General features: G+C 45.6%; 1 protein-coding gene across 1 annotated transcript; it reads right to left on the bottom strand.

The window, feature by feature from the left end:
- Positions 1-41,849: 41,849 nt before the first annotated feature.
- PWP1 (PWP1 homolog, endonuclein) lies at positions 41,850-67,482 on the bottom strand. The gene is made up of 15 exons (XM_073649936.1): positions 67,313-67,482; positions 67,163-67,221; positions 66,519-66,694; positions 65,517-65,602; positions 62,499-62,595; positions 62,179-62,289; positions 56,191-56,321; positions 54,900-54,973; positions 52,449-52,545; positions 51,285-51,346; positions 48,744-48,855; positions 46,598-46,688; positions 44,903-45,024; positions 43,493-43,598; positions 41,850-42,406 (listed from the first exon to the last, which is right to left on the bottom strand). The coding sequence occupies exons 1-15, from the start codon at positions 67,376-67,378 to the stop codon at positions 42,294-42,296; spliced, it is 1,503 nt and encodes a 500-aa protein (XP_073506037.1). The 5' UTR covers positions 67,379-67,482; the 3' UTR covers positions 41,850-42,293.
- Positions 67,483-72,089: the final 4,607 nt, after the last annotated feature.

Genomic DNA, 72,089 nt, shown 5'->3' with positions numbered 1-72,089 from the left:
ACTATACTGCCAAATTTTTGACAGCTGCTTGCACTTGAAATGTGGCCTTTTAGGCTCGTGGAGGCGGAAGCTTTTCACAACCTCATGCCGGCGGCGGCTGGGTGTCCATACTCGGTCTCCAGCCGCCACTATTTCTCCCGGTATCGTCTCCGCCTTCCACAAGCACAGGTCCCACTACATTACCCATGCCCTCCCCAGTGCACTTACTGGGAAGGACCGCCTAACCACAAACACGTGGACAGGTGAATGTGGCCAGGGACGGTACGGAGTCAGTCCACAGCTTTTTTTGCTGAGAGTTGTATTTAGCTCGGTGAAAGGACTGGCATAGAGGAAAACCGTATCTACCCTAGGTGTCATTTCTTCCAGGAAGTCCTCTAATGCAGCTTGTTGTAGAAGCAGTAGCAGCCCGTCCAACATCAACTAGCACTTGTTGGTGGTGCTTTGACACACAAACATCTTTTTCAATCTGAAACAGCTTCTCAGTGGAAGTTGTATTTCACCACAGCCATATTCTTTAGCTCGGTGAAAGTACTGGCATAGAGGGAAACCGTATCTACCCCGGCTGTCATTTCTCCGTCACCAGGTTCCGCCCATTGTCACACACGACCATGCCTGGCTGTATGTTCAGCTGTGAGAGCCACAGATCAGGCTGCTGTGTTACAGCTTTCAACAACTCTGCAGCACTGGGTGGTTTGTCAATTAAGCATTAAGCATGTTATCTTCAGCACAGCCTGTTGCCGCTTGACCAAGGCAGTGCTGCAGTGCTGTCAGCTTGTGACTGATGTGGTCATTTCGGAGATGGAGGAGGAGGTGCAGGAGCTGAACAATGTGATTACATTGAGGTTAAATTGGTGACGCTGTTTTTCATACTAAAGAAAGATCCTATTGTTTTGCTTTTTTTACGTTATTTTTTAAGACAAATGCATTCACCGGGAAATGTCATTTTACAACCTTATCTGGCAATGTGGTGTGTGACACATCATCAGACACATCCTGTTTTATTTATGATGGAGGGACTCTGAAAGTCATAAAGCCTATTTTTATAGAGCCATCAGACGGCCCTTACTATTCTTAAAAGGCCAGCAGTCGGCCCTTTCTATTGTTAGAGAGCCATCAGCCAGCTATGCTTTTTTGCTCCCATTATTAACAAGTGGGTCTCCTATACTGTTATTGCGTATCCAGTGACTGCAAGGGCTGACAAAAATTTGGACACAACCCAATACCCCTTTGAAGAGACATAGAGGAGGGTCTCAGTAAAAAAAATGTTCCCATTATAAAGGAGCGGGTCTCCTAAAGTGGTAATGCAAGGGCTGCCAAAATTTGGGAAAAACCCCACTAAGAATTTAAAGACACATAGGGCAGGGCCACAGTAACAAGGTACGACAAATTCCCAATAGAAAGGAGAGAGTCTGCTATACAGTTATAGGGTATGCAGAGAGTCCAATGGCTGACCAATTTTAGGGAAACCCCCATTAAGAATTTAAAGACACAAAGAGCAGGTCCACAGTAACGACAAATTCCCATTAGAAAGGAGAAAGTCTGCTATACAGTTATAGGGTATGCAGTGAGTCCAACGGCTGACCAATTTTAGGAAAAACCCCATTAAGAATTTAAAGACACAAAGAGCAGGGCCACAGTAATGGCAAATTCCCATTAGAAAGGAGAGAGTCTGCTATACAGTTATAGGGAATGCAGTGAGTCCAACAACTGACCAAGTTTAGGAAAAACCCCACAAAGAATTTAAAAGACACACAGAGCAGGTCCACAGTAACAATTATGACATGTTCCCATTAGAAAGGAGAGGGTTTGTTTTTTTCTTCTTGTGTTTTGCGGTCACGTGACCATCTCCTTTATATTCCAGCTCCGCCCTTTTGGCTGTGCTGGACTTCAGTGTTGTTTGACTGTTTCTCTAGCCAGGTGCTTCTGTTCCTATCTCTGTCAATTCGCTTGGTCCTTTGGGGACCTCTAGTACCTTTTTTTCAGTTTGTCTTTTTGTGTTCTTCAACAATTTCTCTGTTTAGGAGGTGTCCCATTTTTGTTCCAGTCCTTAGTTCTTTTAGGGACCCCCTCCCCTTATGCTACAGGTCTTCGTTCAGACTAGCCGAGGACTAAGGCGGGTCTGCTCGCTAGGAACAGGCAGGAACATAGTAGGGATTCAGCTTAGTCTTACTGTAGGCACAGCTTTCCCCTTCTTTCCTTAGTACATGTTGCAGATCATAACAGTAAGTCCAGCCCAAAAAACTAAAAGGAAAGAAATTCGGGGATCAGTATGGTTTCCACCCAGGATTTGGCTCAACGCTTGCAGGGATTGTCTCTGGAGGTGGCCGAGCTCCAGCAGCACGTGAGTAGCTGTTCTGGAGCGCATTTTGTGGAACCCAAGGTAGGACTGCCTGATGTTTTGTATGGTAAGCAGCAAGATTTTTTTTCCTTTAAAAATGCTTGTTTGCTATATTTTCGTTTGAGACCAAGGTCCTCTGGGAATCAATCACAGCACATTGGTTTTATTATGTGACTTTTGCACAATGAACAACAGGGGTGGGCCTTTTCTCTCCAACCTAATGATTCATGCTTGAGGTCGGTAGAAGAATTTTTTTCTGCTATAGGGCTATTATATGACGATCCTGATCGAATCTCATCTGCTGAGGCAGAACTCAGGCGTTTGAATCAGGGGTCAGGTGATGTTGAAAATTATTGCACACACTTTAGAAGATGGGCTTCAGAAGTCAAATGGAATAATCCTGCTCTGAAATGTTTATTTCTTGCAGGTCTGAGAGAAAGGGTTAAGGATTTGCTAATTGCATTCCCTGCACCTGAGACTCTGCAGGATGCCATGCAATTAGCTGTTCGTGTGGATAGGAGGCTGAGATCTAGGCAGAATGAGGTAAAGACTCCAGTAATGCCAGGTCTTAGTCCCCAGAAAATCTGCTCAGATGGCGGAGAACCGATGGAGGTTGGGGCGAAGTCATTCCCCTCTCAGGAAAGAGACCAGAGGTTCGCCGAGGGATTGTGTCTTTATTGTGGTAAAGCTGACCATTTGATTAAGTATTGTGAGCTTCGTTTAAGTAAAGGAATAAAAAAAAAAGGTCAGTTACGCCCGTATAGCTTGTTTACGCTCTGCAGGAGTATTTCTTTCTGGGAGTACTACTTTACAGGAAGATTTGATTGAATTTCAGGTATTTGTGGATTGTGGTTCAACACTTAATGTGATTGATAAAGGGTTTTTGGAAAAACTTAAATTGAAATCCAAACCTTTGTCATCACCTATTTCTGTTATTGCTATTGATAACACTCCCTTGAAATGTATTACTCACAAGGTTGCAGCATTTCCCCTCACTATCAATGGAGTTCACCAAGAAATTTTGGACTTGGTTGTATTAGATAATTTACCCTCTCCGGTCATTCTAGGTTTGCCTTGGTTAAAACTGCACAATCCTTTACTGGACTGGTCTACTAACGTGATTAAGTCTTGGAGTCCGAAGTGCTATGATAAATGTTGTAATGGTCGCATTACGGCTGTGGAAAAAGGGGAATTACCAGTACCTATTCAAGGTTTTTGGAGGGTTTTTTCCGAGGAGGAGTCGCAAGTTTTATCTCCTCATAGGGATTATGATTGCGCCATTGAGCTTGTTCCAGGAGCTACTCTTCCCAAGAGTCGCTTGTTTAATCTGACTATCCCTGAAAGAAAGGCCTTGGAGGAGTACATACAGACTAGCCTGGCTGCTGGTCACATTAGACCTTCTAAGTCGCCTGTGGCAGTTGGATTTTTCTTGTTAAAAAAAAAGGACGGTGGTTTACGTCATTGTCTGGATTTTCGTGAAATTAATAAGATTACCGTACGCAATTCCTACCCATTGCCGTTAATTCCTGACTTGTTTAACCAGTTAGTGGGGGCCAAGTGGTTCTCTAAGATTGATCTCCGGGGTGCATACAATTTGTTACGAGTGAAGGAGGGTGATGAATGGAAAACTGCTTTTAACACTCCGGTAGGTCATTTCGAGAATCTGGTGATGCCTTTTGGTCTTACCAATGCACCTGCATTTTTTCAGAACCTTATTAATGACATCCTGAGACCTTTGATTGGTAAGAATGTGGTTGTGTATTTGGATGACATTTTGATTTATTCACCAGATCTAGAGTCCCATTGGCAGAGTGTACGTGAAGATTAGCAGTTATTGAGTGATAATTCACTCTTTGCTAAGCTGGAGAAATGTGAGTTCGCTGTGCAGAAAATTAGTTTTTTGGGCTACATTGTCTCCAGCGAGGGCTTTGAGATGGACCCTGTGAAGGTTCAGGCTGTGCAGGAATGGCCTAGGCCTATTGGTTTGAAATCTATACAGAGGTTTTTGGGTTTTGCCAATTATTACAGAAAATTCATTAAGAATTTTTCTGTAATTGTTAAACCTCTAACCGATCTCACCAGGAAAGGTGCGAATACGGTCCAGTGGACTACTGAAGCCATTGAAGCATTTGAGTATCTCAAAGAGAGGTTCAGTTCTGCCCCTATCCTTATACAGCCTGATGAGACCAAGCCGTTTTTGGTCGAGGTCGATGCTTCGTCGGTGGGGGTCGGAGCAGTTTTGTCTTAGGAGAACAGGGGTTGAGTACATCCTTGTGCTTTCTTTTCAAAAAATTTTTCGGAAACCGAACTGAATTATGATATTGGAAATCGGGAGTTGCTGGCTATTAAACTCGCATTTGAACATTGGCGTCATTTTTTGGAAGGCACTAGATATCCTATTCAGTTTTTCACAGATCATAAGAATTTGATCTATCTGGATGCTGTCAAGCGCTTGAATGCCTGTCAAGCTAGGTGGGCACTTTTTTATCTCGGTTTCATTTTTCTGTTACCTATATCCCTGGTACTAAGAATGTTAAAGCTGATGCTTTATCTCGTAGATTCTCTCCTACGGTCGGTGCCGAGGAGGAGGAGAGCATTTTACAGAAAGGAGTTGTGGTGGCGGCATTGGACTCCGTTTTGGAGAATGGGATTCTGAAAGCTCAAGATGATGCTCCATCTAACACTCCCCATGGGAGGTTGTTCGTGCCTAGAACCTTTAGGAGAGATTTGTTTTGGAGTGTCATGAGTCTCGGTTGGCAGGTCATCCAGGAATTTCGGAGACTAAGAGACTTATCAGTCGCAGATTTTGGTGGCCTGGATGGTAGAAAGAAGTCATCAAGTGGGTGCGTCAATGTACTGTGTGTGCTAGGTAAAAGGCTTCACATACTCCTGCTGCGGGGTTGCTTTGCCCTCTGGAGGTTCCCAGTGCGCCTTGGACGCATCTCACAATGGATTTTATTACTGATTTTCCTGTGTCCGAGGGTTTTACTGTCATCTGGGTGGTTGTGGACCGTTTTAGTAAGATGTGTCATTTGGTTCCATTCATTAAGTTGCCCTGCGCCAAGGTACTTGCTAAGGCTTTTGTTAAGGAGATTGTCAAACTTCATGGCGTTCCCACGGATATTGTTTCTCATAGAGGACCTCAGTTTGTGGCTCGCTTTTGGCGTGCTTTTTGTGACAGGTTGGGAGTCCATTTGTCATTTTCGTCTGGTTGTCATCCTGAGTCTAATGGACAGACTGAAAGAAAGAACCAGGATGTAGAACAGTTTTTGCATTGTTTTGTGGTGGACAATCAAGAGATGTGGTCTGAGTTTCTGCCTCTCGCAGAATTTGCTCTTAACAATCATACATCCTCCTCTGCTGGGTGTTTTCCTTTTTTTTGTTGTACTGGGAGACATCCATCTTTTGGTTCATTCTCCAAATTGGGGTCGGCGGTGCAGGAGGAGGAGAATTTTTCCTGTGATTTGGAGAGAGTTTGGACTAATGTATGTTGCAACCTTCAAGAGGCTAACAAGAAGTCCAAGAAGTATTTTGACAGGAAACGTGAGGAGGTTTTGTTTACTGTGGGTGACATGGTTTGGTTGTCCTCAAAGAATCTGCGGTTGAGGATTCCCTCTAAAAAATGGGTCCTAAGTTTGTGGGTCCATTTAAAGTGCTTCAGGTTGTTAACCCGTCTGCTGTTAGGTTGGATGTCCCTACTTCCTGGAAGATTAATCCTGTGTTTCATGTTTCCTTGTTGAAAAAGGCTGATGTATCTGATAGGGATTCCACTGTCACAGTTCCTCCTGTGGTGGAAGACGGCAAATATGAAATTTCTCGTATCTTGAATTCTAGATGGCATAGAGGGAGATTACAGTATCTTGTCTCCTGGAAGGGTTTCGGTCCCGAAGATAACTCCTGGGTAAGGACGGATGATGTCTCTGCTCCTAGGCTTGTTAGAGCTTTCCACAAGAGGTTTCCGGATAGGCCTGGGCCTGGAGGATCTGGAGAATCCTCATAAAAGAGAGGGTACTGTTTGTACCCTCCTGTTTTTTTCTTCTTGTGTTTTGTGGTCACGTGACCATCTCCTTTATATTCCAGCTCCGCCCTTTTGGCTGTGCTGGATTTCAGTATTGTTTGACTGTTTCTCTAGCCAGGTGCTTCTGTGCCTATCTCTGTCAGTTCGCTTGGTCCTTCTGGGACCTCTAGTACCTTTTTGTCAGTTTGTCCTTTTGTGTTCTGCAACAACTTCTCTGTTTAGGAGGGGTCCCATTTTTGTTCCAGTCCTTAGTTCTTTTAGGGACCCCTCCTCTTATGCTATAGGTCTTCGTTCAGACTAGCAGAGGACTAAGGCGGGTCTGTTCGCTAGGAACAGGCAGCCCGCTACATCGTAGGGATTCAGCTTAGTCTTACTGTAGGGACAGCTTTCCCCTTCTTTCCTTAGTACATGTTGCAGATCATAACAGTCTGCTATACAGTTATAGGGTATGCAGTGAGTCCCATGGCTGACCAATTTTAGGAAAAATCTGACTAAGAATTTAAAGACACATAGAGCAGGGCCACAGTAACAAGGTACGACATGTTCCCATTAGAAAGGAGAGGGTCTGCTATACAGTTATAGGGTATGCAGTGAGTCCAACGGCTGACCAATTTTAGGAAAAACCTCACTTAGAATTTAAAGACAAATAGAGCAGGGCCACAGTAATGACAAATTCCATTTAGAAAGGAGAGAGTCTGCTATACAGTTATAGGGTATGCAGTGAGTCCAACGGCTGACCAATTTTAGGAAAAACCCCACTAAGAATTTAAAGACACACAGAGCAGGGCCACAGTAACAAGTGTGGCGCCGTGCTGCGCATTGGTGCCACAGATCCTAGAGGGGTGCATGGATGAATTCCTCCACAAGAGGCCCTCACAGCATACACACACCTCCACCTTCCACCTCAGACCACCAGAGGGAGCCCGGATAGGGATATTAAAAGGGAAGGTGGAGCTAGGCAGTCAGTCTAGAGAACAGTTTCCTCAGGGGACAGAGGTAGTTCCAGTCCCTCTAGAGAGAGTTCAGACTCATAAAGCTCAGACTAGTGAACCTAAGGCGTGCCGACGCCATAAGAGCAGTGAAGAGTAGCGAGGCCTACTGCCAGTGTGAAGCCTAGTGAGGGCCCCGAGCGGCCGAAGGCAAGTGGAGTAAGCGAGCTACATAGGGGGCAGAGGAGCTTAGCCAGCTCACCCCAAGACCATATACCGGACACCGGGTCCGTGTCTGCAAGGATCTCTAGGATCAGCAGAAACAACCGGAACCCCTGACGAACTACATGTCCCAGGAACACCAGAAGCTGACCATTATCCCAGTGTCAGGAATCACAGAGGCAAGAAACAGGAGGCCCCACACCCGCTCACTGGGGAGAGTCCCGATATGCACCCTTCACCCTACAGTGCCCTGGATTGTGCCTGAAACACCACCAGTAAAGGTACTGAAGTGAACTGTTGTGAGTGTGCCTATTCTTCCTCTGACCCAGATGGGTCCCCTCTGTCCTGCATCCCTTCTCCTACGCTGCTCTGAGGCCCCGCTCCACCTGTGGGGAGCCGCACCAACTAAGCTGCCTGACCACCGGCCTCAGAAGACTGTAGCAGCGCTGGTGATCCTCACCAGACACCACGGGAGGCATCACGAACATTCCCCTTTCCCATACACCTTTCCCCCATTATTTCTTGCTTTTAAGAGTGACCCCAGGGTACGGCCCAGGGAGCCGGCCACCGCGACATCCCCCCAAAACTAACAGCAGGGCCCGGGCGCCGAGTCATCCCCATCCCCTGGGTGCGTCATCTCTTCCTGGCTTCACGAACAGGATTCCGTGCCCGCTGCAACGATGGAGTGTTGTGCCCGTTGCCACCGGGTAGTGTGCGCCTTTATTCTGAACTGTGTATTTAACTGTGGCGAAGATTGCTGCCATTGTTGTGCCGCCGAGCGGGAAGAAGGGCGTAACCGCGGGAAACTGAGAGGCGAACCTGCTAAAGCGCGCGAAGCCCCGGACACGCCCCATGCCTCGACGTCAAACCAGGAAGCGCCAGGTCCTGGAAGGAGCCCCGGTGAGCGCTCTGACGTAGGACGCGAGCGACGCAAGGTCCTGAAGAAGACCGTCACCTGCGGAGCTGCGGCCTACCGGAAGAAAAGAAAAGAAGGTAGGCCACGGTTCGCTAGAGGGGCGCCAGATTGTCCGAAGAACAGCACAACGCCGGAGTACCGGTTAACCGCCCTGATAATCAACCCGCGCTCGGCGCCGAGCAGGCCGAAGCAGCCGCTCCACCAGCAGGGCTTGTAACCCCTCTCATACCCATGGCCCTACCGTACATCCCTGGAGCGATGTGGCTTCCCCAGTACAGCGGCAAACCAGATACCCTGCCTGGATTTAAATGGAAAATATGCGGTATACTGGACATGTACTCTATGACAGGCAAGCAAAGAGCCGCTGTTGTATTGGGACAATTGACTGGTGCTGTTGAGCGAGAAGTAGAGACCTGGTCGGCCGCAGACCAGGAGTCAGTGTCCGCAATCTTTAAAAAGTTACAGACTGTCTTTGAGAATCGTACTGAGACAGACCTCCTGATGAGGTTCTACAACTGCTCTCAGCAACCGGAGGACAGTGTTCAGGACTATGCCGGCATTTACAAGGGGCCCTGCGAGCTCTGAAACAGGTTAGTCCAAACAGCATCGATAATGAAAATAAAATGCTGAAGGAACAGTTTATCCGGAGACTGAGGTCCCAAGAGGACAGCAGGACTGTGCGTTGGTGGTCCCTGGATCATCCAGATGCCACCTTTGACACCCTTAAGGACATGGCTATAAAAGGACTGCAGCCCCTGGAAACAACTGCTATCCAATGTTACCAGGGTGGGGCCACCCCAGTGCCTGCAGCATCCACCTTTTCCCCGGTGGCTGCTCAAGCCAAGGTGCAAGCAACGTCCCCTAGTGAGCTGGACAGCTTGCACTCTGAAGTGCGTCAGTTGAGCAAAACCCTGACCACTGTACTGAGTGCCCTGTAGCTGCGGACGGAGCCCGAGGAGGAAGGAAGGATCCTGCTAGCCGACAGCCCTGAGGATGTCCCCTGGATGAGAAGGAGGAGGAGGACAACGCCACCCCCTGGGAGGACCAGCGACCAACGCCGCTCGCCGAGGGACCCTGTCTGCCACCGCTGCCACAAGACAGGTCACGCCGTCCAGAGCTGTCCTTTAAACGAGAAAACCCTGGGGCCGAGGGCCGACACCCAGGAGTAGACCCCCCAGGCCCATCAAACTGGTACTGCAGGTTCGTGGGAGGAAGACCTTTCCTGTCCATTGTACTGGACGGCATCACGACACCTGCCCTGCTGGACACAGGATCTCAGGTAACCATCATGCCTGATGTCCTCTACAAAAGGTTCTGGTCCATAGACAAACTTCACCCGCCAGATCCCAATCTTTCCGTGTATGCCTCAAACGGCCTCCCCCTTCACCTAGTTGGGGTTAAGTATGTGGCAGTAAAGGTGGGAAGAGTGGAACTGAAGGACCAGGGACTAATAGTAGTAGAGACTAATCCTGATGATACAGACTTGTATATGGTACTTGGCACTAACATTGTTAGTAACTGTTTGGGAGAAGTGTTGTTCTTGCTCCAACAGATGGCTGACACTGCCAGGCCAGGGCAGAGAAGGGCGCTGCAGAAAGAGATCCGAGCCCTTATGTACCAGCAACAGGTAAAGCTAACAGGCGGTGAAATTGGTAATGTATGGGTGACAGACCCGGTACCCATTGTGATCCCCCTGATGAGTGAAATGCTGATTTGGTGTAGAGCAGCAATAGGTCTCAAAGGATGGAGCTACCAGGCGGTAGTAGAGCCCCTTAGCTCGGAACATAGGCCTACACTCTTGACTGTCAGAGGGGTAGTGGATGTACGCAATGGGAGGGAGCCCGTACGCCTCCTAAACTATGGGGAGGACGAAGTTAGATTACCACGCTACGCCACTGTTGCCAAACTGTACACAGTAAATAACAACTCCATACACACGGCGGAGTCCTTAACCTCACCAGACGAAGTAGAGGATAATGACCCGGCAACCCAGGTGGAGGATTGGTGTCAACAGCTCCATGTTGGGACAGACACCACTCCTGCCCATCAGAAGCAGGGTGTACACCGGGTGGTTCAGGAATACGCGCAGGTATTCAGTAAGCACCAACTTGACTTTGGGAGGATTAAGGGGGTTCAACACCATATCCCCACAGGTGACCATCCACCCATCAAAGAACGTTACAGGCCTATACCACCAGCACACTACCAGAAGGCGAAGGAGATGTTGCACGACATGAAGAAGGCAGGGGTAGTAAGGGATAGTTGTAGTCCCTGGGCAACTCCCCTAGTTCTAGTCAGGAAAAAGGACGGAAGCATGAGAATGTGTGTAGATTACAGACAAGTAAATCGCATTACACATAAAGATGCATACCCTTTACCATGTATAGAGGAATCCCTGGCTGCCTTGAAGTCTGCAAATTACTTCTCCACCCTTGACCTCACTAGTGGGTACTGGCAAGTAGCTGTTGCTGAGAAGGATCGGGAGAAGACGGACTTCACGACCCCGATGGGACTCTGCGAGTTCAATAGTATGCCGTTTGGACTCTGCAACGCCCCCGGAATGTTCCAAAGATTGATGGAGTGCTGCCTGGGACACCGCAACTTCGAGACTGTACTACTATACCTGGACGACGTGATAGTGTACTCCAAAACGTATGAGGACCGCTTGGACACCTGGCGGAGGTATTTGAGTCGCTGTCCCGGTATGGGATGAAGCTGAAGCCCTCAAAGTGCCACCTGCTCAAGCGAAAAGTACAGTACCTGGGGCACATCGTTAGTCCAGAGGGAGTAGCACCAGACCCGGAGAAGGTCACTGCCATCCAGAAATGGCCGGAGCCAAAGAGCCTCAAGGAGGTACGTCAGTTCCTGGGACTAGTCGGGTATTACCGGAGGTTTGTGAAGGACTATACTAAGAAAGTGGCGCCTCTGCAAGACCTCCTGGTAGGACAGTCCGCCAGAGGCAGAAATCCCCCGTTCCAGTGGGGTAAGGAGCAAGCTGAATCCTTTAAGGTGATGAAGGAGATCCTGACCGGCGAAGAGATCCTAGCCTACCCTGACTACAGCCAGCCATTCCTGCTGTACACTGATGCCAGCAACTAAGGATTAGGAGCTGTGCTGAGTCAGAAGCAGAATGGCCGAGAAAAGGTGATCGCCTATGCAAGCAGGAAGCTCCGCCCGACCGAGAGGAACCCAGAGAACTATAGCAGCTTCAAGTTGGAGTTCCTGGCCCTGGTCTGGGCCATCACCGAGCAGTTCAAGCACTACCTAGCCTCCAGTAAATTCACTGCCTTCACTGATAACAACCCCTTGACTCATCTAGAAACAGCCAAGTTAGGAGCCATGGAGCAACGATGGATGGCTCAGCTGTCAAACTATCAATTCACTATTAAGTACCGGGCTGGCCGCAAGAACGCCAATGCCGATGCCCTGTCCAGGATGCCTCACCAGTCGGACACTGAAGAGGAAGTGGATGACTTGGAGGAGATTGAACTACCTGGTCCACGAGCAACGAGCCTCCAGGAGGCATCGCGGTAAGACTTTAAACCCCCTGCCTCACCAAACCTGAAGGAGACCCAGGACAGCGACCCGGTTGTCAGCCGTATCAAAGAACTGATAACCCAGGAAGGTTCCTCCCTGGATAATGAAGCGTCTCTCCAAGCCAACCAGCTGTGGAATGAAAAGAGCCGGCTGTTCATCTATAGAGAGAAGCTGTGCCGGAGGTACGTCAACCCAAAAACCCATGAGATGGTATGGCAGATAGTGGTGCCCAAGACAGACATCCAGATGGTGTTGGAAGCCTACCACGATCAGGCGGGGCACTTTGGCTGGAAGAAGCTAGAAATCCTGCTGAAGTGTCGGTTTTATTGGGTAGGAATGCGCAGCTCCATTGAGAGGTGGTGCCAGAATTGTGGACCCTGTAGCCTCAGAAGAAAAGACTACAGCAGTCAGAAGGCACCCCTGCAACTCATCAAGACAACTCGACTTTTGGAGATCGTGCCCCTGGATCATGTCAAGCTGTCACCCAGCAGGTCAGGATATTCCTATGCCTTGACCATGGTGGATCACTACTCCCGGTTCCTGGTGGTCGCCCCCGTCAAGGATCTGACGGCAGAAACTGCGGCAAAGACGTTTCAGGCATACTTCTGCAGGCCCCATGGATACCCAGAGCATGTGCTGACTGATCAAGGCCCTGCCTTTGAAGCCGAATTGTTCAAGGAGTTCTGCCATCTGTACGGGTGTAAAAAGATCCGGACTACACCATACCACCCCCAAACCAACGGTCTCTGTAAAAAGATGAATAACATCGTCATGGACCTGCTGAAGACCTTACCACTAGAGGAGAGAAATCAGTGGCCAGACCTACTACCTGACCTGGTAGATCTGTACAACCACATACCTGTGAGTTCCACCAATTGTACTCCAGCATATCTCATGCGAGCCAGACCCGGGCAGTTGCCCATGGACCTGGAGCTTGGTGTAGTAGAACCAGAAGCAGATATGTCCACTGAGGACTGGGACACGACCAGACAGGAGCAGTACAGAAGAGTACAGCCTGTGTCGAAGACAGTCTCGCTCGGGTGAGGGACAAGCAGGGAGCCCACTACAATAAAAGTGCGCCCGCAGAACCCTTCACACCAGGAGAAGTGGTGTTAAAGAGGAAAAGGAGAAACCACAAACTTGATGACCAGTGGAAGAGAGAACCCTACACTGTGTTAAATTCAAGATTCGATAATAGGAAGACCTGCTTAATAAATAAAGACGGAGGAATAACGACTGCAACGGTATCTAGAGACCATCTGAAATTGTGTCCAAACCTGCTAAAGCCCCAAGAAGAAGTGCCTCTCACTGTACCGGAGGAACCTAAAGAAGCAGTACTCCATACTGACTTAGGAGATTTCCCGGCAGATTGGCCTCAACTAGGAGGAGCAGTAATAATACCTGTGATCCACTTCTTTCAACAGCCAGAAGACCCTCCACAGCAAGTAGATCCTGTAAGTGCTTCAGTAGAGCCTGCTCAAGAAGAATCCCCGGAAGAAGGATCCCCGGTTGGAGCAGAGCAAGAATGCCCAGCCAATGGTATACTTGCCAGTCCCGTAGAGAGGTTAAGGCAACCCTGCAGTCCCTTAGAACTGACAGAATGGGAGGTAGTGCAAATACTAGTGCCTCACGTATCCCGGTACCACGTAGGTCGACACGTAGCACACAAGGTCAGACCCCTGTCAGATACAGAGTATAGAGAAGGAAACTCTGACAGTGCAGATAGTTGCCCCTGGGGTGTTATATTGTGTATTTTCATGTATATGTATTTATTAGCTTGTGTTTTACTTTATAATGGACAATCTAAGTGAAATGGACACTTTTCTTGTTTGCCTCTAACTACCCATTAGGGTACATACAGAACTTTGTGGCTGAGGACTGTGTGCAGCCCAAACACTGCTTCTTGTAAATAATTGCACTCCCTAGAGTGCCCCTTTAGGTGACCTCAGAAGAAAAACCTGTCTGGTGTGGCACTAACGGAGGTCCAACTCAGGATCGCCATGCCCTGCAGCCACCCCAGGGCCTACGTGGAGGGTTTGCTTTGGACAGGTCCCTCAAGCTACCAAGTACTCTACCCTGTGAAATGGACATCCTGTCGGGGAACTTCACCGCAAGAGACTTGAATTCTGGGGTTGCTTATCGAATTGTACACATCTATTTATTATTTATAATGTTTTATATATAATGTTTATTAAAGTGCCTCCCATAAAGGGAAGAGTTAATATTGTTATAAAAATTACTTCAGTCCAGGAGTACTGAGCTTTGCTAGGGGGGAATGTGGCGCCCCTGCTGCGCATTGGTGCCACAGATCCTAGAGGGGTGCATGGACGGATTCCTCCACAAGAGGCCCTCACAGCATACACACACCTCCACCTTCCACATCAGACCACGAGAGGGAGCCCGGATAGGGATATCAAAAGGGAAGGTGGAGCTAGGCAGTCAGTCTAGAGAACAGTTTCCTCAGGGGACAGAGGTAGTTCCAGTCCCTCTAGAGAGAGTTCAGACTCATAAAGCTCAGACTAGTAAACCTAAGGCATGCCGACGCCATAAGAGCGGTGAAGAGTAGCGAGGCCTACTGCCAGTGTGAAGCCTAGTGAGGGCCCTGAGCGGCCGAAGGCAAGTGGAGTAAGCGAGCTACATAGGGGGCAGAGGAGCTTAGCCAGCTCACCCCAAGACCATATACTGGACACCGGGTCCGTGTCTGCAAGGATCTCTAGGACCAGCAGAAACAACCGGAACCCCTGGCGAACTACATGTCCCAGGAACACCAGAAGCTGACCGTTATCCCAGGGTCAGGAATCACAGAGGCCCAAGAGACCAGGGAGTGTGATCTCCATCAGAAGGCCCTACCACCAGGTCAGCCGGTGCAAGACAGAGACCAAGTTAGGCCTAGCTCCAGGCAGGTCATAAACTTATCAGGAAAAGGCAAGAAACAGGAGGCCCCACACCCGCTCACTTGGGAGAGTCCCGATATGCACCCTTCACCCTACAGTGCCCTGGATCGTGCCTAAAACACGACCAGTAAAGGTACTGAAGTGAACTGTTGTGAGTGTGCCTATTCTTCCTCTGACCCGGCTGGGTCCCCTCTGTCCTGCATCCCTTCTCCTACACTGCTCTGAGGCCCCGCTCCACCTGTGGGGAGCCGCACCAACTAAGCTGCCTGACCACCGGCCTCAGAAGACTGTAGCAGCGCTGGTGATCCTCACTAGACACCACGGGTGGCGTCACGAACATTCTCCTTTCCCATACACTTTTCCCCCATTATTTCTTGCTTTTAAGAGTGACCCCAGGGTACAGCCCCGGGAGCCGGCCACCGCGACTTCCCCCCAAAACTAACAGCAGGGCCCGGGCGCTGAGTCATCCCCATCCCCTGGGCGTCACAAGTACGACATGTTCCCATTAGAAAGGAGAGAGTCTGCTATACAGTTATAGGGTATGCAGTGAGTCCAACGGCTGACCAATTTTAGGAAAAACCCCACTAAGAATTTAAAGACACATAGAGCAGGGCTACAGTAACGACAAATTCCCATTAGAAAGGAGAGAGCCTCCCATAGTGTTGGCCTATGCAGTGAATGCAAGGGCTGCCAAAAATTTGGAGGCACTTCAATGCCCCTTGGAAGAAACGTGGAGGAGGGCCTCATAAAAAATGTTCCCATTAGAAAGGAGCGGGCCTCCTATACTTGTAATGCCCATGCACTATGTGTATGGGCTGACAAACATTTACCCCTGGGGGGTATACATGAACATACGGTATAAAAAAAATTTTTACGGGCATCATAAGCACACTTTAAAAAAATTATGTGGGTGTTGCATCAAGGACCACGGTCACCCTGGTGATATGGTGGTGGAGGATGAGGAGAAGGAGGAGGACAAGAGCAAATAGCCAAAATCAGGAAGCATATACCCATGTGTGGGTGTGAAAAGGTGCATGGGAATACACCTCCCAAGAAAAGACACTGGATTTGAGTTTATGTTACGCTGCTATCATTCGGTGGTGTTGAGAAGTCTGGCCCAATCCAGCTAAAAACCCGTTCTGATAAAACGCTGGCGGCAAGGCAGGCCAGGAGCTCCAAGGTATAGAGAGCCAGTTCATTCCATGTATCCAGCTTGAATACCCAATAATTATAAGGCACAGAGGAATCACGGAGGACGTTGGTACGGTCGGCAAGGTACTCCCTCAGCATCTTCCAAAACTTTGCGCTCCTTGTGAGAGTACCCCGCGCCTCAGGGCCTGTGCGATGGGAGGGTCTGAGAAAATTCTCCCAGAACTTTGACAGTGTTCCCATGCCTCTGCTGGATTGAAGTTATGTCTCTCTTGCCTGTACTCCTTGGTTGTCCAACGAAGTGTGCCCTCTGCTGCCAGCGTTTTCAGATGGGAATTTTTTTAATAGTTCCCCAACAAGGGCCTTCTGGTACAGCCCCATTTTTGTAGACCTGTCCGCCTCAGGAATAAGAGATATAAAGTTCTCCTTGTAGCGTGGGTCTAGAAGTGTCACCAACCAGTAATGACTGTCACCCAAAATTTTGAGAACACGAGTGTCATGGGAAAGGCAGCGTAACATAAACTCAGCCATGCGTGCCAGACTACTAACAGGCAAGACTTCCGTGTCCTCACCAAGAGGATGACTGACCATGCTCTCCTCCTCCTCTCTGTCCTCTGGCCATCCACGCTGAACAGACGGTATGACAGCTGTGCAGATAGTACTGTCTATAGTGCATGAAACTAGCTCCTGTTCTTCCTCCTCCTCCTCTTCCTCATTGTCACCCAATCCACGTTGGGATGAGATGAGGCTTGGCTGTGTGTAATCACCCTGTATGGTTCCTTGCTCCATCTCATCGTGCTCCGCCTGCAATGCATCCTCTTTGATTGTGTGCAGAGAGCGTTCCAGAAGACAGAGAAGCGGGATGGTGATGCTAATTATGGCGTCATTGCCGCTCACCATCTTGGTGGAGTCCTTAAAGTTTTGGAGGATGGTACATATGTCTGACATCCATGTCCACTCCTGAGGTCTTATGTGTGGAGTCTGAACTGCATACCGACGGCCTTGTTGATGCTGGTACTCAACAACTGCCCTCTTCTGCTCACAAATCCTTCCCAACATCTGCAGTATAGAGTTCCAACGCGTGGGGACATCACACACCAGTCTGTGAGCCGGAAGCTGTAGCTGACTTTCTAAAATGGGCACACAGGCGGCGTACTTTAACAAGCAGATAAGGCAGCTCCGGGTAGGATTTGAGAAACCGCTGAACCACGAAGTTAAGCACATGGGCCAGGCATGGTACGTATGTGAGTTCGCCTTACCTCAGAGCCGCCACAGGTTCCGGCCATTGTCACACATGACCATGCCTGGCTGTTGGTTCAGCGGTGTGAGCCACAGATCTGCCTGCTCTTTCAGTGCTGTCCACAACTCTTCAGCATTGTGCTGTTTGCCACCTAAGCATATTAGCTTCAGCACAGCCTGTTGCCGCTTGGCCGAGGCAGTGCTGCAGTGCTTCCAGCTTGTGACTAATGTGGTCATTTCGGAGATGGAGGCTGAAGAGGAGGAGGTGGCTGAGGAGGATGTGGTGCAGGAGCTGTAGACCGTGGGGGCAACCCTGATTGACCTAGGGCCCGCAATCCTTGGCGTCGGGAGGACGTGTTCCGTCCCAAGGTCCGACTGGTTCCCGGCTTCCACTATGTTAACCCAGTGTGCCGTCAGCGAGATGTACCGTCCATGCGCACAAGCACTTGTCCACGTGTCCGTGGTTAGGTGGACTGTCCCGGTAACTGCGTTGTTGAGGGCACGGCTAATGTTTTGGGACACGTGCTTGTGTAATGCGGGGACGGCACACCGGGAGAAATAGTAGCGGCTGGGGACCGAGTACCGAGGGACGGCCGCCGCCATCAGGTTGCGGGATGCTTCCGTCTCCACGAGCCTAAAAGGCAACATTTCGAGCACAAGCAGTCGTGAAATGTGAGAATTTAGTAGTGTGGCCTGTGGGGCGTTGGCTGCATATTTGCGCTTGCGTTCCAAGGACTGGGGTATGGACAACTGAATGCTGCGCTGGTACAAGGACATGGACGTGCTTCCTGATGCTGCTACTTGAGAGTGCGCAACGACAGGTGCAGGGCAGGAAGCATCTTCGCATGCACCATGGACAGGGGATTGGATTGCATGCACAACAGCGGAAGAAGCAATGGTGCCACCTGCAGACACTGTTCCTGGACCCTGGGGTTCGGCCCACAAAGTCGGGTGCTTTGCTGCCATGTGCCTGATCATGCTGGTGGTGGTCAGGCTAGTCGTTTTACCACCCCTGCTGATGCTGGCCTGGCAGGTGGTGCAAATGGCCTTTTTGGGGTTATCGGCAGAGTCTTTAAAAAACAACCAGACTCGGGAAGACCTAACAGTTGTACTGGCAACTTCCTTCATGTTGGTGTTACGGGGAACGGTTGCCTGCCTTCTGTCTGCGGCCACCACACTGCTTCTTCCTGCCTGTTGGGGTGCTCTGCCTCCCCCCTCTGTGTGCTGCTGTCCTTGCTCTGCATGTCCTCCTGCCAGGTTGTGTCAGTTACTATATCATCCACCACCTCGTCTTCCACTTCCTCACCCTGGTCCTCCTCCTGACTTTTTGGCAATTGTGTCTCATCATCATCCGCCTCTTGTGACACTTTCACACCGTCGCCTTCGTGTGACCGTGGCTGCACAAATATTTGGGCATCGCTATACGCAATCTCCTCTTGCCCCTCTTCAAGTGGACCGGGCGAGAGTCCTGAATCTATAAATGGAAAAGTGAACAGCTCTTCAGAGTGTCCAAGTGTGGTATCAGTTGTCTCTGGGCACTCGGCATGGTGGGAGGAAGGAGGATCAGGATGAGGAATATGCGATCCAGACTCACAGCTACTGAGACTTGACCGTGTGGAAGACATGGTGGTGGTGGTGGCTAAGTGACTGGAAGCATTATCCGCTATCCAACCAACAACCTTTTGATACTGCTCTGGGTTCAATAGTGGTGTGCTGCGGTCCCCTAGGAATTGGGACAGGAAGGTCCGGCGAGAAGATGTGGGTGTTTGTTGTGGCACAATTTCGGCTTGCCCACGGCCTTGTCCTCGGCCTCTGCATGCACCATCACCATCACGTCCAGTTCCCCGTCCCTTGTCACGGGGCTTGCCCATTTTAAATGGAGGACAGTATCTTCCACGTTCACTACAAATGACTGAGTTTGGAGCGAACTTATATGTGATCCGTGTGACGTAGAAAACAGAGTTTTAAATACCTGGCCTGTAGGTAAGTAGTTTGAACAGCAAACTGCTGTGAATTGCTTCACTGACACACTGAAGGAAATTTTGAATGGAGGCCAGAAATGGCAGTATTTTCTGACAACGTATATGTGATCCGTGTGACGGAGAAAACAGAGTTTTAAATAGCTGGATTTTTAGCGCCGTAATATGGAAAGGACCTGGCTGTATTCTGCAGTGCCAACAAGCAAATGGCACAGAAAAACTGCGTTCTCTGGATTGCTTTTTATGCAAATAATGAGGATTAAGATCCAAAAAAAAGTATTCCTGGCCCCTGAGACCTGGAACTATTTCCAGAAATATCTAACAGCAGCAGAAGGCAGAATTGGAATGGAGCCTCTTGTGCTATGTGCACTGCAGTCTGCTATATACCCTGCCTGCCTACCTATATACACTGCCTGCCTGATATCTCTGCAGATGGATTAGTCCTCAGAAGGACTGTTTGTTAAGATGGATATGTGTAATGTACGGTTTTTCTCCCTACACTACCTAATACACAAGCAAATCTCTCCCTGACACAGCAGCAGCATCTCTCCCTACACTGTCTTATCCGGAGTGACTGTGACGAGCATGGCGGCGCCAGGTCTGATATAGTCATGTGCCACTACCAAACACATCTTACAGCTTCCCAACACATTTTCCGATATTAAAACATCCTTCAACAAGAGATCTTTAATTGACCTTTTTGCAGGAGGAACTAATTCCACAATCCTTAAAGGGGTTGTGTCAGGAACAAAAGTTTATTTTAATCAACAGATCTTGGAATAAAAATAAACTCTCCAATTGGATGTGGTTAAAAAAAATGTTCCTGTCCCGAGACAATGTTATAAATGTGCCCCTGTGTAATGGCTGTGCCTGACCGTGCAGGAACATGGTCTGATCATACCACATCTCCTGGGCTGGGGAGGAAGCAAAAGAGTATACAGACATTAAAGCACGGGATTACAGCTGATTCTTTCTTTGAGGTAAAATATTGTTTAAAAATAGGCAGTGAAATGTTTTACTGACAAAAAGAATCAGCTGTGATCCCATACTGTCCTGTCTGTATACTCTTTTGCTTCCTCCCCTGCCCAGGAGATGTGGTATGATCAGACCATGTTCCTGCACGGTCAGACACAGCCATTACACAGTACACAGCAGGGGCACATTTATAATATTATTTCAGCACAGGAACATTTTATTGAAACACATCCAATTGTGGAGTTTACTTTTATTCCAAGATCTGTTGATTAAAACGTACTTTTGTTCGTGGCACAACCCCTTTAAGGCTCCAAAGAATGCTAATGAGAAAGCAGCTCTAAATAGCACCACCTATTCTGAGCTCCTACACACTATCCTTAATATCTTCATCAATTTATTTGTGTAATTGAAATGATACTGGACAGCGCTTGTCGAAACATTTTGACACCTAACTGCCTCAGAACTTCTAAGTAATCAGTCATCACCGATAACAAAGATGACGATTCCCAATCCTTCAATACGATATCTTTCACACCTAGAAGCCAATCACTCCATGCTTTCGTGTGGCCTCGCAATGTTTCAGCTGAAACTAAATTCCATATCAAATCAACAAGTTCCTTTCTACCATGGTCCATAAAAAACTGGGACATCGCTGCCCCACAGGCTCTGTGGATGGATGAAGCTCCCTGAAGGCTTGAATCTGAATGGGATAGAGCATCAGCTATGACGTTTTGACACCCTGGAATATATTTAGTCTTGAACCAAATGTTATACTGAAGGCATCTCAACACCAAGTGCATCAACCAGAGGGGACACTGATGTCTGTGAGTTAACCACAACAACTGAGCTATTTTCTGTCCAAAAACAACTTCTCTCGTTGCACATCTTCTCACCCCACAATTCTATTGCTACAACCATCGGAAAGAATTCAAGAAGGGTCATGTTCCTCACAAGACCTATATTGGCCCAATGAGAAGACCAGCGCTCACTGTTCCAATAATTTCCAAATATTGCAGTAAAATCGAAAGCCCCCCGCCTCATCTGTAAACAGAGTAAGATCGCCACTTGCTATGTCCTGATCCTGGAACATTGTACTCCCATTGAATGACTTGAAATTCTTTCCACACCAACAAATAATCCACAGAGATCATTGTGGTTTGTCCTGAGGAAAAAGCATGTGTGCTTCGAAACGCATCGACAAATAAAAACAGCATTCAAACCTCCGCGGTCTCCTGCTACATTCTTTACTACCAGCAGCGCAGATTTATTCCCATTTCTTCCAATTCCACGTTACTTCGTTCTGTGGGTCTGCACCGGCCAATTTCTTCAGCCATAACAGGGGTTGTGACTTTCACAACCTCTTAAGGTGAGCATAATCTGCTTTTAAGTTTTCCTTTTAAACCCTATTGTGCTCATAATCTTTCCAGTTTCTATTATAATCACACTAAGCATGTGGAGAACAGAAAGAGGAGAAGAGAACTGTCTGAGGACTTCAGAATCAATATTGTTGAAAAATATCAACAATCTCAAGGTTACAAGTCAAACTCCTGGGATCTCATTTGCCCCTTTTTTGTCTAGTTTTTGGTGTTTTTTTTCCTGTTTTTCTTTGGCGCTTATATCTTCTTTTTATTTGCGCTTTTTTTTTAAAGTCTATTTTATGTGTTTGTCTGTTTGTTTTTTAGGTGGGGTAGGGGGTTAGGATTGCAATTGTAGGTGGATTTTTGGGGTTTTTGGATTTTGGGGACGTTTCAAAAAGTTGATCAAAATATACCCCAGTCCCTCCCTGGAGTGATTCTATGGACACCAGATATTTTGGCCCAATTTTTGCACCATTTTGCAAAACATGTGATTTTTCGGGGTAAAGAGACTCTAAAAAGGTTAAAGACAAAAAAAAAAATAAATACCATTTTTTAGTTTTGCGCTAAATTCTTAAGCTATCTGCACCATTTTGAATAATTTGGCAGAAAAAATGGCAACAAATACCGACAAAAAAAGAAAAGTGACTTAAAAATAAGCAAATGATGAATCAGGATTTTTGTGTTCTCAGTGAAAAAAAAGCTTTAATTTTACCCGAACGCTAAATTTAACTTTAAAATCTAAAGTCAATTGTATATTGCAGAGGAGCAACAGGTCAATGTTTCCGAAGAAAAGCGAATCAGAGAGTGAAATGTAGACACCAATTAGGAGAATTGACCGCCGCCGCTTTTCTCTGATTGCAGCTTTGTCTATAGTCGGCGCCTCCAAATGTTATCGCGCCATCTGCGCCTCTCATTTAGAACTTTGCTCTGCAGTTTTCATTTAATTCATTACATTTGAGGCTGCAATGAATGAATGTTGTTCAAATCTGCAGGAAAAAACAGCAATTATCGAGTTTTCTGCCTTGTCATAAATCACTAAAACATCTCTTAAAGAGACATGAAGCCTAAAGGGGTTGTTCAAGATTAGGGAAACATTGGCTGCTGACTTCCAAAAACAGCACTATCTCGGTCTGTCTGAGTTCATATTGCAGCTTAGCTCCATTGAAGTGAATGGTTTAGCAATGCAGTACCAAATTCAACCTTAGACAAGGGTGGGGCCATTTCAGGTTGAAAAAAACTTTTCCTAATTCTGGATAAACCTTTTGACATACATACGTTGTATCTCTCGTTTTGTTTCTATGCCACCAGTACTGAACCTTCCCCACCAGTAAGGAACCTTCCTCATCACAAAACACATTGTGTAGTCCAACACCTTGGCACTAAAACACGATAGTAGTGTGCCAAATGACTATGGGAATAAACACAAATTTACAAAACAAGTTATTTTTCTGAATATATATTTCACTTTTGGACCTCTGCTACCTGGTACAGAGCTCTGAATATAAAATGTTAAAATGCTGATTGCCTGCAACCACCACTAGAGGGAGCTCAGTGCATACTTTGTATATGTGGAGTTAATCATGCAAAAAGGTGCATAAAGTGCCTAAGCTCCCTCTAGAGGTGGCAGCAAGCAGCCTTAATGATACCATTTAGAGGGATCTCCAGGGGTTTATGAAAAATTTTCCCAAGAGCAATTATTATATTATTTTAAAGAGGTGGATATAGTTGTTTTTTTGGGAGGGGGGTTGTTTTTTTATTTTCCTTTTTATATTACGTACATTAATAAAATATATAACAACCTATATGTAAGACATAAGCGTAAATATATGATAGGATACTATACAAATTTACCATAGAACAAATTTCTCTTAGTTTTCCTTCTAAACTCCAAATTTTTAAATAGGAATTGTACTTTCATCAAACTGTATATTTCAATAGTAAATATAAGAAATTATAAGAAACTTTTTATCTTACAAAAGAATTCTGATTCTTTCTCCATTTGTGAGCCACTGTTTTTCCTTCTCCTTGCCTTCTGTATATCTCACAAAATAATTCTGCTTCTTTCTCTACTTATGAGCCACTTCTTTCCCTTTTCCTTGCCTGCTGAATATTTTACAAAAGAATTCTGCTTCTTTCTTCACTTATGAGCTACTTCTTTCCCTTCTTCTTGCCTCCTGAATATCTTACAAAATAATTCTACTTCTTTCTCCACTTATGGGCCACATCTTTCCCTTCTTCTTGCCTTCTGAATATTTTAAAAAAGAATTCTGCTTCTTTCTCCACTTATGAGCCACTTCTTTCTCTTCTCCTTGACTCCCGAATATCATACAAGATAATTCTGCTTCTTTCTTCACTTACGAGCCACTTCTCTCCCTTCTTCTTGCCTGCTGAATATCTTACAAAAGAATTCTGCTTTTTTCCAATTATAAGCATAGGTGGATTATAATGAGGGCAATCCGGGCTACCGCCCGGGGCCCCGATCCTCCAGGGGCTCCGGGGTGTCTATGGCCAGATTGCCCTCATTATATGTGCGGCGCCGCGGCACATACCGGCAGACAGTGGCGGGGGGGGCCCCGGACCGCTCCCCCAGCAGCGGCGCACAGCAGCTGCTTCTTCTTCGGCCGGGCCAGCATTGCAGCAGTTAACTTCCCTGTGCTGGCCCGGCCACGTCACTGCTAGGAGACACGGTCCTGTGCACGGCCGTGTCTCCTAGCTGAGACGTCACGCAGTGCGCACCCGGCCTGCAGTGCTACACCGGAAAAGAGCAGGAGGACTGGAGCCGAGCCGGGGGATGGTGAGTGTGTCTGTGTGTGTGTGAGTGTGAGTGTGTGTGTGTGTATATGTATGTATGTGTGTGTGTGTGCAGGCAGATACTGTATCATTGTGTGATGTCTGTTTATATGTATTTTTGTGTTTCAAATGTGTCTATGCGTGTATGTATATGTCTGTATATGTTTGTGTGTGTGTGTGACTGCGTGTGTGACTGCGTGCGGCCTCCTGCTGAGTATAGATGGCGCCGTGCGGCCTCTCGCTGTGTATAGATGGCGCCATGCGGCCCCCTGCTGTGTACAGATGGCGTCGTGCGGCCTCCCGCTGTGTATAGATGGCGCCGTGCGCCCTCCCGCTGTGTATAGATGGCGCCGTGCGGCCTCCCGCTGTGTACAGATGGCGCCATGTGGCCTCCCGCTGTGTATAGATGGCGCCGTGTGGCCTCCCACTGTGTATAGATGGCGCCGTGTGGCCTCCAGCTGTGTATAGATGGCGCCGTGCGGCCTCCCAGTGTGTATAGATGGCGCCGTGTGGCCTCCCGCTGTGTATAGATGGCGCCGTGCGGCCTCCCGCTGTGTATAGATGGCACCGCGCGGCCTCCCGCTGTGTATAGATGGCACCGCGCGGCCTCCCGCTGTGTATAGATGGCACCGCGCAGCCTCCCGCTGTGTATAGATGGCGCCGTGCGGCCTCCCGCTGTGTATAGATGGTGCCGTGCGGCCTCCCGCTGTGTATAGAATATCACCGTGCGGCCTCCCGCTGTGTATTGATGGCACCGTGCGGCCCCCTGCGGTGTATAGATGGCGCCGTGCGGCCTCCCACTGTGTATAGATGGCATCGTGCGGCCCCCTGCTGTGTATAGATGGCATCGTGCGGCCTCCCACTGTGTACAGATGGCTACGTGCAGCCTCCCGCTGTATATAGATGGCGCCATGCGCCCTCCCGCTGTGTATAGATGGCTACGTGCTGCCTCCTGCTGTATATAGATGGCACCGTGCAGCCTCCCGCTGTGTATAGATGGCTACGTGTGCTTAATATTGAGTCATACAATTAATGTAAGGCTATGTGCCCACGATGCAGAAATACTCCGGATTTTTTTTTGAATGTTTCTGCATCTCCCTGGCAGAAAAAAGGCATGCGGATTGTACATGCGGATTGTACATGCGGATTGTACATGCGGATTGTACATGCGTTTTTCCTGCCAGGGTCTTGCGGATGTGAAGCGTTCTTCACTTGCAATTCCGCATGTGGGCTGACAAGCGATTTTAGCATCACTTGGAAAGTGCTTGATAACTTGGTCACACTATATAAATCCATGCAACCGGCATGGATTTATATAGAGTGACCGTAAAAGAATGGTAAAAAATAAATATATACTTACCTTCTGATGGCCTGCCGACGTCAGCGGTCGCGTGACCCGTCACATGACTAAATGACGTCACGGCAGGTCCTTTTCAGACCATCGCGAGCTGCCAGCAAGCCAGAACGCATCGGATAAAGACACCGGGGGTCATCAGAAGGTAAGTATAATGTATATCTTTTATTTTATTCTTTTTTTACAGGTTCTATGGTACCCAGGTCCGGAGGAGAGTCTCCTCTTCTCCAGCCCGGGTACAATCCGCACTTTGAAACGCATGGATTCTGCATGTACAGATGCAGTGATGCGGATATTATGCGTTCCAATGCAAGTCAATGGCGGCGAAAGCGCCGCGCTTCCGCATAATAATTGGTAATGCTGCGGATTTTTCCGCAATGATAATCCGCAGCGGAAATTTCCGCAGCATGTGCACAGCACATGCGGATTATCATTGGGGAACATGGCAGACCTACTACCAAGCGTTTTTTAAGCATTTCTGCAGCGGAATTGCCGCTGCGGAAACGCTTAAAAAACGCATAGTGGGCACACAGCCTAAAAAAAATTATTATAATTAACATTGTGCCAAATTAATTTCACGTGAACTATCACATGATCCATCACAGGGGATCATGTGACATGTCACGTGATACATCAGGTGTGTGTGTGGGGGGGGGGGGGGGGGCGCCTTCTAAACTGCCCAGGGCCCTTGCTACTCTTAATCCACCCCTGATTATAAACCATTTCTTTCCCTTCTACTTGTCTCTGGAATATCTTACGAAATAATTCTGCTTCTTTCTTCACTTATGAGCCACTTCTTTCCCTTCTCCTTGCCTTCTGAATTTATCATCCAAAACAGCTAAACTCCTTCTTGAGAGCTAAGTAAGACGTCAGGTTACTCAGCTTATTATATTTTAAAGGAGAGGGAGGGAGAGAAGCAGAGTAAGAAAAGAAGCAGAGGGATTCAGAGAAAGCTTATGATACGCTTTCTAATGAGTCCTTGAGCTGGATTCACAGCTACATATCTCAGGACTGCTGTTTAATGTCCTCCATGCTTCTGCTGCTTCTCTCTGTGTGGCAGAAAAAGAAAGTATTCCAGCACCTGACTAAAATTACACTTTATTGGTAATTTAAAAATTCCTCCAAGAAGACATGACATGGAGCAGAAAACCAGAAAAGCTGTGTGTTTCTATCACTATCCAGCAATCTTTGTCAAAGTTAAATAACAAGTCTTTGACTTTCTTAGAGCTGGATTCACAGCTACATATCTCAGAACTACTGTATAATGTCCTCCATTCTGCTGCTTCTCTCTGTGTTTGCTAAGGAATTAAAAGCAGAAATTCATCCCTCTGTACTGTGTATTGAAGAAATGATAGCAGCTATTCTCCCCTTCACCAGCTTAGCGTCAACTGCATATTAAAAGACAGAGAGTACAGAAGAAAAAACTGGTGAAAATGCAGGATACAAGTCATTTAATGGCTAAAGTTAGTGATATCCCTCACGTACATATACAGGACAGCTTACTTTGAAAAGTTACTTGAAAGTAGAGTCACATACAAAACATCCCCAAAAAAACCCTAGGGCCTCATAAAAGAGTCTACTTGTGTGTCAGCGAAATGCATTGTAAATGCATCCCGACCCCTTGTAAGTCATTAGCATGGTCACCATCAGCCACTTTTAATAAATAATTCCCCCTCTTAGAATTGCAGGGTTAACGGAGCAACAAAGAGACTTCTAAAACATAAAGCTGAAAAAGCATAAAAACAAGGCGCGCGTTAGGAGGCCGATGTAATATTTATGGGCAAAAATTTCCCTGCAGAATTAATAGGACTTCCATTAATTACAATAATTACCGAGTGCATTTTCAAAGTGCGTCGCTGAAAACGGAAGAGCGGGGACTAAATTAGTATTTAGCTAAAGTTATGGTTGTGTTAATAATTTATCTGCTGTTCAGTTTGATTGTGTGCCGTCTCGTCCTTTTATTGCTCGTTACAGTGTCTAGTGGGTAAAACATATACTGTTAAACAGTATACAGGGCAAAAACTGCTCAGCTCAGTACACATCTTAGTGGCCACTCCCGGGTACTGCAACTCAGGTCCAATTTAAGTGAATGGGAGCTTACATGGAGTAACATCAAGGAACAACTAAACATTGTACAGAGCTGTGCTTTTCTGACTTTGTGCTCTGTTTACATCTGGCCTGAGCTGGTAACGGCTGATCGGTGGCAGCGCCAGGTGTCGAACCGCCACAAATGGTGGTGGGTCAAATCATATTGAATACATATGATCTATGGGGATCAAGTTATAGAACAAAGAGACCAGAGTAGATTTCAATATAACTTTTAAATCCTCACTCTATGATTAGGAGATTAGGAGTCCAGTGGGACTGCCATACAGGCTTGTCAATCACCAACTAGCTCCACCTACTGGACTCTTAAGTACTGAAACAGCAAAGCTATATATTATTCTGCTCAACTCCCCCTGTTGCCGGCAGATCAGACTCCATGTTCAGTGTGACAGGTTCCCTTTACCTTGGCTTCCCTCTGATAACAATGAGATGACTCTGTTCCTTTGGTCCAAATCTATACTATAAAGCTCACAACTGACCAGCAAAAATCTAGAAGACTTTTTTCACACCAATCTTGAGGACAGGACCAGGTGGAGAGTGAGGCAAAAAGCCTCTTAATTAGTGATGAGCGAGTATGTTTTGTTAACCCTTTCGCCAAGTAAGCTCGGGCGAGCACCAAGTAGTTACAGCTGCTCGGTGTTATGTTTGAATCACTCTCGTGTGCATGATTTGCGACTGTTTGACAGCTTTAATACATGTGAGGAATGTCTATTTCTTACACATTCCTGATGTTTTCCTGATGTTTTCCAGATGTTTTCAATTACTTATTAGTCTGCCCTATCACCTTTCAGGTGCGGCTTTATATTTTCCCATCCTGCTGGTAATAGTTTTCTTATGGATGTTCAGACATTCTGTGGTTGTTAAAGCCAGTCAGGGAAATTCCAGCTAAGGATTGTCTCTTTGCCGTTTCTGTAATTTATATTATCTAATAAACATTAAAACTTTTAATAGATCATTTTTGATGCTACGTTTTTGGAACTTTGATTATTGATGCTTTCTGTTGCTTTCTAGGAAGTAGGTGTCATACTATTTCAGTACTTACTTTATACTTTATTTTGTATTTCGTGGTTTACTTTACTCACTCTGGGATCTTTCCTTTTCTCAGCACACTTTCCCTTTTTTAGGTAATTTTCACTCTGCTCTGCCCTCCGGTTCTTTAGGAGGAACGTGAAGCAACTCGACGGCCTCTTAGGCAGTTTAGGTCCAAGTTGTCATTTTCTAGTCTTTGGTTATTGCTATTTCTGTAACCGCAGGCACCACTAGGGACTGCGGGGCCAGAATCTCTAGGAACCGGAGGGGTCAGTTGCAGTTTTTAGTACACTGCTCAAAAAAATAAAGGGAACACTTAAACAACAGACTATAACTCCAAGTAAATCAAACTTCTGTGAAATTAAACTGTCCACTTAGGAAGCAACACTGATTGACAATCAATTTCACATGCTGTTGTGCAAATGGAATAGACAATAGATGGAAATTATTGGTAATTATCAAGACACCCTCAATAAAGGAGTGGTTCTGCAGGTGGGGACCACAGACCACATCTCAGCACCAATGCTTTCTGGCTGATGTTTTGGTCACTTTTGAATGTTGGTTGTGCTTTCACACTCGTGGTAGCATGAAACGGACTCTACAACCCACAGAAGTTGCTCAGGTAGTGCTGCTCATCCAGGATGGCACATCAATGCGAGCTGTGGCAAGAAGATTTGCTGTGTCTGCCAGTGTAGTGTCCAGAGGCTGGAGGAGCTACCAGGAGACAGGCCAGTACACCAGGAGATGTGGAGGGGGCTGTAGGAGGGCAACAACCCAGCAGCAGGACCTCTACCTCCGCCTTTGTGCAAGGAGGAACAGGAGGAGCACTGCCAAAGCCCTGCAAAATGACCTCCAGCAGGCCACAAAAGTGCATGTGTCTGCACAAACCGTTAGAAACCGTCTCCATGAGGGTGGTATGAGGGCCCGACTTCCACAGATGGGGGTTTTGCTCACAGCCCAACACAGTGCAGGACGCTTGGCATTTGCCACAGAACACAAGGATTGGCAAAGTCGCCACTGGCGCCCTGTGCTCTTCACAGATGAAAGCAGGTTCACACTGAGCACATGTGACAGACGTGACAGAGTCTGGAGACGCCGTGGAGAGCGATCTGCAGCCTGAAACATCCTTCAGCATGACCGGTTTGGCAGTGGGTCAGTAATGGTGTGAGGTGGCATTTATTTGGAGGGACGCACAGCCCTCCATGTGCTCGCCAGAGGTAGCCTGACTGCGATTAGGTACCGAGATGAGATCCTCAGACCCCTTGTGAGACCATATGCTGGTGCGGTTGGCCCTGGGTTCCTCCTAATGCAGGACAATGCCAGACCTCATGTGGCTGGAGTGTGTCAGCAGTTCCTGCAAGATGAAGGCATTGAAGCTATGGACTGGCCCGCCCATTCCCCAGACCTGAATCCGATTGACCACATCTGGGACATCATGTCTCGATCCATTGACCAACGTCACGTTGCACCACAGACTGTCCAGGAGTTGGCGGATGCTTTAGTCCAGGTCTGGGAGGAGATCCCACAGGAGACCATCCGCAACCTCATCAGGAGCATGCCCAGGCGTAGTAGGGAGGTCATACAGGCACGTGGAGGCCACACACAATACTGAGCCTCATTTTGACTTGTTTTAAGGACATTACATCAAAGTTGGATCAGCCTGTAGTGTGTTTTTCCACTTTAATTTTGGGGGTGACTCCAAATCCAGGCCTCCATTGGTTAATAAATGTGATTTCCATTGATGATTTTTGTGTGATTTTGTTGTCAGCACATTCAACTTTGTACAGAACAAAGTATTCAATGAGAATATTTCATTCATTCAGATCTAGGATGTGTTATTTGAGAGTTCCCTTTATTTTTTTGAGCAGTGTATATTACCTATTATCCTGAGTGAGTTGCTTTACAAGCATAAAACAATATATATTATATATAGCTATATATATAATCATCTTATCTCGTCTGTCTGTCTGTCTGTCCAGGAAATCCCGCGTCGCTGATTGGTCCGGCCGCAGCCAATCAGCAACGCGGGATTTCTGAAAAATGATGGCTGCCGTTAGCGGCTCATCTGCCGGACGGAGGTCAGCGGCGATGCAGCAGGGAGATGACGGGCGCTAGCCGCTCATCTCCCCGCTGCTGGCAGCGCAAGTACCCTGACGGGCGGCGCCGCTGACCTCCATGCGGCTAACGTCGGGAGATCAGGGGCTTGGCCAGCTGATCTCCCGATGGCAAGTGTGAACGGAGGACCGGGGAGCGGTGCCTTCGGTCGGGATACTTCTGCTGCGAGCAGCCGCTCATCTCCCGGCTTCTCGCAGCGGAAGTAGCCGCACAGGCAGAGCCGCTCCCCGGTCCTCACTAATACAACGCTGATTGGTCGCGGTCGACGCCCGCGACCAATCAGCGATATAGAAGGAAAATTTAAACGCCGCTCTGCTGATTGGTCGCGGTCGCCGGCCGCGACCAATCAGCATTATTGGCGACACATTTAATCCCCGCTCTGCTGATTGGTCGCTGTGGCCGGCTGTGACCAATCAGCGAGATTGGCGCCAAATTTAAACAACGCTCTGCTGATTGCGCCCGGTCGGCCGCATACATATTCTAGAATACCCGATGCGTTAGAATCGGGCCACCATCTAGTATATATATATATATATATATATATATATATATACACTGTATATATATTTAATAAATGTATTTTTTCATGATGATTTACATGCTTTGAAAACTAGAACTGGAATGATTAGTTGGTACGAGTAACTGCTCTCATTTTTTCTTACTATTGGTCTTTTTTCTGTTTGAGATGCACTTTCATACTGTTGATATACGATTGATTGGTGACCCCATCAATTCCAAACGGACAGAGTCCTCTTTGGCATTTTTCTTGCACAGCGACACCCTGGACACCTACTGTGCAGGGAACAGCAACACAGCTTCATTCCAGAGAATAAGGCCGCGTTGTAGTGACATGCACAGCGGGGCTCGAGAATGCCGATGTGCGGAGAAAATAAATAAATAGGCACATGGCCTCTTCATTTCTGACAGTCAAGCTCCACAGATTGGGAGGTGATGGTAAAATCCTTGTTCAGTGACATCTTTTTAAAAATGTATTAACTTTTTTGCTTAGGTGACCTGTCGATTACGCCGTAGTAGGGGCCAATAGGTTCAGGCAAACACCTATTTTTATGGTAGGTTCACAGCGGTTGGGAAATCATAGGTTACAGCCTAAAGGCCCCCATACACATTAGACTAATGTCAGCCAAAGCCGCTGATATTGACAGGTTCGAACAACAGTCTGATATGTATGGGGGCACCGGCCAACTGATGTTGATCACGCCTGTCTGATTTTGGACAGCTTATTGCATTGTTCTCCCAAATTCTCTAATCCACCAGCTAACATGTTAGTCGGCAGCCTTCCCATAAAGAACAAAGGAGCGCTCGGCTGAAGGTGCGATCCTGTGGATGGGAGAGTCAGCGGTAATGGCTGTCTGCCGAAAGATCGTCCGAAACATCATTTGGCTGACAGCTATCCAATGTGTGTAGCCAGCCATTAATGGAGATTCATTTCACAAAACGAAAGCTTCCAAACATCTACAAAAATTGGAAACCTCAGACTGTAGTCAAGTTTTAGGCAGGTGCGGAAAAATGGTGTAAAGTTAGAATGTTTATTTTTATTAATTAACAATATGCAAAGTGAATGAACAAAAGAGAGATCTAAATCGTATCAATATTTGGAGACCACCCTTTGATTTCATCACTTCTTCCAGGTACTTGCCACTTGTACACAGCTTTTGAAGACACTCAGCTGGGACGGTGTTCCAAACATCTTGAAGAAACAACCACAGATCTTCCTTGAATGAGGCTTGTGCAAATTTTTGTCTGTTCCTGTAATCCCAGACTTGATAATGTTGATCTCAGAGCTCTGTGGGGCCAAATCTTCAATTCCAGGACTCCTTGTCCTTCTTCAAGCTGAACATCGTTCTTAATGACATTGACTGTGTGTTTGGGATTATTGTGTGCAAAATAAATTTGGAGCCGATCAGACGCCTGTATTTCTCAGCATTGAGGACACCATTAATTCTAACCAAATCCCCAACGCCAATGTCTTTTATGAAAGCGAAATGGTTCATATCAAGTCCAGAATAGAATCCAAATGGGAGTTATCCTCTTCGAAAGAAGAGTCTCAAAAGAGTAGTGAGATGAACAGTGGTTGGACAGTGTCTACCTGCTGAGAGATATTCGAGACCGGTCCCCGAAAGCAGAAATATGGCCCTTGTGATCCTTTAAAGGTCACAGTAATGGACTGTGCCTGGCTGGGCTTTAGCCAAGGAGGGAGCGGCCATAATCTGGGTGTTGAGGTTCAGGTCCGGATGGGCGCCTCTGCTGTTGATCCAGCGCATCCTCTCTCATTGCAATTATCCTCCTTCCTTGCTTCATGTGGATGATGTGTCTTATGTCAACCACTCCGTATCCCCCATCTCGCTCCTCTCTCTGCCATACAGAGGGCAGAGCAAAGTACTGTAGTGCGCATGCGCCGGCTTTACTTCCGGGTTATCGGCACTCTTTGGCCTGTACCGGCGTATCCGCATTACAGTACCTTGTTCTGGCACTGGCAGGGCAGAGAAGTGCACCTGCGTAGGCACACTGTGTGACTTACGTGGGACGCGTCAGCCACAGGAAGCATGGCAGGAAGACCGCGATTGTGGAAGACTAGCATGGTGGGAAGAAGTGGACCAGGAGAGAAAAGTCCACGAGGACCCACGTAAAGTTCTCATGGGCCAAATAATCAAGGGAAGGGGCGAGACTGAGATGCTCCAGCGTAGGCTGCAAAACATAGGCTAAAGTTTTGACTGCTGGCCAGCACGGGAGGAGCAGAAAAGGAAAAAGCCAGGGTTCCTTCTTTGTTTAGAAACAGCAGCCAACACACATGGTTTCTGTGTCCTTTCCTTATCTACTGTATATAGAGGCGTTATCAGTCATTGTACAGGAGAAGGAGAAGGTAAGCTGTGACATCACCTATTGTGAATGGTGGATCCTGTGTTATCTACTGTATATAGAGGTGTTATCAGTCATTGTACAGGAGGAGGAGAAGGTAAGCTGTGACATCACCTATTGTGAATGGTGGATCCTGTGTTATCTACTGTATATAGAGGTGTTATCAGTCATTGTACAGGAGGAGGAGAAGGTGAGCTGTGACATCACCTATTGTGAATGGTGGATCCTGTGTTATCTACTGTGTATAGAGGTGTTATCAGTCATTGTGCAGGAGGGAGAGGAGGTGAGCTGTGACATCACCTATTGTAAATGGTGAATCCTGTGTTATCTACTGTATATAGAGGTGTTATCAGTCATTGTTCAGGAGGAGGTGGTGAGCCGTGATATCACCTATTGTGAATGGTGGATCCTGTGTTATCTACTGTATATAGAGGTGTTATCAGTCATTGTACAGGAGAAGGAGGTGGTGAGCTGCGATATCTCCTATTGTGAATGGTGGAACCTGATACCTAGTGTAGATAGAGGTGTTATCAGTCATTGTACAGAAGGAGGAGGTGAGCTGTGACATCCTCAATAGAAAGTTTTACCATTCGCAATAAACTATTGTAAACTATTATACATAGTTATTACCTTTGATTACCAGCATAGACATGGTTATAATGAGGGGTACTTCCTGCAGGACCCACACAGGTTTTATGACTCTTCTTACATGTTTCTCTTTAGGTGTTACTACAGGATAGCTAATCATGCTGAATAACGTGCTTGATTTTGAAGCCAGATTTTTTTTTTTTTTTTCCATAGACCCTAACACATAGTCCTACTGCTATGGACTGAGTCCACTGATAATATCAATGCACAATATGGTGTATGATTCACAGTGTTCTCTCTCTCTCTCTCTCTCCTTTTATATTTACCTTATGAGAACATGTTGTGGATTTGTACTTATATGGTTACCTTATGTAGTCTTGGAGGTTACTATTTAACTTTAATAAGGATATAGAAAAGGATTGGTGTGTGGTTCCTGCTTCTGTCTGATGATCTCCTGTTTTTTTAAAAATATTTTTAAGCATCATTGCATAAATAATAAAGATTGAATATATTTTTATCACTGGTGTAGCGCTCCTATTATTGTAGGTTTACGGATTATAATGAGACTGCTGAAAAGTCATCTGTTATTATGATACTGGCATAGTACTGCTGGAAACAAGTGGCCGAAGGAGCACGAGTAGAACAGCAAGCGGTAGTAGAAGTTCTTGTAATTGTTAGCAAAAGGAGTTGTAGATAGGGTGAGAACAATCTAGGTAAGAATGTTCAGGAGCTTGGAGACTGGAAACTAGGCTAACAGCTAGACACAATACTCAACCAATGAGTGAGAGATCCATGCAGATTTAAGTAGGCCCAAACAGGAGACAAGATGGATCCCATGGGTTCAGAATCTGCCATCTTTGTAAACAGCCATTGCAGAACACAACAGCAGCCTCCAGTGGTAAGGAGTGGGATTGCAGCACAATTATTAAGGTCAACAATAGCAGCCACTAGTGGTCAAACTGTAGAAGGACAACTGGAATTCTGACATCCGCATAGAACAGGAAGGGAGTGTAAAAATTGCAAGCTTTCTAATAGGTATAGATTGATTGAGATACAGTATTCTAATATAACTGTAGATAAAAATACATAAATATTTCACACACTTAAAAAGGGACTCAGTTTGAACAGTCATTCTGTTCTGACAGAGTCTCTTTAAAGTGGTTCCTTCCTCACTTTAAATCCTAAGTGAGCGGCGCCAGACAACCACTTTAGCATAAAAACCTGACGTCTCTCACAGACCGTAATCGCTCACCATGGCATAATCCATGACAAGCGTCATGTCTGCACAATCCTGGTTCTTCCTGCGAATGCTGGAAAGGTTAATTCAATTAATGCAGTCAGCCGCTCCACCATGTGATGGCACTTTATAATCTTTAAACACTGTCTAATTGGCAGCAGTGGATGGCACAGCAATTTTAATTAAAGTTTTTTTTTTCCCTCTCTACTTAGGCCAATAAAGGGATTATTAGTACTTCCATGACGATCGTACTTCCCAGCGAGTGTCAAGTGTTCGGGGATTTTACGCACAGAAACAAATACTAGTCAAATCAGCTTTCCTAGCATAGCTCGTACGTGTCCCACAACTGATTTGCCCTGTCAAATTCAGGGTATCCTTGGCCAAAAAAAAAATTAGCGGAATTTACATAAACCTCCTCCACACGTGAACATTTTTTTGGCAGGACTAGGGGCAGTCCCAGGCGGGACAATAGTGATGGAAATGAACAAAAGGGTCAGATTTACTTTTTAAGTAAAAGCTTTGATAAAACAATTTGGCCACAAAAATTTTAAAGACTTTTGGCGTTCTGCGACAATTTTGCCCAGCTGCGGCAAAGTGGGCAGAGAAGGGAAAAGATGGGGGCGTGGAGACCGCCACTTCTCAAAGCAGCTTAGCCCTGTCACTACATCCACCATACATGTACGGCGCCGCAGGAGGTGCGTTCCCGCAAACCACGGCGGGACAATCGCGTAGGTTCATTCGCAGAGCCGGCACGATCATCAGTGGGTGTCCGCCTTCTATATACACTGCTCAAAAAAATAAAGGGAACACTGAAATAACACATCCTAGATCTGAATTAATGAAATATTCTCATTGAATACTTTGTTCTGAACAAAGCTGAATGTGCTGACAACAAAATCACACAATAATCATCAATGGAAATCAAATGTATCAACCAATGGAGTCCTGGATTTGGAGTCACCCCAAAATTAAAGTGGAAAAACACACTACAGGCTGATCCAACTTTGATGTAATGTCCTTAAAACAAGTCAAAATGAGGCTCAGCATTGTGTGTGGCCTCCACGTGCCTGTATGACCTCCCTACAACGCCTGGGCATGCGCCTGATGAGGTTGCGGGTGGTCTCCTGTGGGATCTCCTCCCAGACCTGGACTAAAGCATCCGCCAACTCCTGGACAGTCTGTGGTGCAACGTGACGTTGGTGGATGGAGCGAGACATGATGTCCCAGATGTGCTCAATCGGATTCAGGTCTGGGGAACGGGCGGGCCAGTCCATAGCTTCAATGCCTTCATCTTGCAGGAACTGTTGACACACTCCAGCCACATGAGGTCTGGCATTGTCCTGCATTAGGAGGAACCCAGAGCCAACCGCACCAGCATATGGTCTCACAAGGGGTCTGAGGATCTCATCTCGGTACCTAATGGCAGTCAGGATACCTCTGGAGAGCACATGGAGGGCTGTGCGTCCCTCCAAAGAAATGCCACCCCACACCATTACGGACTCACTGCCAAACCAGTCAAGCTGGAGGATGTTGCAGGCAGCAGATCGCTCTCCACGGCGTCTCCAGACTCTGTCACGTCTGTCACATGTGCTCAGTGTGAACCTGCTTTCATCTGTGAAGAGCACAGGGCGCCAGTGGATACTTTGCCAATCCTGGTGTTCTGTGGCAAATGCCAAGCGTCCTGCACGGTGTTGGGCTGTGAGCACAACCCCCATCTGTGGACGTCGGGCCCTCATACCATCCTCATGGAGTCGGTTTCTAACTGTTTGTGCAGACACATGCACATTTGTGGCCTGCTGGAGGTCATTTTGCAGGGCTCTGGCAGTGCTCCTCCTGTTCCTCCTTACACAAAGGTGGAGGTAGCGGTCCTGCTGCTGGGTTGTTGCCCTCCTATGGCTCTCTCCACATCTCCTGGTATCTGCTCCATGCTCTGGACACTGTGCTGACAGACACAGCTACCCTTCTTGCCACAGCTCGCATTGATGTGCCATCCTGGATGAACTGCACTACCTGAGCAACTTCTGTGGGTTGTACTGTAGACACTGCCTCATGCTACTGAACCTCTAGGGGTGAGAGCAATGGCAAAATGAAAAAGTGACCAAAACAACAGCCAAAAAGGATGAGAACAGAGAAATGGTCTGTGGTCACCACCTGCAGAACCGCTCCTTTATTGAGGGTGTCTTGCTAATTGCCGATAATTTCCATCTATTGTCTATTCCATTTGCACAACAGCATGTGAAATTGGTTGTCAATCAGTGTTGCTTCCTAAGTGGAGAGTTTGATTTCACAGAAGTTTGATTTACTTGGAGTTATATTTTGTTGTTTAAGTGTTCCCTTTATTTTTTTAAGCAGACAGCCTGCAGAAATGCCCACAATCGATGCTAGCGCTTAACCCATTAACCCCCCTAGGGTGGTTAGCACGTTAATGACGAGGCCAAATTTTTACAATTCTGACCACTGTCACTTTATGAGGTAATTACTCTGGAACGCTTCAACGGATCCCCCTGATTCTGAGAATGTTTTGTCGTGACATATTGTACTTCATGTTTGTGGTAAAATTTCTTCGATATCACTTGCGTTTATTTGTGAAAAAAACAGAAATTTGGCGAAAATTTTGCAATTTTCAAACTTTGAATTTTTATGCCCTTAAATCAGAGAGATATTTATTAACTATTTTGTGTGACGTAAAGTAGACATGTGGGAAATGTTATATCAGCACAATTTTGGAACCAAAATTTTTTTTTGTTAAGGAGCTAAAAGGGTTAAAAGTTGACCAGCGATTTCTCATTTTTCCAACAAAATTTACAAAACCATTTTTTTAGGGACCACATGATATTTGAAGTCACTTTGAGAGGTCTTTATGACAGAAAATACCCAGAAGTGACACCATTCTAAAAACTGCACCCCTCAAGGTGCTCAAAACCACATAAAAGAACTTTATTAACCCTTCAGGTGCTTCACAGGAATTTTTTGAATGGAAGAAAAAAATGAACATTTAACTTTTTTCCCAAAAATGTTACTTTAGACCCAATTTTTTTTATTTTTACAGGGGTAACAAGATAAAATAGACCCCAAAATTTGTTGTGCAATTTCCCCTGGGCACGCAGATACCCCATATGTGGGGAAAAAACACTGTTTGGGCGCATGGCAGGGCTCGGAAAGGAAGGAGCGCCATTTCACTTTTTGATTGTAAAATTTGCTTGAATAATTAGCGGACGCCATGTTGCGTTTGGAGAGCCCCTGATGTGCCTAAACATTGGAGCTCCCCCACAAGTGACCCCATTTTGGAAATTAGACCCCCCAAGGCACCTATCTAGATGCATAGTGAGCACTTGGAACCCCCAGGTGCTTCACAAATTGATTCGTAAAAATGAAAAAGTGTTTTTTTTTTTTCACTTTTTCATTTTTACGAATCAATTTGTGAAGCACCTGGGGGTTCCAAGTGCTCACTTTGCATCTAGATAGGTGCCTTGGGGGGTCTAGTTTCCAAAATGGGGTCACTTGTTGGGGAGCTCCAATGTTTGGGCACACAGGGGCTCTCCAAACGCAACATGGTGTCCGCTAACAATTTGAGCCGATTTTCCATTCAAATTGTTAGCGGACACCATGTTGCATTTGGAGAGTCCCTGTGTGCCCAAACATTGGAGCTCCCCTACAAGTGACCCCATTTTGGAAACTAGACCCCTCAAGGATTTTATTAAGGTGTATAGCGAACATTTTGAACCCAGAGGTACGACACAGAATTTGATAACATTAGGTCATCATATTGAATAAGTTGTCATTAGTCTTGAGCACAAGTGCTCGCTACTTGAGTTTGCATCGGGTACTCAGGTATGCACCATGTACTGCGTGTGCTCGAGTGACATGCTCGAGTCCCTGCCCCGCATGCTTCACGGTTATTAGACACCCAAAAAAAGAACATGCGGGGATCGCTCGTGCATGGCAGGCAATTCCCGCAAAGTTTTTTGGCCGTGAAGCATATGGGGCGGAGACTCGAGCATGTCACTCAAATACCCACGATACTCAATGCATACCCGAGCACCCGATGCAAACTCAAGTAGCGAGCACTTGCGCTCAACACTAGTCACCATATCGTCATCTTTTTTTCTTACTTTTGAAAAAAATCCCAACCCCATCACAACCCTAACCCCAAACCCAGCCCTAAGCCTAGCCCGAGAGTTTATTTTTTACGCCGTTCCTAGTGCGGTATAAGTGATTAGACGACCTTATTCTTCGGGTCGGTGAGACTACAGCGATACCAGAATCATATGGGGCTTTTATGACTGACAGCTGTCACACACTAAAAGACGCATTTTTTGTAAAATCTAGTTTTTGCATCGCTATATTTTGAGAGCTATCATTTTTCCAGATTTTGGCGGACAGTCATGTGACGGCTTGTTTTTTGCTGGATGAGTTGACGTTGTTATTGGTGCCATTTTCAGATCGCTTTCTATTCCGATTTTTGGGAGGCAGAATAAACAAAAACCAACAATTCAGGAATTGTTTTTTTTTTAATTTTTTTATTCTACTCCGCGTGTGGTAAAATTGATAAGGCAGCTTTATTCTTCGGGTCAGTACGTTTACAGCGGTACCACATTTATATTGTTTTTCTATGTTTTGCACTTTTACATAATAAAAGCAATTTTATAGAAAAAAATTATTTTTTAGCATCGCTTTATTCTGAGAGCTATAACTTTTTTATTTTTCGGCTGATGGAGCTGTATGGCGGCTTGTTTTTTGCGGGACGAGATGACGTTTTCAGCGGTACCATTTTTATTTATATTCTTCTTTTTGATCGCGTGTTATTCCATTTTTTGTTTGGCGGTATGATGATAAAGCATTGTTTTTTGCTTTGTTTTTTTTTTTTTTTTACCGTGTTCACTGAAGGGGTTAACTAGTGGGACAGTTTTATAGGTCAGGTTGTTCCAGACGTGGCGATACCAAATATGTGTACTTTTATTGTTTTTTTTTTTATAATATTTATTGATGGGTACATTATATTTTTATTTTTTTTATTTTATATTTTTACAATTTTTTTTTAATTTTTTTTTTTCACTTTCTGACAGTTTTTACACTTTTTTACTCTGTCCCACTCTGGGACTTTCACTTTTTTTATTCTGATCGCCTGCACAGCATAGGGATGGAGCACCATCCCTGTGCCGTGCAGGCTGTCAGCGCTGGACAGGGAGAAGATAGTTTGGAGATGCACTGCGCATGTCCAATCAATCTTCCTGTTGTCTGGTGACCCGGATGTTGTCATGACGACATCGGGTCGTCATGGCAACATCCTGGAAGCCACGGCAGACAGCGCTGGAGGCCGGAAGAGGAGGTGAGTATCTGCGATCACCTCCCCTTGCCTCCGCAATGCTGCGATCGACTTCGATCGCAGCATTGCGGGGGTTAATGTGCTGGGAGCGGTGCGGGACCGCTCCCTGCACATAGTACCGGGTGTCAGCTGTGACAATCAGCTGACACCCGGAGGCGATCGCGCCCGCACAGCCTGTGTGCGCGCGCGATCGCCATGACGTACTAATACGGGTCTGGCTCTTAAGTCCCAGGGCACAGACGCGTATTAGTACGTCAAATGTTGTTAAGAGGTTAAACCTTTTGAGGTTGCATTCAATTGTGACAGTGACATCGATCGGCAGAGGGAGGGAGCTCCATGCGAATCGTGTTGTGCTGATGGTCTCCAAGATGACCCTGGATTGAAGATGGCCCCAAGGTCACCCAGGTACGGTAAGGCCCAAATACTAAAGACTTTCTTTGCTGCCCATAGCAACGAATCAGTGAGCAGCTTTCATTTTTTTTTAAACTGCTGAGAAAATGAAAGCTGAGCTTTGATTGGTTGCTAGAGACAAGACAGTTTTTGATAAAATGAGGCCTATTCTGCTTCCGGGATAGAAAACCTCCATTATACCCAAGAGGTAAACAAAAGTACATGAGGCCCCCTAGAAGTCTAATGGAGTCTTATAACAAATCCGCACCACAGTAGTGTGTACAACCTTCACACGACAGGCCTCATTTATCAAAACTGACCAGGTTGCTAATAGCAACCAATGAGAGGGCAGCTTTCATTTCTTAAACTACTCTGGAAAAATGAAACCTGTGCTGTGATTGGCTGTGGTCGATAAGGACAGTTTTGATAAACCAACATGGTCGCATCGCAAGAAGTTTTAGAAAAAGACTTTTCACGCTCCTATTATTTGGGAGACATCTCACTCAATTTTATATAAAATTTCTCAATTTTAAAACCCCAAAATTTAGGATTTGTAGGTACCACCGTCTAGGACGGTCACCACCAGCGAGATTCGCGCACTGTCCTTAAAGAGTGAAAAAAGACGTCACTTAAAAGTAGATTTAAAATTTTTCATTTTACAGCCACACATCGCTGCACCCTGCTTCAGCGTCACCTGACGGGTCTTACGGCACGCTTAGTACGGGGACAGCCATCTAAAGTAACTAAGCCATCCATGACTTTAAAAACAGTCACTATCAGAAAAAGTCTCCAGACGGCAGAACATTTCTTCTCATCCCATTTTGGAAAAAAGTCTGTAATAAAAATTACATGGAGGGAACATTAAATTTGATAGTGAAGAATCCTGGTCTAAGAAATCCGCAAGAGGATTTTGTTTTTTTTGTTTTTTTAAGAGTCCATTGATTCTCCGGCGGCTTCACTGTTCCCTTCTGCGCTGGTTGATGTAGAGCTGGATAGGTTGGTCACCATTAGCCGTTCTCTGCCACCGAATGCTTCTTTAACTGGAGTGAGGGGGATTGAAAGGAAAACGTTAATGGTGAATTCATTGTGAGAATGATCATTAAAAAGGGTATTGCCACCTCGAAAATCCTATCCTATAAATAATATTGGCAAATACCTCCAATTAGAAACGTAGTATAGTTCTTCTGATAACCTATGTTGCTTACCCCATGTGCAGGGCATTGCAGTAGTTTAGGTATCCACGGTTATGACCACTAGCAACTAACTGTCACTATTTGAGTGGCCGTAACCATGTATACCTAAGCTACTGCAATGCCCTGCACACGGGGTAAGCAACATAGCGAATCAGAAGAACTATACTACATTTCTAACTTGAGGTATTTGCTATTATTATTTTTTCACCTACTACATATTGGGATAGGATTTTGGAGATGGGAATACCTCTTTAAAGGATAGGTGATAACTTGCTGTTCGGTGGGGGACTGACCACTGGGAGAAAGAAAGGAATTTTTATCCTCATTACATAATAACGCGGCAGGTCGGATCGCCTATTGCTGCGCCATTCATTTCCCATGGGACTGCTGGAAAAAGCTTAGCAGCCCCAGGAAAAAAAAAAATTTATGTAGCAGCGGTCAGATATGCGCACTGCCTCTCCATTTTAACGGTGGCCCTTTCAGCTGATCTGTGCAGGTCCCAGGGGTCGGAGCCCCTCCGGTCAATAATCACCTAAGCCTGTGGTAAAAGGGGTTTCCACCAGACAATCCCTTTAAAAGAACATAACTGCAGTGATTCATACAGGTCAAACAACAAAAGGGCGCTTTGTCCTATTAGGATGAGCCCCTTCCATGTGCCCCCAATAGGGCTTCAAGTCCTAAGTTTCTCTTTGAAGCCTGCGCTCCATACTTATGGGTTATAGGTTCTCATGTACTAATCCAGTATTATACCCCAGAGCAGCATTCATAATTCTACAGCCTTAATTAACGAAGAGTTCCGCTCGGAAAGTGGCAGAATTGCAAATGCAGCTCTTGACTACCTCGAGATAAGCAATTATATCTATATGTAAACTTGAGTCTACAAGAACTTTAGGCCATACCAAGATCTGTTCCTATTCAGACCAATCTACTTACCAGCTGCAATCGTGCTAATGTCCCAAATTCTCAGTCCGTCCTTATGGCCTCCAAAAGCGTACAAAAATGGCAAGTCTGGGCAGCATGCGGAGCAGAACAGTATGCCCTAAGGGCAGGGACAAAATTAAGAATTAGAACAAAAAGTGTTCCCATAAGTCAAATATACCTGAAGGTCTTGCGCCTGTCAATCAAGTAATAAAGACCAAGCAAAGAGGTGAATAAAGGGTAGGTCATGAAGTTCCCATTTTTGTAGCCTGTGCTGACCCCATGATGAGCGGGGCTGCTGCAGCTTTATTTACAGTCACATATGGCAATATATAGTGTATATGGTTAGTCTTAATTTCCGTCATATATTCACCAATGTGGATCCCAAAGGTAGAATTCACACCTGTAAAACATGTCCCCCCTCTAATACTGCTGGGAACGGAGAGGTGGCCACCCATCTAATTACTTCGAAAAATTTCCCAAGCATGAATGGATCCTATTTAAATGGTTAAATATTAACATCTATCTAAAGTAGACCTGGGCAAAGTGCGGACGGCGGGCCACATCCGGCCCACTGGCTGTTCCCAGTCCGGCCCGCGGTCCGAGACAGGCGTAGGGCTGAAAACAGTGGCCCATGGACTGCACCGTGCCCTCCGCCGCAGTCAACGCTCTCTGCATCCGATGCAGAAAGCGGTGAGTAGGTTGGAGGAGGACGGCGCCGCTGGCCCTTTCTTCCACCAATCAGCGTGTGAGACAGCAGACGTGATGACGTAATTTCATCGCGTCAGCTGTGTGCTGCGTAGAGTCAGTGAATCGGAGACAGGAGCAGAGGTAGAGCGCCGGGTAGGGGACAGGAGCGAGGAGAGTATACGGTGTTTTTTTTTTTTTTTTTATGTGTACGGGATGTTTGTATGTATATAGGAGGCTATGAGGGGGCTCACACTATATATAGGAGGCTATGCGGGGGCTCACACTATATATAGAAGGATATGTGGGGGTTCATGCTATATATAGGAGGCTATGTGGGGGCTCACGCTATATATAGGCTATGTGGGGGCTCACACTATATATAGAAGGTTATGTGGGGGGCTCATGCTATATGTAGGAGGCTATGTGGGGGTTCACGCTACATGTAGGAGGCTATGTGGGGGCTCATGCTGTATATAGGAGGCTATCACCTATTAAACCTATACCTGCCATATTGTAAAAGGGAGAGACTCTGCAGAGTAACATGCTAGACGCTGTGCCCACTCTACATAGGGAATTATCACACATTCCCAAATATCTGAAACTTTGGAAACTAAACCCAATCACGATTTCCTGAACATAAACTTGTTTTTCAGGTTTAGTAAAATGTGAGACTATAATATATGTGGGAGGGTGATTCAGGGATGACTTCTATAAAAGTGGGGGTGGGTTTCTTACCATTTTCATATCCCGGGAATGAATGAGACTTGGCTTGTCCATTAATATGTCCCAGATCTTCACATGTTTATCAGCGGAGGATGTTACTAAGCAGCCTTTCACCTGACTGCTTAGCTCCAGACCTGGTGGGGGGAGGAGGTGCAAAAAAATACAAAAAAAAAACTTATTACATCAAAACCGATATACTAATAAGAAGTATGTGAAAATGATCTAAACACTATTACTGGCTATTATATAACTTGTGTCCTGCATTTTCACTAGTTGTCCCCTCCGCAGGCTTTGACTCCTAGTCTCAGTTCTCTCTGAGCTACTGGGCACAGACTGATGTCTCCCATACACAGTACACACAGACATGAAGAATCCCTGCTCCCATCTCTCCATGTTGCACATATTCAAAGCAGCAGCATGGGGGACATAATACAGCAGTACTGAGCAGTGTAGATGTGAATCCAGCTCTGAGGAGAAATAAAACAATTACTACAAAGCAGCATCTCCCTCGGTGTGTTTTAACCTTTCACTTGCTCTATTCCTCCCTCATTTCCCCCTTCCCTCTCTGTAGACTTTAATAGGAAGCAGTAATCTGATCCCTCAGTCCATATACGATAGGATATGATACACTTTATTGATCCCGAGTTATAGCAATACATATTTTTAGCTTTATTTCAGAGGGAATGAGGAGTTAAAGAGGCCAGGTGACAAGAAGCAGCGTCTTATAAGAGACTTTAATAATATATTTCTGCTTTTTTCTCCCTCTCCTTTTATATTTTGCTTGTACTACAACCAAGTTTTGAAAAGTTTGTTGAAACTACCTTGAGCATTTAAACGACAAAATTCTCTTTTCTCAAGATTCATTTTCTGCTCAATAGCACCACTTCATGGGCTGTAGATAGTATTGCAACTTAGTCACATTTACTTGAATGCAATACTAGATACAGCCTACAGACTGACGTGGCGCTGTTGAGTAAAAAAAAAAAAAAAAAAAAAAAAAAAAGGAGAGTCCAAAAATTAAGTGGAAAAGTTAATTACCCAAACATGAAATTTCATCAGTGGGGTCCAGCCCCAAATTCGATGTTGGGTGGTAGTTTAGGAACTACTTAATTGATGACAGGCCCCCTTTAAAGTAACTGCCAGCTTCAAGCTATTTCTACCACATTTCTGTACCGCTGACAGATTACATCTGCTACACTCGCAAATGTTAAATCTGAAGAGTGACCTTTACGCGATGCCAGAAAATTAAGTAATTGTGACCGAATCTTTATATACCGCCACATTGTGCAGAAAGCAAACACATCAATAACATCCTCCCTACAACAACGGACTAAATAAGATATAGAATATCATCGATGACTCGGCGATAATTGTTAGATCTTCAGAAGTTTATGGCAGCCGAGCGCACCATCATCACTGGAGAGCGCACCGCCATCACTCTTAGACTATGAATGGAGCGGCAGGACACATGCACATCCGGCAGCACCATTCTGCTCCTCTGTGCAGAAGTCATGCAGCCAGCAGACAACGGGGGATCCAAGAACTCCATTATGGCTATTGGTGGAGGGCTTAGAAGTCAGACCCCCTGTGAGCAAAGTGATGGCATATACCCAGTTTAAAGGAGCCGTTGGTTTTGCTGGGACCCTCAATAATCAAGGAACAACAGATAGTGTTCATTGCATACTTATGGTGGTCGGAGACACATACCAGACACTTCCCCGTCGTGAGCCTTCAGTGTGAAAAGAGGTTTATCCGAGCGGGCATCTAAGCAGTACACAAAGCCGTCCTCTGTGCTGGCCTGGAGCAGAGATAGGGGAGAGGACACAGAGGTGTCCATCTTTACATTAGAGCAAAAAGACTTCTAATCTATTTACAGAGGAAGCGAGAGGAGAAACCACATCCAGCCCGATATCAAACCCGAGGCTTTTTACAGATCAATATTTACTTGTTATTCTCAATGGGACAATAAAAATGAGCCAATCATAAGAAAAAATTCTTCCCGACAACTTTCTAAGGCATATAAAGTTGCATAGCCTCACTGCTCTTACAGTAAAGAATCCCTTCTACGTTTGCATAGCCTCACTGCTCTTAGGCTATGTGCCCACGTAGCAGATTTGATGCAGAGCGTTTTTGCCTCTCGCTGGCAGAAAAAAACGAATGCAGATTTACATGCGTTTTTTCTGCCAGAGAGAAGCGTTTTTTCAGCGTTTTCGCATGCGTTTTTTCGAGCAGTTTTCCAAGCGATTTTGAGCATCACTTGGAAAGTGCTTGACAAGTTGGTCACACATTATAAATCCATGCAACCGGCATGGATTTATAATGTGTGAACAACTGATGCTTTAAATGCAGCATCTATAGTAAAAAAAAAAAAAAAAAAAAAAAAGAGAATTAAAACGTTAAAAATAAAAAAAAACCTGTATACTCACCTCTCTCCGGTCTCCTCCAGTCTGCTCCCGGCGGCGTCCTCTCTCCTTGGCGTCCCGCGGTGTACTGTCAGGACCTGCGGTGAAGTCATTTAGTCAGCTGATGGTCACGGGACCATCACCTGACCACCGACGTCAGCGGTTCCATGACCATCAGGTGACTAAATGACTTCACCGCAGGTCCTGACAGTACACCGCGGGACGCCAAGGAGAGAGGACGTGGCCGGGAGCAGATCGGGGGCCGCCGGAGAGGTGAATATACAGGTTTTGTTTATTTTTAACTTTTTTCTTTTTTTCACCGCGTGGTATCCGAGTTGTAGTCTCCTCTTCATCCTGGGTACCACACGCACCGCGATTACGCTGCAAATTCGCAGCCATTGAATTTAATTGAAACGTAGCAAATCCACATATACCTGCGGGTTCGCTGCGTTTCAATGTTCCTCAATGGCCGCGAATTTGCAGCGTAATCGCGGTAGAAATGGTCATGCTGCGTTTTGCAATGCAATGCGAATTCGGAGCGCAAATTAGCGCATCATGTGCACAGCACATCCGAATTCACATTGCTTTGCATGGCAGACGGTTTTACAAGCGTTTTCGCAGTCATAAAAACGCTACAAAAACGCTACATGGGCACATGGCCTTACAGTAAAGAACCCATTCTACCTTTGCATAGCCTCACTGCTCTTACAGTAAAGAATCCCTTCTATGTTTGCGTAGCCTCAATGCTCTGACAGTAAAGAATCCCTTCTATGTTTGCATAGCCTCAATGCTCTGACAGTAAAGAATCCCTTCTATGTTTGCATAACCTCATTGCTCTTACAGTAGAAAATCCCTTCTATGTTTGCATAGACTCAATGCTCTGACAGTAAAGAACCCATTCTACATTTGCATAGCCTCACTGCTCTTACAGTCAAGAATCCCTTCTACGTTTGCATAGCCTCACTGCTCTTACAGTAAAGAATCCCTTTTACGTTGCAACACTCCTTTTACTCTAGACGTGGTAGATGCCTTTTTGTTATGGGTACAGTCCGGATATGAAACGCACAGATAACTTTTCTTGATCTGGACAGTGCTGGTGCGCTCCAGTGAATTAGTTGACCCTGTATGATAAGTAGTAATTTTAATCAAATCTATCAACATGGCACTTGCTACATCTGTAATTATCAGATCACCTATTATAAACCCTGGTTTAGTTCATTTTTCTGGGTGTTGTAGTCCACCCATTCCAATTCTGCCTTAGGTTACTCACCATTACTATATGGAGCGGGCTCAGGAGCTGAACCTGCTCAATGAATCGCAGGTGCCAGCTGTGTCATACAGCCAGCGCCCAACAGTAACAGATGAGAGTCTAGGCTGACTTATCAGAAATACACAATTGTGCTGGCAAAGGCGCTGGGGTTACAGAGGACTCGACTCTGAATAATCCTCACCAAAAAGTTTCTGGGTGAAAAATGGTTCCACGTGACTCTCTCGACTTCTCCACTAAATCTCCATGTTCTGTGGTTTTCCTGGGGACTCCTGCAGTCGTACAATATGACAGACCTGAAAAAGAACACCATGGAAAATTAAAAAAAATCGCCTGATCAGACCGATCAGGTCTAGTATGTGTGCTGTAAGCAATTCTCCTGCAGTGCCCCCACTGGATAAAAGAAGTATTACATGGTGCATTCTATTTAATGCACGGACATGCTTGGTCCTCCAAAATTAGAGAATTTAAACAGGCGGGCTCCAGCTTTTAAGATTTTGCACTTTCGTATCTCTCTCTTCCTCTCTCAAGAGCTATAACCCCTCGGATCTGTGGCGTTTTAGCTCTGAAAGCTTTTTATTTTCTGCCACCATTGCGAACAGCTGATCAGTGAAGGTTTTGGACCCCAACTTATAGGATACGGGGTCATCAATATCAAAGTCCTGGAGAACCGAGCTTTACACGGCACACTCTGTAACACAAACAGCAGCACAGAGGAATCAGGAGCGGGTCGATCAGATACTTCACCACATTAGTGAATAGGAACCAAAAAAAAAAAAAAAAAAAAAAGGCTTAGATGACAAGAAAACTTATCCCAGAACTGCGAATCCTCAAAGATTTCAGCATCATCGTCAAGTTTGTCTGAGCAGCAGGCATCAAAAGAGGATTGGACTATAAGAGCGTAAGCACGACGCATTTCAGACGCGATGCCTCCAAAATCCGCGCGTCGGGGGACCGCACACACACCGTGATTTATTACAGAGCTCATCAAAAAAAATAAAAATTCATGTCCCACTGCGGGCTCCGCCGAATTCTATAAATGTTCTAAAAACAACACCGCATGCCCATCTGCTGCAGAGCTAGACGGCGTCCCCGGTGTGCGGCCGCTCACATCATCCATGCACTCTGTGACAAAGAGTCAGCCGGATTCAAGGTTCACTCAGCGCGACAGATGGCCTACATTACTTTTGGAGTGTTATTTCTTTCTTTTTTACGGCTGATGGTGATTTTGCCTTTGGTTATCATTGACAAGATTGCTGCCATGAAGCCACAAGTATTACAAATCATAATATAGAAACAGTAGACAATAAATTCTATTAAAAGACCAAAAATGGCAGTTAAAGCAGATGCATTGCCAGGTTAAAAGGTGGCCAGTTTCTGCTTTTATTTAATTCCCGCTGATCCATTGAGTATTCTGCTTTTTTCTTTTTTAAAATCCGCCCTACGGTTCCAGAGATATGGGCCTTTTTATTTGGCGCCAACTTTTATGGTCTGTACAAAAAGGGTGTGGCTCACAGGATTCCCTGGGGGCGTGTCTTTAGGCTGCTCTGCAGTTACCCGATAAGCCGCACCCCTTCATAAAAGACAATATAAGGTAGCACTAAATAAACAGGCCCGTATCTCTGGAACCGGATGGTGAATTTTAAAAAAGAAAAAAGCGGCATACTCAGGGGAGAAAAAGGAATAAGATCGGATTAAAAACTGACCACTTTTCAGCTAGTGACAGGTCCTCCTTAAAGGAGGTTCTCTGCTTTGATGATCCCTTTTTTTGGCAAAAGTATCCCCCAATGATATGGTGATCACATTTTATCAATGCTTGTCCCTCCAGTGATCAGCTGTAATCCCATTGAATGTGCTCAATTCCCTACAGCGCCACCACTGGGCAAAATGAGGCATTACAACACAGCTTCTATTGAAATCAATGGGCTTTCGTAATGTACGAATGTGCCTGGTCTTCCATTGCGAGAGACACTCTGTATACCCCGTTCTCAGACCTTCCTCTTAACACGAAAATATATTAAGCATGCCCAAAATTCATTAAAAAGGGGATGGTCTCATTTTCATAAATGGTTAAAATTGCATTTTTTTTTCCGTTTTGCAATAGACCTCTTATTAAAAAATTCTCAAAAACAGAAGGAATCTTAATTCTATAGTGTACAACTCATTGTCTAGGTTACCAGCCACCTCTGCAGTCTTATCAGAAGTGGCCAGTATCCTAAACAATGAGCACAAGTCCTTTTGCAATTGCTGTTCTGAAGCAGTCAGTGACTGTACTGATCGGGGTCTGCTATTCCGAAGTCTGGGAAAGTTGGGTGACCACCCGTGTCGTGGCTGTAAGGATGCACACGTCACCTAGTAAATTAGACCGTGCTTGCTGCACTATATATTAAAGCTCACAGGTTATAAAATCGGAGCAGGTTCGCATTTACGGGCACAGAGCAAACTGGAAAAAGACATCACCCCGTCATAAAACCCCCAATGTCGGCAGATACGGGGGTGGGGGAAATCAGAAATTTCCCAAATGGTGGATTATAATCAGAACGTGCCTGTCATGAAGCAATTATGATCCCATTAGGGAACGCAGTAATATAGTCTTATGAGGAGCTACCAGGCAGAGCCGCTCTCATATAAACCTCTGGTAACACTAATGGGAAATGTGGAATGACGCCATCCCGTGCACTACGCAGTGGTGTTTCATTACTTGCTATTCAGAAATGTGCTTTACTTGTCAAATGATCCCGATATAAGCGTCTGTGGCTCAAAGGGGTGGAACTGTAACGTCTGGACCTGGAAAAAAAAAAAGGGGGGAAGAAGGAAAAAATGGTCGTAAAAAGCAAGGTATATTTCTAGAATACAAAACTTTTGAAGTGTAACTGAAGTTTAGAAAAACTTTCTCCTTTACGACGTATATTTACGTCCTATGTCTTGTCCCTGCCTTTGATGCAGGCTCACATGCCGAGACTGCATCTTTCCAAGCACATGATGTCTGATTTAATCAGCCATCATTTGCCAGAGCACCACTCCACCCACGGCAGGTAACTGACAACTGACTTGCAATGTGATCATGGGGCGTCGATGGGTTGCCAATGCAGCCAGGGGTCTGCTGATGACCCCCATGCCTGTTATTACGATACTCCTGTGAACGTCAGCCTGTAGCCGGCGTTCATAAGAGATTGTGATTTCTGCTATACATAGCAGTGCTGATGCTATGTATAGCAGAAGCGATCGTAATCGCAGCTTCAAGTCCCCTAAGGGGACTATTTAATACAGTAAGAAGTTTAAGAAACATTTATATATATTATAAATGTTTCTTAAACTTCTTACTGTATTAAATAGTCCCCCTTAGGGGACTTCGGGCTGCGATCTTACGAGATATAGATAGATATAGATATATATATATAGATATATATATATAAAGTTAATAATCCTCTTTTGTCTCAATGGAAAAAAACAAAAAATAGAAAATACACATTTGCTATCGCTGCGTTCAGAAGTGTCCAATCAAAATAAAAGAAATTGATCGGTAAACGGAATAATGGAAACAAATCAAAACGCCAGAATTACATGCTTTTTTTGCCGCTTAACATTGCAACAAGAGGAGATTAAAACATCGTATCTACTCAAAAATGGCATCAGTAAAAACGTCAGCTCAGGGCGCAAAAAATAAGCCTTCCCCCAGCCACATATCCCAAAAAATGAGAACATTACGGGCCTCTGAAAAGGGAGACAAGTAAAAATGAAAATTTTTCATACAAATTTTTGAATTTTTTTTTTTTTTTTTAAAGAACCTATACATGTTTGGTATCTGCGCATTCGTAATGACCTGGAGAATAATAATGGCAGGTCAGTTTTACCATACATATTAGCCTTACCACGGGGGTCACCTTACCTTGTCTGTGTGCATGGCGAGGCTGGCAGCAGGTTTACCCAAGGTCATGTCCCAAAGCAGCACAGTGTTATCGGCAGATGCACTGGCCAAAACATTTCTGTAGGGAAAATGAAAAACTAAGTTTCACTTTCGTTAGAGGGATTGTCCTGGAAAAGAAAAAAACATGACCACTCTTTTTCCCCGAAACAGCGCCACACCTGACCATAGTTTGTGTCTGGTATTGCAGTTCACCTCTATTGAAGTAAATGATTGCAATTCCACATACAATCTACGGTGTGACGCTTATTTTTGGAAGAAAGTAGACTTTTTTTTTTTCTAAAAATGCACAACCCTTTCAAAATAACAAAAGTGCAGACCCATCTTCATCGTGCTCTGCTACAAATGGGCAGCGACAGGTCAAACTCTAGGAGAAACCGAGCGGCAAAAGAGGGGCTGGAGAATAGAAAGAAGTTTGTTCGCACTATTCATTGTCAAAGGGAACACGTTTTAAAAAGATCTTTCACAATACAAATACATTATTAAATAGATATCTTGGACCTGATGAGGCCAGTGTACTTACATTGAGAAAAAAAAACACATCAGAATGGCTGTAAAGTACAAATATTAAGATAAACAATTTTTGAGTCAGCTGGAGAGTGTTTGATCCCATAGTAATCAGTCTGACAGCTGCAGCTTGTACCGAGCATAAGCAGAGAGAAGGAGAACTGACCAGCTGTCAGTCATGTAAGGTGGGTGTAAACACAGCAGCAGCAGGGAGGAGGAAGACTGAGCAGCTGTCATTAAGGCTTGGTGGTGGAAAAGCAGCAGCAGGAAGAAAGGACACGGAGGAGCTGTCATTAAGGCATGGTGGGTTGAGAAGCAGCAGGAAGGAGGGACACTGAGGAGCTGTCATTAAGGCTTGGTGGGTTGAGAAGCAGCAAGGAGGAGGGACACTGAGGAGCTGTCATTAAGGCTTGGTGGGCTGAGAAGCAGCAAGGAGGAGGGACACTGAGGAGCTGTCATTAAGGTATGGTGGGTTGAGAAGCAGCAAGGGGGGGGGGGGGACACTGAGGAGCTGTCATTAAGGCAAAGTGGTGGAAAAGCAGCAGAGAAGAGGGACACTGATGAGCAGGCAATTAGGCTAAGTGGGTGGAGAATGAGAAACTTTCATACAACCATTATGTCAAGGATTTTCATCCGGTCTAAAATCTATTTAATAACATATGCAGTTTGAATTGTAAAATCTCATGATGCGCTCAGTCCCATCCCAAGCTTCTCAACAGCGCTGACGTTCTATAAGAAAATCATACCACCAGGGGGCGCCAAATTCAGTTTTTTTTTTTTTCTTTACTTAATATATCCAGTAGAAAAATTGCTGTTTCGTTTACGTTTAATGTAAGATACTATATATGAGGGAGGAAATACAGGGCGACTGCTATTCAGGACTCCCTGCGCTCTACTCTGGCCAAGACAAGTGTCTCCCACTCTGCAGAACCTGCTGAATTAAAGGGGTATTCCCATTTCCTAGATCCTATCCCAATATGTAGTAGGTGTAATAATAATATTAGCAAATACCTCCAATTACAAATGTAGTATAGTTCTTCTGATTCACTATTTCGCTTACCCCATATGCAGGGCATCCCAGTAGCTTAGGGGTATCCATGGTTATGACTACTAAAAGCGAACTGTCACTATATGAGTGGTCGTAACCATGGATGCCTAAGTTACTGTGATGTCCTGCACATGGAGTAAGCGACATAGCTAATCAGAAGAACTATACTACATTTCTAATTGGAAGTATTTGCTAATATTATTACTATTACACCTACTACATAATGGGAGAGGATCTTGGAGATGGGAGTACTCTTTACAGTAGATGGTCCAGAGCGGAGGACCCCTTTAATACTAAATCATGGGCAAATGCCAATAATGTGAAGATATTGTGAAATACTTAAGGAGATACAGGCCGTGTCTAATGTAATAAGAAATGCAGTCATATTTAGGATCAGACGGATGATGCAAGACGAAACAAATGTCTCGAGAAACGTCAGCTGCTCCAAATTATACAGATGTGAGCGATTGATCCTAAAAAAAAAAGCTGCAATTACGGGTAGCCCGCTACAGAAACATAAGGGGGTCCTATATAGAAAAAGCTTCTAGGAAGCAAAGGTCCCATAAAGTGTTCTTGCACAAGGGCCCCTCTACTGTCCGTCCGTCTTAGAAAGTTTAAAAGCAAAGACCAAAACAATAATGTCAGGGAAAAAAAAACGTACCCAAATATTCAGGAATTGCCTTACGAGCAATTATCCACTTCATGGCCATTAGCCTGATGGCTCCAACTTGCCAATATCAAGGAAATTAGACGATTTGTGGCCGAAAGATCAGATGTGAAACTATATGCGGGGCAAATGCTTATACAGCAATTCTAGTGAACCCAGTAATATCCATCTCCGCAGACGAGGATTTACTCACCGGATCTGTTTATTCCATGAAAGATCCAGGACGGCGTCCGCATGGCCTTCCTGAGTCTCCCGAGACGAAGCCCCCTGGTACAGAGAACACGGCACGGCTTTAAGATGAGCCCTCACTAAAGGTAAGGAGGGGCAATCACACACCGACTAAACCCCCCATCAGAACAGTGCTGACCTGTCTAGTAAACTCGTGCCCCTCAATCATCAGGGACAATCCCTATTAGGCACAGCGGCCCCCTCCTGCATTACATCGTCTTGACCCATCAGGAGCAGTCAGTGACCACCTCTGTCATGGGACATGGTGCTGCCAGTGACAGCCGTCTAATGCATCAGGTTGGACTATGGTTCTTTTACAACTGGGGTCAATAATTTTAGGGGTCTTTAATGGGGTCCGAGCGCCCTATTTTTTAGTTGGGGGGTGTGCCCAACCCCTGAGGTCCCGAGCGCACTCTCCCTGGTGGGGTGGGGGAAATTGGAAGGGTCCCGAGCGCACTCTCCCCGGGGATCCCAAACGCACTCTCCCTGGGTGGTGGGGGGAATTGGAAGGGTCCCGAGCGCACTCTCCCCAGGTGTCCCAAATCCACTCTCCCTGGGTGATGGGGGGAATTGGAAGGGTCCAGAGCGCACTCTCCCCAGGTGTCCTAAATCCACTCTCCCTGGGTGATGGGGGGAATTGGAAGGGTCCCGAGCGCACTCTCCCCAGGTGTCCCAAATCCACTCTCCCTGGGTGATGGGGGGAATTGGAAGGGTCCAGAGCGCACTCTCCCCAAGTGTCCCAAACGCACTCTCCCTGGGTGATGGGGGGAATTGGCAGGGTCCCGAGGGAACTCTCCCCGGGGGTCCCGAGACCACTCTCCCTGGATGGTGGGGGAAATTGGAAGCGTCTCGAGTGCACTCTCCCGGCCAGGGGTAGGGAGGGTTCCGCGAGCGCACTCTCCCCGTTCTGTGAATTTGTTTAGGGGGGTGGTCTGGAGTCTTCATTTTATAGTCTACTCTGATTCTCTTTATTGGGGTAAATAATAAACTTTGGAAAGCACCGACAAGACGACTTCTGTACTGTTTGCGTTCAGCTCAGACCCTCCCAACTGAGTCCCCCCCCCACGAGCGCCACCAGCCCAACACCATAAATTGCCCGGTCCCGACATTCGCCTCCAATCTGTTTCCCATCCCTCACCGTCACCACATTGGTATTTACTGGAAATTCTACTTCTCACTTCCATTAACCAAAGAAAAAAAAATTAAACTGGTCCTAGCTGGGTTATATATGGGGGGCCGGCACCGCACACAATTACCTTCTTTCCTTTCTTTTTCTTCTTTTTCATTTGTTTGCTTCCCAGGGAGAATACGGGCTCCAAGCAATCAACCAGATCCAGGTCCCAGACGTCAATCACGGGCGTCATGTTACCCACAGCTACGTAATTTCCTGGTGAAAGGAAAGTGAACAGATCAGGACGACACCGAAAAATCGCCGGTCTAATCTCAGGAACATAGAGGGCCATTCCTGTAATTTGATAATCCACCCATTAAGAAATACCTCAATTAACCCCATAAGGACAGGGCCCAATTTGACTTTAATCACTAAAGATTTTTTTTTTAATTATTGCATAGAAGACTTTTTTTAAAGCAAAATGGCTTGGTTGCTGATTATAGATAGAGATTATATTATATATTACACACATACATGCACTGTCTTGAAATAGTATTCATACTCTGTAAACTTTTCCAAGTTATTTCAAGTTACACCCACAAACTTAAAGGAAATTTATTGGGATTGTGTGTGATAAATCAACAAAAAGTAGCAAGTACTTGTTACGTGTAGCACTGTTCAATCCATCATCAAAAAAATAGAGGGTGTATGACAACCGCAAACCAACCAAGACATGGCCGTCCACCTAACCTGACATCCCAAGCAAGGAGAGCACTAATTAGAGAAGCAGCCAAGAGGCCCATCGTCACTCTGGAGGAGCCGCAGAGACCCACAGCTCAGGTGGGAGAATCTGTCCACAGGACAAATGTACTCCACAAATCTGGCCTTTATAGAAGAGTGGCAAGAAGAAGAAAGACATTTGTGAAAGTAATCTATAAGTCCCGTTTGCAAAACGCCATGGAGAAGACACAGCATGAGGAAGAAGTTGCTCTGGTCAGAGGAGACCAAAGTAAAACTTTATGATCTAAATGCAAAATGCTATGTGTAATAGAAAACTAACACTGCACATCACCCTGAAAAACACCATCCCCACAGTCAAACATGGTGGTGGCAGCATTCTGCTGTGGGGAAACTTTTCTTCAGCAGGGACAGGGAAGCTGGTTAGTGTTAATGGAAAGATGGATGTAGCTAAATACAGGGAAATCCTGGAGAAAAACCTGATAGAGGCTACAAGAGACTTGAGACTGGGACATAGGTTCATCTTCCAACAGGACAACGAACATAAACATACTGCCAGAGCTACAATGGATGGTTAGGATCAAAGCATATTCATGTGTGTGAACGGCCCAGTCACAGTCCAGACCGAAATCATATTGAGAATCTGTGGCAAGACTTGAAAATTGCTGATCACAGATGTCTCCATCAAATCTCACAGAGAGAGTGCAAAGAAGAACGGGCAAAAATGTCACCTCTAGATGTGCAAAGCTGATAGAGACAGACCCCAAAAGACTGCAGCAGTATTTGCAGAGAAAGGTGGTCCTATAAAGTATTGACTCAGGGGGGCGGAATACAAATGCACGTCACAATTTTCAGATTTCTATTTTTTAAATAATTAGAAAACCTTGTATCATTTCCTTTAGACCTCAAAAATACTTGCTGCTTTGTGTTGGTATATCACATAAAATCCTAATAAAATACAAGTTTGTGGGTCTAATGAGAAAAAAAAGTGGAAAAGTTCACCGGGTATTGTCTAAATGAACTGGAATGAGATAGAGAGATATGTACAGCACTGACCAAAAGTTTGGACACACGATCTCATTTAAAGAAATTTCTGTATTTTCTTAACTATAAAAATTGTACATTCACACTGAAGACATCAAAACTATGAATTAACACATGTGGAATTATATACTTACCAAAAAAGTGTGAAACAACTGAAAATATGTCTTATATTCTAGGTCCTTCAAAGTAGCCACCTTTTGCTTTGATGACTGCTTTGCACACTCTTGGCATTCTCTTGATGAGCTTCAAGAGGTAGTCACCGGAAATGGTTTTCACTTCACAGGTGTGCCCAGTCAGGTTTAATAAGTGGGATTTCTTGCCTTATAAATGGGGTTGGGACCATCAGTTGTGTTGTGCAGAAGTCAGGTGGATACACAGCTGATAGTCCTACTGAATAGACTGTTAGAATTTGTATTATGGCAAGAAAAAAGCAGCTAAGTAAAGAAAAACGAGTGGCCATCATTACTTTAAGAAATGAAGGTCAGTCAGTCCGAAAAATTGGGAAAACTTTGAAAGTGTCCCCAAGTGCAGTTGCAAAAACCATCAAGCGCTACAAAGAAACTGGCTCACATGAGGATCGCCCCAGGAAACGAAGACCAAGAGTCACCTCTGCTTCTGAGGATAAGTTTATCCGAGTCACCAGCCTCAGAAATCGCAGGTTAACAGCAGCTCAGATTAGAGACCAGGTCAATGCCACACAGAGTTCTAGCAGCAGACATCTCTACAACAACTTTTAAGAGGAGACTTTGTGCAGCAGGCCTTCATGGTAAAATAGCTGCTAGGAAACCACTGCCAAGGAGAGGCAACAAGCAGAAGAGACTTGTTTGGGCTAAAGAACACAAGGAATGGACATTAGACCAGTGGAAAACTGTGCTTTGGTCTGATGAGTCCAAATTTGAGATCTTTGGTTCCAACCACCGTGTCTTTGTGCAACGCAGAAAAGGTGAACGGATGGACTCTACATGCCTGGTTCCCACCGTGAAGCATGAAGGAGGAGGTGTGATGGTTTGGGGGTGCTTTGCTGGTGACACTGTTGGGGATTTATTCAAAATTGAAGGCATACTGAACCAGCATGGCTACCACAGCATCTTGCAGCGGCATGCTATTCCATCCGGTTTGCGTTTAGTTGGACCATCATTTATTTTTCAACAGGACAATGATGTCACGCTGTCTCAGCGAACAGGGGGTCAGGGGCCTGAGCTGTCCCTAAACGGGGGCCCTGACTAATCCCTCAACCTGGAGGTACTGTTAATGGTACAGAGGTCCAGGCCGCCAGCGTAACCCTAAACTCCTGAATATCCCTGAACCTCAGTAATCTAGTCCTGAGAAGGACCCCGATCACAACAATGGGGAACAGGATAGAAAATGCCCAAAACACAGTACTAGACAAACGAGACAGTACAAGGGGAAAACCAAAAACCACCTTGCATACAAAAACTCACACCACAATTACAGAGGGAACAACAACAGGTTAGGAGATAAATGATAAAGGGAAGAAACCACACCGTAAACTCTTCGCTCCGAACTCCACCAAACAACGATCCGCTCTGAAGGTCTGTAAGAAATGCTTTCACCGACAACTTCCCTATCAGACGAGCAGGTATTTGAAGGAATCCCAATACTGCAGCATTAACTGCAGCTGGGCGAGGCTGAGCCTCGTCAAGCACAGAGAGAGAGAATTAACTCCCTCACAACCAAAAAACACAAAGCACCAAAAACTCAGCTGAGAGAAGTCAGACTGTGTAGTCGCGATGATCTTCGTGGCGACACACCCATGACAAATGACCCCAAACACACCTCCAGGCTGTGTAAGGGCTATTTGACCAAGAAGGAGAGTGATGGGGTGCTACGCCAGATGACCTGGCCTCCACAGTCACTAGACCTGAACCCAATCGAGATGGTTTGGGGTGAGCTGGACCGCAGAGTGAAGGCAAAAGAACATATACATACATATACATATACATATACATATATATATATATATATATATATATATATATATATATATACACGTACATACATACACACAGTAGTGGCCAAAAGTATTGGCACCCCTGCAATTCTGTCAGATAATACTCAGTTTCTTCCTGAAAATGATTGCAATCACAAATTCTTTGGTATTATTATCTTCATTTAATTTGCTTGCAAGGAAAAAACACAAAAGAGAATGAAGCAAAAATCAAATCATTGATCATTTCACACAAAACTCCAAAGAAGGGCCAGACAAAAGTATTGGCACCCTCAGCCTAATACTTGGTTGCACAACCTTTAGCCAAAATAACTGCGAACAACCGCTTCCGGTAACCATCAATGAGTTTCTTACAATGCTCTGCTGGAATTGTAGACCATTCTTCTTTGGCAAACTGCTCCAGGTCCCTGATATTTGAAGGGTGCCTTCTCCAAACTGCCATTTTGAGATCTCTCCACAGGTGTTCTATGGGATTCAGGTCTGGACTCATTGCTGGCCACCTTAGAAGTCTCCAGTGCTTTCTCTCAAACCATTTTATAGTGCTTTTGGAAGTGTGTTTTGGGTCATTGTCCTGCTGGAAGACCCATGACCTCTGATGGAGACCCAGCTTTCTCACACTGGGCCCTACATTATGCTGCAAAATTTGTTGGTAGTCTTCAGACTTCATAATGCCATGCACATGGTCAAGCAGTCCAGTTCCAGAGGCAGCAAAGCAACCCCAAAACATCAGGGAACCTCCGCCATGTTTGACTGTAGGGACCGTGTTCTTTTCTTTGACTGCCTCTTTTTTTTTCCTGTACACTCTATGTTGATGCTTTTTCCCCATCTACTTTTGTCTCATCTGACCAGAGAACATTCTTCCAAAATGTTTTAGGCTTTCTCAGGTAAGTTTTGGCAAACTCCAGCCTGGCTTTTTTATGTCTCGGGGTAAGAAGTGGGGTCTTCCTGGGTATCCTACCATACAGTCCCTTTTCATTCAGACGCCGACGGATAGTACGGGTTGACACTGTTGTATCCTCGGACTGCAGGGCAGCTTGAACTTGTTTGGATGTTAGTCGAGGGTCTTTATCCACCATCAGCACAATCTTGCGTTGAAATCTCTCATCAATTTTTCTTTTCCGTCCACATCTAGGGAGGTTAGCCACAGTGCCATGGGCTTTAAACTTCTTGATGACACTGCGCACGGAAGACACAGGAACATTCAGGTCTTTGGAGATGGACTTGTAGCCTTGAGATTGCTCATGCTTCCTCACAATTTGGTTTCTCAAGTCCTCAGACAGTTCTTTGGTCTTCTTTCTTTTCTCCATGCTCAATGTGGTACACACAAGGACACAGGACAGAGGTTGAGTCAACTTTAATCCATGTTAACTGGCTGCAAGTGTGATTTAGTTATTGCCAACAGCTGTTAGGTGCCACAGGTAAGTTACAGGTGCTGTTAATTACACGAATTAGAGAAGCATCACATGATTTTTCAAACAGTGCCAATACTTTTGTCCACCCCCTTTTTTAGGTTTGGTGTGGAATTATATCCAATTTGGCTTTAGGACAATTCTTTTTGTGTTTTTTCATTGAAGACAAATTAAATGAAGAGAATAATAGCAAAGTATTTGTGATTGCAATCATTTTCAGGAAGAAAGAGTATTATCTGACAGAATTGCAAGGGTGCCAATACTTTTGGCCACCACTGTATAATATATATATCATACACTTTTTTTGCACACAAAAAGGAGGGTTAAAGGGTTAAAATTCCCCTCCATGCGGTTCCATGGCGTATTACCTTCCCCTGAATGAACGTAGCAAATCCCATCTGTGATATTTTCATTAGACTTCCCCTAAACATCTATTATATCTGGAAAGGTTTGATGTCGTTAAGTAGCGGCAGTGCAGTGCCCCCCGGAGACATTATTATAACTGAGTCGTGAGATCGATCAATAAAACACATAGCAGGACGGCACAAAATAACGGGCCAAACCCCATTCAATAAGAGTGTCACGCACCAGTGGGGAGAAATAAAACTTTTACAGCCAATAATGGACGCCGACCATCTCTTGCGCTTCCCGGTCGGGGGCTTATTATACACTGACTGCGATTATGTATTATACAGATTGACAACTATTACAAAAGGAACACATTTAGTTCTACCTGGTCATACACAGCTGAGTGACAATCCATATGGTCGTCATTAGCTTGCCATTATGCTTTCTCAGGTCTCCCCTGAGCGGCTCCCAAAGTGCTGAAGTTTGGTATTTTCAGTGCAAGAGACTTAGAATATTGCAGCAGGTCGCATGTGCGACCAGAAGCACCAGGGACACAAGGCACGAGGACTCTCACTGATGTCAGTCTTGCCGTACAGCATGGGATGAGCATTTAGCCACAACTTACCTGTCGACTCTTCTGGACTTGGGTCAAAGTTCAGCCACTCGGCGCAGAGGGGATACGCCGGTAGAAGGATGTCGTGGTGAACATAGAAGGAATCCTCCTCGTGGTTATACACTGCAGGGATCACAAAGAGGAGGATATATCATATAATGTCTGCTAACCCATCATCAATATATATGGAGCTCACATGAACGACGCCACAGACCATCAGCACGTACAGCAAGTGACCACTAAGGCTAACGATTGGCAACCATGGGGACTTGTCTTTCAGAAAACTCTTTAAAAAGACCCAATAAGTAAACGACACACGATCCATTGCTCACCGTGGATTTCAAGATTGCAGTGATCTTTCTCCGCCCTTCCACAAACCAGAAGGTTATCGGTGGGTTTGATAACAAAGTCCTCGGTCTCATACTGCTCCTAGAAGAAAAGAAGAGATCACCAGTAGATTCGGTACCAGATGGACTCGGGTGTTCAGATCCATCTTGGTCAATAGTTACAGAAAAGTTCGAGGAAAAAAAAAAAAAAAAAAACAACCACCCTCAATAACAATAAAAACCTCTTTTTTTCAGAATGCCATTGTGACAGCTTTTGGAGAAAGAACCAAGTAATGGAAACACCTCTGTACTATTTTTCCCTTTGGTTCTTTAAAACTATTTTTTGTGTGGTGAACTGATGGAAAAAAAAACAGACTTTTTTTGGGGTGTTTTTACTGTGTTCAATGTGCGGCACAAATGACATCCGAGTCTTTAGTCAGTATGAATGGGTGTAGATTTTTTATTACTATTTTAGTTACCGTATATACTCGAGTATAAGGCTAGGGTGGGAAATGCAGCAGGTACTGGTAAATTTCCCCAATCCTGGTATGAACGGAACCCCCCCCACCCCTCATCCCCCAATCCTGGTATGCGCGTGGCCCCCTCATCCCCCAATCCTGGCACCCTTCACTGCACACACAAAAAAATAAACACTTATACTCACCTTCCCTCCTCACCTCTGCTCCAGCACTGTTGTGTCCTGACTGCCAGCAGCTCATGTCAGTATCTGAGCAACACATGACGTCACAGCTATGATCTCTCAGACACTGATGTGAGCTGCCGGCATATTCACTCCTCTCCACACCGGGGCCATGTGCGTGGAGAGGAGCGAATACACTTTCTCTTTAATAGTGGGCACTGTTAGCAGGAGCTGCGGCTCAGCGCTCTTCTGTGCCCGCTACTAAAGAGAATAAATATTCATTCTTCGCCACAGTCATGGGAGTGGAGAGGAGTGAATACTCATTACCCTTTAGCAGTGGGCACACGTGGCAGCTGCAGCAGCAGCCACTGCATCTGCACCGTTCCTCCGCCGCAACCCCATCACTGCAATGTATATACCCGAGTACAAGCCGAGGGGGGCTTTTTCAGCACAAAAAAATTTGCTGAAAAACTCGGCTTATACTCACGTATATACAGTATTAAAAGAAAATTCAGAACTTTAAAAATAAATAAATTTGTTTATATCTTTATTTTCTGAGACCTGGAAATTTTCCATTGATGAAGCTGTGTGAGGGTTTTCAGTCTTTTGTGGGGCGAATCATATTTTTTTTTTAGTGGTACATAGATTTTGATATTTTTGAAAGGAGGCAGAGACACGCTAACTCACCGGCATCAAGTCATGTTAACGGACACCATACCAAAATCGCACTGTTTAAAATGTCACGGTCGTGACCGACGTGAGCATTTCAGGAGTGATACAGCAGTGATCGGAGCTGGCTCTGGCTGCTGCTCTTAGATGAGGGTGCTGACTGTATAACACAGCTGGAGCCTGCTGTATATGCTGTGCACGGAGCTCCTGAGCCCTCTCCACACACCCACCACTGACATAGGGCATACCAGTGTGAGAAGGTTGTGTTTTACTGGGGGGGGGGGGGGGGGGATCCTACCACTAAAACCCCCACAAATCAGAAGAATGCGGTTACACATTTCACTGCAGTGAGGATCACGCATGCACGCTACTATTCATTCAAAGCCCAAGCGACTAATTGAGATATTCGAGTATGGCGCTGTTATCTCCATCAATCCTATAACATTTGAATGAAGGCGCACCACACACCATTCAGAGGACACAGAAACCCCCATGCTGATGATTGTGGGGTCCGAGAAATCAGACACTAGTCATCTACTCTCAGGATAGATAAGTTATGATTCTGGAAACATCCCTTTAAAAGCAATTCACAATGCAATTTTCCTATTGGAATTCACTCCTTTTAGAGGGAAACTCTGCAGGTTTTTGCCATGTAATCTGATGTAGGTTCAGAAACCGATTCCGGTGATGTGTCACTTCACTTTACTGGGTGTAGCAGTAGTGATAGAATCAGTTTTCTCTGCTGCAGATCTAGCACAGCTCGGACTCTACAGCTCGGACTCTACAGCTCGGACTCTACAGCTCGGACTCTACAGCTCGGACTCTACAGCTCGGACTCTACAGCTCGGACTCTACAGCTCGGACTCTACAGCTCGGACTCTACAGCTCGGACTCTACAGCTCGGACTCTACAGCTCTGTGCAACCGCGCCCACACCACTGATTGGCTGCTTTCTGTCTATACTGTAAGGGGCAGGGTTACACAAAGCACTAGGAGGCACGAGACACCTAATCCTGTAGTGATAATCTCCTTATGATAAAACACTGATTCTAATGAAACAGCAACACAGCCTAGTAAGTGACACATCGCTGGAATCAGGGTCTGCCCCTCCATCATGCTGCTCTCAGATTACATCGCAAAAATCTGATAGTTTCCCTTTAAAAACAAGAACCACTGAAAAACAACAAGATATCAGAGTTGAAAAGTAGCAGCAACCTGCATTTTGTGATGCCGAAAACACAGGCTGCTGCTAAGCTCCAGCACAGAGACGGCCTTGTTCTAGGTCTCATTCAGACGTCCCTTTTTGCGCACTAGTGCTATAAACAGATAGAACTCACACTTTGTATAGTCTATGGGGCTTTTCACATTTCAGAATTTTTGGGGGACCACTCAAAACCATGGAGACATGTCCGATTTTGATCCAAGTGTCAGATTAAAATAGTCTATGGGTCCTTGGAGGTTGGGAGGAATCATGCAGCACTGGGATGCCATATGTGCTGCATTTCATAGACTGCTAGATAGAAGACAGAAGTCCGCCCCTCCCCAATCTGGGAAAAACTCGGACGACTCTTGGATGAAAATCTGAACTAAATCACTCCGACGTGGAAAAAGAAAAAAACTCTAAATGAGCCCTTATTCTGATAAAAGCAGGATATTAGGGAATTACTATACATGCAGTTTCCTCTCGCGATCTGTGGATGAATTAGACCTACTTACTGTATTTTTTAAAGTGACGTAAGCATCAGTCTCATTGCTGGAGTAAACTGCGAGGCCGGCGAGGCTGTCTCCAAGGTTTACCACATCTAAGGAAGAAAAAGAATGGAGGGAATTTTTTAGAATGGAAGAAAAAAAAAAAAGTTCCAGAATCAGTGGAGCAGCAGAAATTGGAGGAAGTACTCAACTTAAAGGGGTTGTCTGGCCGTATACTACTCTATGTGACTGCAGACTTGTGAATTCTCACATCGTGAGGATTCTCTGCTTCTGGCGGGGACTGGGCAGGATTTGCATACATGCGGACACATACCGACTAGACGTGCGCGGCCTCGCTCAATGCAAGTGAATTCAACGAGGCCGGACAAGTCTAGTAGGAATGTGGCCGGAAGTGTGAAAATCGCGTACTTCCGGTCACATGACCACTCGTTCTCGGCAGTGCATGTGATGCGATGATTCACACGTCTGTAGTCACATATAGTGACAGCAGACCTGTAACCTACAGCCGGACAACCCCTTTAAGTTAAAATCCAGTGAAAGGGATTTTAAAGGGTTGTCCACTACCCCTTTTAAATTAAGTAGACCCCCTTGTAAAATTAAAAGATACTCACCTCCCGCAAGGGCGCCAATCCAGTGTTGGGGTCCAGATACCACTGTTATCAGCAGCTGGTAATAACAAAGCCATGTGAACCTCAGCACCGGCACCATTCCAGAGCTGAGTATCTGCCATTTTTTTTTTTTTTTTTAACAAGGGGGACTAGTTTATTTAAAAGGGATTGTCTAGGTAGCAGCCAACCCCTTTAACTTAGCATTTAGGAAGTAAATAAACCATCAGAATGGCTGCCATGTAACACTTACAGGGGGAAATATATGGCCAGACAAATCTTCCCCCAGAAAAATCAACCATTAGCTATGATTGCGACATTTGCCCCCAATCTAAGCAGCACAGTGCCAGGTTCACTAGCCAAAAAAATCACTCTGGCCTCCCAGGCTTGTGAGACCTCATACCAGTTTTTCCTTCTTCATCATAATTATCCAAGTCGTATTCTGCAAGTTCGTCGGTGTTCAGCCTCGCAATATTTTCCTCCTGATTCTCAGCCGACGGAGCGGCATCTTCCTCCTCTTTCTCCATCCCGTCGTCTCCATCCTCCACAGCTTCATCTTCATTATCCTCAAGTTCTTCCCTGCAGAGTCAAGAAAGTGAAAAATAAAGCAACGGATAAAGAAGTTGTCCACTACTTTAAAATCGATGATCTATGCTCAGGATAGGTCATCAATGTCGGATCGGTGGGGGTGCGACACCCAGAATCCCCACCAATCAGCTGTTCCCGGCGTCGGCGGCCAGAAAGGCTCAGTCATGGAGCTGCACAGCTCCTTCTACTGTACTCAAATCAATAAGGCACAGATGTGCAGTACCCAGCCGTGGCCACCATTCTGCCGATGGCGCTATTCTGTGTAGCTCCGCAACTGATGAGTTCCAGCAGACACCAGGTGTCGCACCCTCGCCCATCAGACATTGATGACCTATCCTAGGGATAAGCCATCAATGCTGAAGTAGTGGACACCCCCTTGAGGGATCTGACAGGAAGGGGTTAAACGGCCACATATTTTCTGACATTTCCGCCTCATTATTTCTGTACTGTGTCACTTACTGCAGCTGCTCTTTTGCTTCTGTTATCAGCTTATTTAACTCTTCCTGGCTCAGCTGAACCTAAAGGGTTAAAAAAAAAGCGACAAGGTGTGAAAACTACAGCTTTATGCAACGTCACGTGACCATATTCGGTTAACCGCATCGTCCTCACCTTATCGGGGACCTCTTTAGCGATCCCTCGCTGGACCCACGACACGCAGGTGATCTGACAACTCATAGCGCACACGGGCAGCGAAAACAACACGAATCGGACTCACTTCCGGTCAGCAATGGCTGCCTCCTTTCGGCACACGTGGGTTCCTGTGTGACTACTTCCGGTCACATGACATCTATTTACGTTGTCTAGGAGAAAAAAAAATAAGCGCCATATTTAGTGTGGGAAAGCACGCGCTAGAGTATCCGGTCACATGACATCGCTTATGGTGTTAAAATAGACGCCATATTTAGTGTGGGAAAACGCGCACAAGACTATGACGTCTCTGACGCATGAGGGAAAAAAAAATAAACGCCATCTTTAGTGTGGGAAACCGCAGAGTCACCAGTGCCCTCAATCAAGCAAGAACATCTTTTTTTTTTTTTTTTTTTCCCAGAAGACACGCCCCATTGCCTACCTATACAAGGGAGTAATCGGGATTGGCGCCATTTTATGTCAGGAGTAGTGGTGTAAAGTGGTGTAGTGTGCTAAAATCAGGGGCTATTCTCATAGCTAAAATTGCAACCATAAGACTTGGAGTTCCTAACCAGTACCACCCCTGTGAATGAAGTGAACTGACCCTCTTGGCCATAGAGTTCTATGGTTTTGGTTCGGTCCATGTGAATCCTGGGGGGGGGGTGTCAAAATTTGTAGTCTTATTATTGCAGTTTATGAGAGATCTCGGTCAGGACAGCGCACATTCCCACATGACCTTTATGTTGCATCTTAGGGGCTTGTTCACGCCACTTTTTTTTTCTCCTTTCTGCTGCACACCGATAACTGATCAATATTGTGGCTCCATAGACCTCCGTCTACCACTGTGGCCAATTGTATATTTTTTTGCACTCTCTATACCCTCCATGTGTCAAAGTTCTAATTTTTGGAGGCTCGTATGAAATCCTAGTTGTAGTATTTAAGCCTCATTCATTTTACAATATAATGTACTAAGTGCAAGGGCTTGTGTGAACTATAGATTATTTTTGCTACCATTTTGAGTTACACATGACATTTTTGGTGCCTTTTTCTTTTTGGGAAGAGGAGGGGGGGGTATGCGGTACAAAAAACTTGTACAATTTTGGCTTTGATTTTCCCCTTATAGCATTTACCTTCTGGTAAGTTCATTTAGGGCTTTGGGAAAAGCAGATGAGAATCATAGAATCATAGAATGGTAGAGTTGGAAGGGACCTCCTGGGTCATCTGGTCCAACCCTCTGCTCAAAGCAGGATTCACTAGATCATCTCAGACAGATGTCTGTCCAGCCTCTGTGTGAAGACGTCCATTGAAGGGGAACTCACCACCTCTCGTGGCAACCTGTTCCACTCATTGATCACCCTAACTGTCAAAAAGTTTTTTCTAATATCTAATCTGTGTCTCCTCCCATTTAGTTTCATCCCATTGCTTCTAGTCTTTCCTTATGCAAATGAGAATAAAGATGATCCTTCTACAATGTGACAGCCCTTGACATATTTGTAGACAGCTATTAAGTCTCCTCTCAGTCTTCTTTTTTGCAAGCTAAACATTCGCAAATCCTGCAACCGTTCCTCATAGGACATGGTTTACCGACCAGTCACCATTCTGGTCGCTCTTCTCTGAACTTGCTCCAGTTTGTCGATGTCTTTTTAAAATGTGGTGCCCAAAACTGTACACAGTATTCCAGATGAGGTCTGACCAAAGAGGAGTAAAGACCGATAATGACTTCACGTGATCTAGACTGTATGCTTCTGTTAATACATCCCAGAATTGTATTTGCCTTTTTTGCTGCTGCATCACACTGTTGACTCATGTTCAGTCTATGATCTATTAGTATACCTAAGTCTTTTTCACATGTACTGTTGCTTAGCTCTATTCCTCCCATTCTGTATATGCTTTTTTCATTTTTATTGCCCAGATGTAGTACTTTGCATTTTTCCGTTAAAAACCATTCTGTTGGTTGCTGCCCACTGCTCCAGTTTATTTAGGTCTTTTTGAATCCTCTCTCTCTCTTCTCTAGTGTTAGCTATCCCTCCTAGCTTTGTGTCATCAGCAAATTTAATCAGTTTACCCTCAATTCCTTCATCTAAATCATTGATAAAGATGTTGAACAATACAGGTCCCAGGACAGAGCCCTGTGGTACCCCACTTGAGACATTCATCCAGCTGGATGTGAAGCCATTTACAACCACCCTTTGAGTCCGATCACTAAGCCAGTTATGAATCCACCTAACAGTTGCCTGGTCCATTGCATACTTGGTCATTTTTTCAATAAGGATGGTGTGAGATACTTTGTCAAATGCTTTGCTGAAGTCAAGATATACTATATCTACAGCTTTTCCCTGATCCACCCAGTCAGTGATTCTGTCATAGAAGGAAATTAAGTTAGTCTGACATGACTTGTTAGTTACAAACCCATGCTGACTCTGGTTAATCACTTCATTCTTATCCAGGTACTTACATACATGTTGTTTAATAATTTGTTCAAAGATCTTTCCTGGTATAGAAGTCAGACTCACCGGCCTATAGTTCCCTGGGTCCACCTTCTTCCCCTTTTTGAATATGGGAACAACATTTGCTCTTCTCCAGTCTCCTGGGACTTCTCCTGTTCTTCAAGAATTTTCCAAGATTATGGAGAGTGGTTCTAAAATTTCTTCTACGATCTCCTTCAGTACTCTGGGGTGTAATTCATCTGGACCTGGAGACTTGAACTCATTTATGTTAGCTAAATATTCCCTCACAATCTTTCTGTTTACAGATAACTTGGATTCTTCTATTCCTTTAAAAGGACAGTGAAGATCAGTTGATGTTACATTTTCTTTGAGAGAAAACAGATGCAAAATAGGAATTAAAAAGTTCGGCCTTCTCAACATCCTCTCTTACCATTTCTCCATTTTCATCCTGTAAAAATCCTATAGCATCTTTGACTTTTCTTTTACTTTTGACATACCCCCAAAATCCTTTTTTATTGCTTTTGACATCTCTTGCAAGCCTTAATTCATTGTCAGCTTTAGCTAACCTGATACGTGCCCTGCAGGATCTGCAGACTGCATTATAATCTTCTTTAGATATGCCTCCCTCTTTCCATTTAATAAACATTTCTTTCTTTCTTTTTAGCATCTAGTCGTCCCATGACCGCTTGTATCCATATCACGTACTGGTGGTCATGATTTGGTGAACTGCAGTCTCACATTGAGTCCACAGATTTGCTTTGAGCCCAGAAAAAACCCTTTAGTTTTATACTTTTGACAACTTGTGGATGCAGTAGTATCAAATTTATTTTACTGATGGAAGATGGAACCCTGCTGGGATCGGACTTCTGGTACCACCAGTGATCTGATGTCGAAGCTCTGCATCCCTTGTCCTTAATGGAGTGGAGTGGTGCATGCAGGGCCCCCGACCCATCATCTGTAGGACTGCAGAGTACAGCACTCCACTAATTTTTATCAGCAAGGTAGTTCCTACCTGCCCAGCGCCGATCTGTCAGAACAGAGCGGTCATATACCGCTCCAGTAGCTTCCTCTGATGCCCTGTCGACAGTGGCGCCCTCTTGATATGGAGCAGTCTAATTGATTGCGGGAGCGGTCAGAGAGTAACTACCTGCCTGTTTTGTTTCTTTTCTTATGAGCCAAAATCTATTTAGTGCTGGACAACCCCTTTAAGTGATATGCTGACAAGTGCATAGACATTGTTCTTTAAGATTTTAGTTTACCATGTTTGCGTTTTATTTTTAATAAACTGGGGAGGTGTGTATGACGCACCCCTGGGCCTTCGTCACGGGGCATCGCGCGCATGCGGGAGCTTACCCGGAGCCGGATCTCTTGAGGGTTGTAGTCTCGTGGCGGTGATCCGGTCCGTGCCCAGGGAGTCAGACTAAGTGGCGCTGTATTAGCGGTAGATGTTGTACGACTACGCCACCCGTTGAATGCAGCGAAGGAGCTGCCGCTGCAGGGCAGACCGCTGAGGCCGGTGGTAGGATTGTGCAGCGTGATAGTATCACCCCCAACGGGAGGGGTATGGCCTCAGGGCAGCCAACGTGGATGATGGGGGTAGCAGGAACCACTCAGAGACGGTACGGTGTAGTTCAGGGTCTTTACTGGTGACAACGATAGACCCTCCCGGAGTACTGGCTAGCGATTGGGGCCTGGTCAGTCCTTGAGCAGATGGGATCTCCCCTGGCCAGGCGGAGTTGTAGGCCTCCCAAACTAACGATACTCTTCTGGCGACCTTGCTATAAGCGGGTATAAGTAGCCCACGTCCCTGAGTGTACCGTGTGGTGCTCACCCGTATGGCCGGTGACTCGGGGCCTTCTAGTAGCTTCCGCTCCACGACGGCGGTGCTGGTCCCATGCGTGTGACCGTGCCTTCGGGTTTCTTGGCCAGAGGACCTGAAATCCGCTGCCTGACGGATTCTGCTGCTGGGTAGGAGTTAGTCCCCACAGCCTCGGACTCCGGGTCCGGTAAGAAATCTTCTCAGTCAGGGCGAGCTCTGCAGCTGCCAGCCCCTGACTCCTTGTAACACTGCTCCCACAGAGCTGTTGTTTCTTCCTATGCTGCTTCTCTTCTCTACTTCTGGCATGGCCCAGGAGCTGGGCCCAGCCGGAGCCACAGCTCCCTGTCAGCCCTCCTGGCTGAACTCTCCCTCTGAACTCTCTAACCCTGCCTCAGCCCCAGGTTTATATAGGGGAAGTTCTTCCCCTCCCAGGACTGGGCAGGAGGTGTGGCATGCATAGGATCCCTGACCAAGAGACCTCCCACCTGCTCTC

The sequence above is a fragment of the Phyllobates terribilis genome, unplaced genomic scaffold (assembly GCF_046119375.1).
Source record: "Phyllobates terribilis strain yellow unplaced genomic scaffold, ASM4611937v1 Scaffold_10__3_contigs__length_209671492, whole genome shotgun sequence".
In the NCBI taxonomy this organism is placed as follows: domain Eukaryota; kingdom Metazoa; phylum Chordata; class Amphibia; order Anura; family Dendrobatidae; genus Phyllobates; species Phyllobates terribilis.
This window is presented reverse-complemented; position numbering and strand designations above follow the sequence as displayed.

Bases quoted from the DNA above. Each gene is read 5' to 3' on its own strand.
- PWP1 (XM_073649936.1), bottom strand. From the start codon at position 67,378: ATGAGTTGTCAGATCACCTGCGTGTCGTGGGTCCAGCGAGGGATCGCT. The intron at 48,856-51,284 runs GTAAAGCACATT...GTTCTTTTTCAG, and splicing joins ATATCGGGATCATTTGACAA to GTCTGTCATATTGTACGACT. The intron at 45,025-46,597 runs GTATGTGTCTCC...TCCCCCCACCAG, and splicing joins TCACGACGGGGAAGTGTCTG to GTCTGGAGCTAAGCAGTCAG.